This window comes from Neomonachus schauinslandi, chromosome 1 (assembly GCF_002201575.2).
Source record: "Neomonachus schauinslandi chromosome 1, ASM220157v2, whole genome shotgun sequence".
Lineage (NCBI taxonomy): Eukaryota > Metazoa > Chordata > Mammalia > Carnivora > Phocidae > Neomonachus > Neomonachus schauinslandi.
Window position 1 is genome coordinate 206,433,096 of NC_058403.1, and position 67,692 is coordinate 206,500,787.

General features: G+C 51.9%; 7 protein-coding genes across 11 annotated transcripts in view; 3 read left to right on the forward strand and 4 right to left on the reverse strand.

The window, feature by feature from the left end:
• EPOR (erythropoietin receptor) overlaps positions 1-2,415 on the forward strand; it is a 5,270-nt gene extending 2,855 nt beyond the window's left edge. The window contains exons 6-8 of the mRNA XM_021705133.2: positions 1-17; positions 1,257-1,344; positions 1,438-2,415. The exon at positions 1-17 is cut by the window's left edge and continues 71 nt beyond it. Coding sequence (XP_021560808.1) covers positions 1-17; positions 1,257-1,344; positions 1,438-2,049 — 717 coding nt within the window. The 3' untranslated portion in view covers positions 2,050-2,415. The remainder of the gene's footprint in view (positions 18-1,256; positions 1,345-1,437) is intronic.
• A 1,014-nt stretch (positions 2,416-3,429) lies between these two features.
• On the reverse strand, positions 3,430-5,128 carry SWSAP1 (SWIM-type zinc finger 7 associated protein 1). The gene is made up of 2 exons (XM_021705128.1): positions 4,879-5,128; positions 3,430-4,144 (listed from the first exon to the last, which is right to left on the reverse strand). The coding sequence occupies exons 1-2, from the start codon at positions 5,125-5,127 to the stop codon at positions 3,641-3,643; spliced, it is 753 nt and encodes a 250-aa protein (XP_021560803.1). The 5' UTR covers position 5,128; the 3' UTR covers positions 3,430-3,640.
• A 4,857-nt stretch (positions 5,129-9,985) lies between these two features.
• On the reverse strand, positions 9,986-16,838 carry PLPPR2 (phospholipid phosphatase related 2). Of its 4 annotated transcripts, XM_021705124.1 has the most exons (9): positions 16,738-16,838; positions 15,823-15,902; positions 14,931-15,119; positions 14,684-14,819; positions 13,604-13,875; positions 12,494-12,670; positions 11,788-11,910; positions 11,438-11,489; positions 9,986-11,304 (listed from the first exon to the last, which is right to left on the reverse strand). In XM_021705124.1, the coding sequence occupies exons 1-9, from the start codon at positions 16,778-16,780 to the stop codon at positions 10,961-10,963; spliced, it is 1,416 nt and encodes a 471-aa protein (XP_021560799.1). In that variant the 5' UTR covers positions 16,781-16,838; the 3' UTR covers positions 9,986-10,960. The 4 variants fall into 4 exon arrangements, with proteins under 4 accessions (XP_021560799.1, XP_021560800.1, XP_021560802.1 ...); XM_021705125.1 differs by lacking the exon at positions 16,738-16,838 and having other exon boundaries at positions 10,961-11,304; positions 14,931-15,044; positions 15,823-15,888; XM_021705127.1 differs by lacking the exon at positions 16,738-16,838 and having other exon boundaries at positions 11,272-11,304; positions 11,804-11,910; positions 15,823-16,000.
• Positions 16,839-18,826: 1,988 nt separating this feature from the next.
• Positions 18,827-25,112, reverse strand: CCDC159 (coiled-coil domain containing 159). Its single transcript, XM_044913070.1, has 11 exons — positions 25,026-25,112; positions 22,047-22,080; positions 21,659-21,747; positions 21,500-21,581; positions 21,114-21,309; positions 20,416-20,483; positions 20,263-20,339; positions 19,788-19,909; positions 19,475-19,554; positions 19,027-19,134; positions 18,827-18,855 (listed from the first exon to the last, which is right to left on the reverse strand). Exons 1-11 carry the CDS (start codon positions 25,110-25,112, stop codon positions 18,851-18,853), a joined length of 948 nt encoding a protein of 315 aa, XP_044769005.1. The 3' UTR covers positions 18,827-18,850.
• Positions 25,113-25,373: 261 nt separating this feature from the next.
• Positions 25,374-27,761, forward strand: TMEM205 (transmembrane protein 205). The gene is made up of 4 exons (XM_021705132.1): positions 25,374-25,437; positions 26,000-26,108; positions 26,215-26,378; positions 27,395-27,761. The coding sequence occupies exons 2-4, from the start codon at positions 26,009-26,011 to the stop codon at positions 27,698-27,700; spliced, it is 570 nt and encodes a 189-aa protein (XP_021560807.1). The 5' UTR covers positions 25,374-25,437; positions 26,000-26,008; the 3' UTR covers positions 27,701-27,761.
• A 1,067-nt stretch (positions 27,762-28,828) lies between these two features.
• On the forward strand, positions 28,829-38,875 carry RAB3D (RAB3D, member RAS oncogene family). 2 transcript variants are annotated; one of them, XM_021705129.1, is made up of 5 exons: positions 28,829-29,009; positions 30,360-30,629; positions 31,289-31,407; positions 31,496-31,620; positions 35,964-38,875. In XM_021705129.1, the coding sequence occupies exons 2-5, from the start codon at positions 30,402-30,404 to the stop codon at positions 36,149-36,151; spliced, it is 660 nt and encodes a 219-aa protein (XP_021560804.1). In that variant the 5' UTR covers positions 28,829-29,009; positions 30,360-30,401; the 3' UTR covers positions 36,152-38,875. The 2 variants fall into 2 exon arrangements, with proteins under 2 accessions (XP_021560804.1, XP_021560805.1); XM_021705130.1 differs by having other exon boundaries at positions 28,829-28,957.
• Positions 38,876-42,529: 3,654 nt separating this feature from the next.
• Positions 42,530-57,076, reverse strand: TSPAN16 (tetraspanin 16). Its single transcript, XM_021705479.1, is given in 10 exon segments — positions 42,530-42,595; positions 42,939-43,085; positions 45,560-45,643; positions 47,053-47,181; positions 49,661-49,718; positions 49,720-49,754; positions 51,470-51,544; positions 53,878-54,075; positions 56,789-56,791; positions 57,011-57,076. Coding segments are annotated over 10 exon segments (861 nt in total).
• Positions 57,077-67,692: the final 10,616 nt, after the last annotated feature.

The following is a 67,692-nucleotide window of genomic DNA, read 5'->3' on the forward strand; positions in this document are numbered from 1 at the left end:
CTGCTCTCCCACCGCAGGTGAGCGCCCCATTCGGGCACCTAGCCCAGACTCCTCCCCACCGTTCTTTTGCTGTGGAAAGCTAGGCTCAGAGACAGGCAGGCATTTGCCCAGGGACACACAGTGAGGGGTCAGTGGCAGGGCTGGAGCAAGCCAGACCAGACCCAGACTCTTAGTTAAAATTCCCTGGGAACATTCACCTGGTTTTCCTTCAACCTCAGTGGCTGCTCCTTCTTGAATTCCTTTGCTCGTTCCTTTTCCCAATTTTATCCACTTTTGTAAAATCCCTGGATGGGCTTAATGGAAAGATTTAACACCCTGAGTGCCTCCTGCCTCTGTGGTGAAGCTCCTTAGATTCTTTACGGTAGGATCAGCCATCCTGAGGTTTTTGGAATTCCCAGCACATAACATGTGGTTTCACACCCTCAAGCCTAGGCACATGCTATTCTGTCTGCCCGGAATGCCCTTCCTGCCTTGTCTGCCAAGCAGTCTCCTAGGTGTCTTTCAAGGCCTTGTTTATTTACTTGGTTGAAAAATACATACGGAGTGCCAACTGTTTGCTAGGCACTGGGGAGAAAGTGGAAAACAAACATGTCCCTCACCTTGTGGATCTCATAGTTGAGTCAAATAACAAGGGAACCAACAGATATTTGATTATGCATTGTGATATCACAGAAACAAGTGGGGCCTGGGGACATGACAGGATGATCAGGAAAGACCTCTGGGAGGTGACATCAGAATGGAAACCTGAAGGTTGGAAGAAGGCAGTCACATGAAAATTGAAAAGAAACAGCAAGTGCAAAAGCCCTGAGGTGGGAATGAGCTTGGAACATTGAAGCAGCTGCCAAGAAGGGCTCTCTGGCTAGAGCAGAATGTGTTAGGAGAGAGTGGTTAAATGATGAGGTGAGGGAGGTGACAGGGGGTCAGAACATGCCAGGCTGTCTGCAGGGCTGTGGGGAGGAGTTTGAATTTTATTCTGAGTACATTGGGGGAATATTATGGAAAGGAGTGAGAAGGGAAGTAACAACAGTGCATGCTGAACTCCTATGCATCCTTCAAAACCCTGTTCCAGTCACCCACCTATAGACCTTTGCAGGTGCAAGCCAGAGCCTCTGTTCCTCTGCCCCTATGCATTCTTCTGCCTCCACTGTGGTCACAAGGGGCCAGGACTATCTGTGCCCCTGTGACTGCTCCTAACAGGGTAGTGGTGGGTATTCAGTGACACATACCCATGTTCTTGGTTCTTTTGGCTTCACCAGGGCTCTGAAGCAGAAGATCTGGCCTGGCATCCCAAGCCCTGAGAGTGAGTTTGAGGGCCTCTTCACCACCCACAAGGGTAACTTCCAGGTAGGTGGCATGGTTGTCCCCTCAGGGTCTGGGGCTTCCCTGCTCCTACGGCTGAACCCCAGGTCTCTGAGCAGGCTGGTGCTGTTTCCCCAGCTGTGGCTCTACCAGAATGAGGGCTGTCTTTGGTGGAGCCCCTGCACTCCCTTTGCAGAGGACCCACCCGCCCCCCTGGAAGTCCTCTCTGAGCGCTGCTGGGGGGCGACACAGGCGGTGGAGCCAGGGGCAGAGGATGAGGGACCCCTGCTGGAGCCAGTGGGCAGTGAACATAGCCAGGACACCTACCTGGTGCTGGACAAGTGGTTGCTGCCCCGGAACCCACCCAGTGAGGATCTCCCACGGCCTGATGGCGGTTTGGACATAGTAGCCATGGATAAAGGCTCAGAAGCATCCTCCTGCTCATCTGCTTTGTCCCTGAAGCCTGGGCCAGAGGGGGCCTTGGCTACCAGCTTTGAGTATACCATCCTGGATCCCAGCTCCCAGCTCTTGCGCCCAAGGGCACTGCCCCCTGAGCTGCCCCCCACCCCACCCCACATAAAGTACCTGTACCTCATGGTGTCTGACTCTGGCATCTCAACTGACTACAGCTCAGGGGGCTCCCAGGGAGCCCAGGGGGACTCATCGAATGGCCCCTTCTCGAACCCTTATGAGAACAGCCTCATCCCAGCCCCTGAGCCTTCACCTCCCAGCTATGTGACCTGCTCCTAGGACTCCAGCCCTCAGATGTTTGGAGATCCAGCATGACCTCAAGTGCTAGTCCAGGCCTAAGACTTATTGAGCAGGGCTGGTGAGGCCTTCCCTCAGGACTAGGGGCATTGCTAACCTCGGCTTTCTGCCCAGTCCATCCTGCTCAGTCCATCCTTGCAGTATTTTAAAATGTAGAGTTGTGTGTGTGTGTATGCATGAATGTGTGTGTATTTTTTTCCTATCATGACTTCTACAAACATCCTGTAAACCCCATCTTTCCCTGGGCCCAGGCCATAGGGGCAGCAGAAAAAGGCCTTGAGCTCCGTCTGAAATTCTGGATCTGGCAACCTGAATAATAATCATAATAAACCTAATTGGTCAGTATATGTTATACTAGGTGCCGTAACAACCCCGAAATATGAGTGGCTTTACACATCAATATGCTTTCTCTCTCCTATTTCAATGCAAACCTCTAGGTGAGCAGTCATCTCTGGGATGAGCCCCGACCCTTCTGGTCTGTAGCTTCCCCATCCCCTGGGGCCACCCTGAGGTCTTTAGATGGGTCCTCTGCGTCTTGGCAACCAATAAGCAAAACAAACAGCAGAAGATTTGGTGGGCCATTTTAGGGAGTTAGCCTAAGAAGTAGTAATCATCTCTTCTTCACAAATCCCATTGGCCAGAAATAGTCACAGGACCCCAGCTAGAACCACAGACAGCTGGGGGGAAATGCAGTTTAGCTGTACACCCCGGGAGAGGAAGGTTGTTGAATGAGCCTCTAGCTAGTCTCTGCCACTAATAATGATGACACTGTTTTGTAAGGCTTTGTTTTAAATCAGGCCCTGTTCTAAGAAAGTACTCTGATGGGACTAGTGTCATCAGGTGGCTCACTGGGAGTTCTGGTTTAACCACTTTTTATAAGTTTGACATAACCGACGAAAGATGAACATATGCAGACCTACTCTACCAATTCCACTTCTAGGTATATACCCTAAAAGGCCTCACAGACATGAACCAGGATATGTGTGCAAGAATGTTCATAAGCAGTAAATAAGTCAATCTAATGAGTAAAATGGTATAGTCACCCATGGAATTATATGCAGTAGGGAAAAAGGACTGAACTAAAAAATATGGCCTAATCTTTTCTTTTTTAAGATTTTATTTAGTTATTTGAGAGAGAGAGAGAGAGAGAGAGCACGAGCCGGAGCCGGGCAGGCGGGGGGGGTTGTGGGCAGAGAGAGAGGGACAAGCAGACTCCCCACTCAGCAGGGGAGCCTGACCCATGGCTTGATCCCAGGACCTGGAGATCATGACCTGAGCTGAAGTCAGACACTTAACCCACTGAGCCACTCAGGTGCCCCTGGCCTAATCTTAATAACAACGTTGAGTGGGAGAAGAAGGAAGTCTCAGAAGATTACATTTATCATGAAACTTTTTATAAAGTTCAAAACAACAAAACAATATGTTGATTGGGCATAAAAGGTACATGATAATGCTGTTTTTCAAAAAAGAAAAAGCACTTTAGATTCTTTAGGTCTTTGAATTTGCACGTGTTCCTGAAGTAAGTATTCCAGCCATGGGAAACTGAGGCAGAGAGGCTGTCACACACCAAAATTCAAGGCTGGTCTTCAGAACTTGAACCTTTGTCTGAGCTGGGGTTACCAGCCTGGGCAGGCCATGGGGTGATTGTCATCTCTCCATCTGGTCGGAAAGCCACCCACCACTCTGCTCTAGGGCCCAGCCCACCTGGATCCAGGCAGGCTCGGAGGCAGCGTTGTCTGGGGCCTGGTGCATCCACCTGCAGCCAGCACTGGGCAGGGAAATACCGCTGGAGCAGCGACAGCTGCAGGGCATCCCCACTGTCTCCCTCTTCCCGGATCTGGAGGGCCACAATGAGCCCACAGCCCTGGCCAGGCCCAATCTGGTGGCTGAAGTGGGCAGCTGTGTCTAGAAGCAGGGCAGCCAAGTAAGCCGCTTCCTGGGGCCCCCAGTCTTCCACTAGGTACTCCTCCAGGCCATCCAGCAGCACGAGGGAGGGCGTTGGGCCTCGGGCCTCATGGGCAGAGCACAGAAGCTGAAGGAGTTCATGGGTTGACGGTGGGTACTGAAAGCGGATCTTCTAGAGGGAGGAAAAAAGGAAAAGACCAGATTCAGCTCAGGAAGCCAGTCTCCCAGCTTTAGCTGCCCTGCTGCCCTGTATACTTTCCTGCACTAGGCTCTCAGGCCTCAGCTGGTTCCAGAGTGAAGCCGCTCAGAGTGGTCGAATACTCTTCTACTAGTACCCACCTCCCCTTTTTTTATATAAAAATATTTTATTTTTAAGTAATCTCTACACCGAAGGTGGGTGGGGATGGAACTTAAAAACCTGAGATTAAGAGTCGCATGCTCTACCAACTGAGCCAGCCAGGCACCCCCACCTTCTTTTTTTTATCCTGCATTTACCACTGCCCCTATTAGCTGAGAACAGGTAAGTTTTTTCGCCAGGTCTCTAAGGCAATCTTTCCACGGAAAACCCGCTGGTAGGTAGGTTCTCAGTGGGACCTACTGATTGGTCCCGAAAGAAAAGCCGGCGTCCAAACAAGACGCTGGTCTAGCCCCACCTCTTACCCACCCCCTTGACTCCACCTTTTGGGCGTCTCCTCTCGCTAACTCCGCCCCCCGGGACAGTTTCCCAATCGTAACAAAGCTTCCTATGGTCCCGCCCCCACCCTCCGCTCATTGATGAGTCCGCCCCACAATGGCCGCTCCGGCTCGCTCTTCCTCCGTCCCCTCCATTGGCCTGTCTACCTGTCACTCAATCCTCAATAGGCTCAGGTACTAACTAGTCCGCCTTCGGTCCCATCCCTCGGTTACCTGTAGCCGCAGGGGGTCGAGCGTTGCTCCTCTCGCGCGGGGCAGGCTTTGAAGAGGCCTCCGGGTGAGGAAGAGGACGGGGCCTCGGCCCTCTCCTGCCGCTTCCAGGGCCGCCGCGAATAGCAGCGCCGTCTTTCCAGACCCTGGACCGCCGAGGAGCAGCAAGGGCGGTCCAGCTTCAGCCGTGTTCTCCTCCTCGGACTCTGCCGAGCTGCCCAGGCTTAGCACCCGCCTCAGCACCTCCGCCATTCGCAACGTACTTCTGTCCAATCAGCGGCCCGTTCCTGCCCTTAATCCCGCCCAAGCCGAGGTCTCATTGGTTACAATGCATTAGCTTCTCCATTGGTTCATGGATCTGCCATCAAAGTTAGATTGGCCTTTACTAGCTCCTCCCCCCGGTGAAGGGGCAAATAACTTAGGTTTGAGGGAGCAGGAATGGAGGCGTTTGAGGGAGAATAGGCCCTTCCTTTGCGCAAGTTGGCTTAGGAAAGCAGCACGAATATTATTATTGTGAACTAATCAGCTAATCAGACAAATAAAAGGATCGAGAGTTGAAGGAAACAGGTCCTAATCACTGACACATTATTTAAAGTCTCCTAGCCTCAGTCTGCTCACCTGTAAAATGGAGCTCATGATCAGAGGAGTATTGTGATGAATGTGTCTGTGTGTGTTTCTGCTGATGTCACCCAATGACAGCTGAGAAGGTGAGTGATGGAGGAGCTTGTGTGCTTCTTTCTCTGCACCTTAGTATTGGCACAAGTTTGTGTTGGAGGCTGCAGGCTCAGAAACATTCGTGGGCAAAAAGCAGCAGCCATCTCTGAGAATCTGTGAGAAGAGGAGTCTCAGCTGACTTCCTCTTTGGCCTGGGGGCTCTTTGGGTTTTCTTGGGGTGAGGGGGCGGGCATGACCATAGACCAAAGAAGGTGCCAGGAGAGACAAAGACGCACACGGGGTGGGAGACTAAGGGACAGCCAAGGCAGAGACGTTGTTTGTCTTGTTCACTTAGGTGTCTCCAGCGCCCAGAACAGTGACTGGATCATTGTAAATTCTCAATATACGCTTGTTAAACGAATGAATGAAATAAGGAAGGTAGGATTGATGAGAAACTGGGAAAGGAGGGGGAACAAGATAAGTGGCTAAGTGATGGCTGGCTGGGTCTCCTCACCCAGACTTCGCCCCACAGCTGCCACTCACCCCTGTTGCCCTGGCAACTCTGTCTCCTGGTAACTCCAAAGTGGTGCTGTTGCCAGGAGACCCAGGGGCGGGGCGGAACTGATATTTCCTGGGCTTTTTCTCTCCCTCTGGGGCCAGAAAACAGATCCACAGCATCCCCCAATATACCCACCCACACAGCCAGTCACCTCCACACCCCTCTACACACACGCGCTCACACACACACACACACACACACACCATGGCATCTCTGCATATATTCTACTTCCAGAACCCCCATCACCCACATGTTCATAGCCCTATCCTGACACAAACCATCCCATACACTTTCTCCCACATTTATGTCCCCACACCATTTCCCTTGCACACACACTAAAACACACTCTGATACAACCATACCATTGCTATTACACCCACACACACGTGCACACACATAGATACATTTCATTTCAGTTAATGTGCCTGCAGCTCTTTCTACACACAAACACACGAAGCACACTGTTACACTCCTTGTCAAACGTACCACCTCAAACCCCCCCCCAACAGATGCACCACCCATGATTCACCTCACTTTGCCACACTCCAAATGCACAAGCACCCAGTAGTGACATACTGGGTGACACACAGTATCACATAGTCGTGCAGTTACATACATACATGGGAGCATGCTGAACACAGCCCCACTGCACTCCGTATTCCCTTGCTGAGAGCACTCAGCTCCCAAATATCCCTGTGGCTCACACCCACTCCATTCAGGTCTTGGTCAAATATCACCTACTCAGAGAGGCTTTCCCTGGTCACCTGTGTAAAAGTGCATGCCCTACACTCTTTATCCATCTTTCTTTTCAAATAACTTATCATTTCCAATGTTATCTACTTATTGCCTCTCTTGTCACTAGAATGTCAACTCCACCAGGGAGGTTCTTTCTTTTGTTCATTGCTCGGCCCCCACTTCCTAGAACAGCACCCAGAACACAGCAGGTGCTTGTAAATGTAGACTGAGTACGTTGGCAGAGATGCAGATGTTTGGCATATTTCTTGTACACATAGTACTTCTTTCTCTCACTTCTCAGATGCCTGTCTTCATGTCCTGGTGGAAGGACCCTTACTGTAAAGAAGCTCCCAGGAGGAGGGAGGACCAAAGTGTGAAGGGACAGGGGAGTGGACAGCCCAGAGTCAGTCTGTGTTTCTCCCTCATATTTCAGCATCAAGTGATTAATTCATTCATTTGATAAAATTTTATTGAGCACCTAGTGCCAGGCACTGTTCTAGGCACCAGAGCTTCAGCAGTGAAAAGACAACTAAGAGTGGCTTAGTCAGTTGAGCATCTGCCTTTGGCTCAGGTCGTGATCTCGAGGTCCTGGGATCAAGCCCTGCGTCAGGCTCCCTACTCAGCAAGGAGTCTGCTTCTCCCTCTCTTTGCCCCTTCTCCCCACTCATGCTCTCTCTCTCAAATAAATGAATAAATAAATAAAATCTTAAAAAAAAAAGACAACTAAGTCTCTGTCCTTGTGGAGCTGACATCCTAGTGAGGGAGAAGATAATGGCCACTAAGCATAACGAGGAGTTTAAGTAGTCTGTGAGTGGATGACAAGTGTATGCCAAAAAAATTTGCACAGGGTAAACAAGAGCTGGAAAGACCAGTTGTTTGATTTTGCAATTTGAAATAGAGTGGAAGGGGGAGGCTTCACTGAGAAGGTGACATTTGAGTAAAGGCCTGAAGGAGGTGAGGGAGTGAACCATGTAGATGGGGGGAGGGGGGGAGGCGGGGTGCGGAAGAGCATTCCAAGCGGTGGCACCTCTAAGTGCAAAGGCTCTGAGGCACTGGGAGAACTTTGGCTTTTATCAGCATGCATGGGGAGCCAGCCACAAGACGCTTTGAGCAGAGGATGGTTGTGGTCTTACTTACATTATAAACCAGAACTCGGTTTTAGTTGAGTTAGAGATTCTGTGGGACCTATGGGGGCATGTTGAGGAATCTTTTGAATATGTACATATGCCCTAGTCTGGATTTTATACCTAAAATTATCCATCCTGGGATGAGGGTGTGGACACGGCGAGACCAGCTGTCTCCACCCTCTCTAGCAGGCCCGAACGCTTCTTTGTGTCTGGCAATCCCCACTTTACCCTTTCTTGGCCAGCACTTAATTTCAGGACCGCGGACAGCGCCAGCTGGTTTGCCTGGAGTGCTGTCCGCTGTGCTGAAGTTTTGCTTCTGTCCTGGCCCGCATGGAGGTAGCTGTGGGACAGAAGGAACCATGGCTCTCAGGGGTGCGATCCCTGGAAATAGGAGCTCTGTTTGGTGAAGAAGGGGGCTCCGTGATTCTATCCCTCCTCTGCCTTAAGCCCTCTCATGCTCTCATATCATTTCCCATGGCCCACAATCAGCCCCACCACCTATGCCACCTCCTCTCCCTCTATCTGCCTCTTCCCTGGCTCACCTGAGCCACACAGGCCTTCTCACTGTTCCCTGAACACAGCGAACTGGTTCCCACCTCAGGGCTTTCGTGCTTGCTCTTCCCTCTGCCTCGAACGTTCCTTCCCCCCTGCCATATTTACATAGCTCTCTCCTCCCTCCTTCATGCCTCTTTAAATTGCAAACCGTGTCCCCATCCTAAAGTTGTCCCATTGTCTTCTCTAGCTTTAATTTTCTCCTATCACTTATCAATATCTAATATATCAGAGATCCCAAACCCTGACCTAAACCCTTGATCCTAGAATTTGGAATTCAGAACTTCTCAGATTTTTTTTTTTAAAGATTTTATTTATTTATTTGAGACAGAGAGAATGAGAGACAGAGAGCATGAGAGGGAGGAGGGTCAGAGGGAGAAGCAGACTCCCTGCCGAGCAGGGAGCCCGATGCGGGACTCGATCCTGGGACTCCGGGATCATGACCTGAGCCGAAGGCAGTCGCTTAACCAACTGAGCCACCCAGGCGCCCCCTTTTCAGATTTTTTAAAAGTACTATGGTATAAGACTATGTATTGCATAACATCCCTAGTGGGGCCTGGGATGACATCTCAAAATCAAACACTTTCCTTTATCTGCAATGAAACATAAGAATATTTACATCAAGTTCAATAAATAAAAGGTATAATAACCTTATGTCAGTAAAGGTCAGGCTTTGCCACAAGTGGGTTATGAAAAAATTTTGGTTTTCAGACCTTTTTGGAATTTGGCATTGTAACTCTGTATCTAGCTTATTTATCTTGTTGTCTGTCTCTCACATATTAGAATGTTAGCTCCCTGAGGCAGAGATTTGTGTCCGACCTGTTCACTGCTACAGCCCCTGTGCCTACTACACAGCACCTGGCACACAGTAGGTGATCCATAGTGTTTGTTGAATGAATGAATGAATGAATGAATGAATAGAAGGGGGGAGCAGATAACCCTTCGCTGGTTCCTGAATGACTCCATGCCCCGAATGGCCCGTCTGAAGCCATTCAGAGCCACAGTGGGCTGTGGGGAGGTCTGTGCCTCCATGCCCTTCCTATCCTGGTTTCCACTGGGTCCTCAAGGGTTGGGTCTCAGCACAATGTCATTCAGAACCCTTGCCCCTATCAACGCAGCCAGGGAGTTGGCATGGAGGTTCCTAGTGCCCTCGTCCTATTCCCTGTGTCCTCTGCACCCTGGCCATAGTCAGAAACAGGCTAGCTGTCTGGAGGAGTCATGTGAGGCCCCTCACCATGTGTTTGTGTGCCTTACATGTAGCTTGTGGGACTGAAGAAACAATAGAACAGAGGTTAACTTTCCTGAGGTCGTGCAACCAGGAAATGCTGAGCCAGGATTTAAATCCAAGTCGCTGGCTCAATGACCCCACACTGCTTTTCCATAATCACTCTCAGATCCACTGTGACAATAAACGCACATACCAATGATTAAATTCTTCCACACCCCAACACCTGGGGGAGGAGGAAGGCAGGTGGCCAAACTTCTGTTACAAACAGGTCTTTATTAAAGATAAGGAGGGGGCAGGAAAGGGGGGCAGTGTCTCCTCTGCCCACTGCCTTTGGCTGCCTGGGGCAGGGGAGCCCTCTCTGCTCCACTCATGCCCCCGCATGATGGCACGTCTGCAGGAGGCTGGGGCCCGGGATGGGGGGCATTGGAAAGAACAAGGGCAGATTCCAAGGCAAAAAAAAGTCCCTTCCCATAGCCCTAATAACAGGAGGGTTTGGAGTGACCTGGGAACAGACAAGGGGAGACACAGCACCCTGAACCCCAAAACCTCTGAACTGGGGCAAGCCCTGCATAAGTTGGGAGTTAGGAGGGACTGAGTGAGAGATTGCACATGGGGGAGGGGCTGAGAGAGGAAGGGGTGCCCCAAGGACCCTGCCATGGGGGAGCCTGCCCCCCATGCTCTAGCTGGACTCTCTGGAATCTGAGAGAGGACCCGATGACAAGGGATGACCCCATCTCCCTCTCCTCCCTTGCTCGTTCTTAGACATTGGCGGTCCCCCATTGACTGGAATCATACCCACCCATCCTAGAAATTCTGAAAACCAAGGACTTCTATTGGTTGTTCAGACGCTGAACACTAACTGGAGTTACCCTCTTGCCTGAGATGTCAAAGACATGAGGGGAGGCTCCCATTGGCTGGAGTAAACTCCTTTTAAGTAGAAATTTTAGAACTGGGGGCTCCCATTGGCTGAGCAATGGCCAATGGGGTCAGGTTTTGGCCCTTAAAAGAGCAATGCTAGGGGCAAGGGCCCACCTCCCAGTTAGGCCCACTTGGGTATCCCAGAGGGCAAGAGAGGCAGGGGGCCCCCCAAATGTCCTCCCAGCCAGCCTCTAATGCCTAGGCCGGGCTGGTTTGTGCACTGAGGGCTTTGGCACTCACATGGCACACGCACACACACGTGTGGCAGGGAAGGAATGGGGACCTGGCAGATTCTGGGAGGGCGGTGGGGCCTCACAACAGGTGGTCACGGCTGGCAAACAGGTAAGGGCTGAAGTTGTCCCGGTGGAAGGGGGAGGGATAGAGTCCGCTAAGGGTGTACAGGTCCCGAAGCAGGGGCGTGGGCAGCAGCAACTTCCGACCACGTCCGCCACCCCCACCTGGCCCCCCAGGCCCAGGGGAGGAGGGTGAGGGGCCCTGGCTGGGGGTTGGTGCTGGCAGGGGTAGGGGCAGGGGCAGGGGCGTCGGCTCAGACCTCAATCGAGGACGGGGCACACGGGGCGACGAACACATGGCTGGAGCCCTGGAGGACACGCAGCTGGGGATCAGGTGGCCACGGCGGGCACAGTTCTGCGACTCTGGGGGTCAGGGTCAGAGGTCAGGGGATCAGAAAGCTTGGGAGGGGGCCACGAGAGCATAGGCGAGACCTCTGTGGCAGTGACTGTGACCTGGAAGTCCCCCCGGTTTTCCCCCCACTCCCTCGACACTCACTGGATGGGGTGAGCCGTGCCGGTGTCGGATGCGGCCTGCAGGCTTCAGGTTCCTAAGACAAAGAGGCAGAAGGAAGGGGCTAGCGGCCCCCTGGGCCCCGCTGGCCACAGCCATGAGGGGCTCATCAGGCAGAGAGCCAGTGGAAAAGACAACTAGAAGGGCCCAACATAACCATAACACACCCTTCTATTTTGTGTGACTGTCCCCCAGGACCAAGGTCTACAGAGACGAGCAATCCCTCTACCTCCCCATGGCCTGGAGACCCCCACCTCTTGCCTGACTTCCTGCCTCCTTGGTCCCCCTCCACCCACCACCCTCTCCAGCCGGGAGCAGACCCCGGCCCCCCTTACCTGGGCCACACTTAACTTTTCGAGGGGGCTGTCCATGGTGGGGGCTTGGCCCAGGTCCTCCCAGGGGGAGAGCCTTCGGCCACAGGGCCGCCGGCTCTGGAAGTTGTGTACGACACAGGTGACCTGGGACAGAGTGAGAGGGGCATGTTGAGGCCTGAAGCCAATAATATAAGAATGGCATAAATACCATCCCCATTTTTCAGATAAGGAAACTGAGGCTCAGGTATTCAGTTAACATTTTTCCAGTACATTTATGTGCCAGGCACCATTCTTTCCACCTTACTAAGAGGTAGGTAGTATTATTATTTATTCCAAAGCGCCGTGACTAGGGTGAGGCAAGTAAAGCCGAGTGGTGCAAAGGCAGGATCTGATCCTGTCTTCTAAGTTTTTGATATTTTGGACATCATATGTTTTTGCATTAATTTTGGTTTTTAAAGATATCTCATTAAAACATTACTTATCTTGATTACTGAGTGCCTTGGTGGCCCTTTAAATTCTGCACTCAAAGCAAGGACCTCACTCTACTTACCCTGGTCCTGGTCCTGTCATCCCATTTCACAGATGAGAACATCCAGGCAGGGTAAGGTAAGGGACTCGCCCAAGGTCACACAGAGTCCACACCCTTCAGTATCGTGTGGTCCAGTTTCTTGGGTCAGAGAGCTGATAGAGGGTCTCCCATACTGGAATGGCTGGCAAGGTGGCTCACCAGAAAAGTTGCGATGGCTGCGCCTGTCAGGAAGCCCGCCAGCACGTCGGACCAGTGGTTGCGGTACTCGGCCACGCGGACCACGCCCACCAGGAAGGCGGGGCACAGCAGGGCCAGGCAGAGCGAGGGTTTGACCAGGCGGGAGCCCTTCACGCGGAACACGAGAGTCACGTACATCTGTGGGAGCCAGAGCAGTCAGGGGACGCATGGCAGCACAGTTGCCGAACCCAAGTGGATACTGCCTTCCGGGCCAGAGGGCGTGGCCAGAACCCCTAGGAATGGCATTGGGGCCGGAGGCTCCAGGCAACAGAGCAAGGGAGACAGGAGTTCAGGGATGGAGTCGTGAACTCCCAGCAGGCCCTTGCAGGGATGGGGGCGTGGCCAGGGCACCAAAGAGCAGTGGACGGAGTCTGGGGCCCAGGTCTCCCCAGGACCAGTCACAGATTGGGAAAGATCCTTGCTAGGTTAGTGCACAGCTTCAGAACCAGAGGGTGGAGTCAAGGCCCAAGGGGGCAGGTCCGGGAACTCCAGGAGGTGGAATCCCCAAACCCCAGGGATCCACTGACAAGAATAGAAACTAGTCCTGGACGCTAGATAAAGGAGTCAAAGCAACAGGAGGTGGGAACCAAGGAAAAGCTGGGGACAGAGGAAGTCCCAGTGGGTCAAGTCGGGGACGTGGCCAGATCAAGAAAGGGCAAGGACAAAGGGAGGGGTCCTCCCTCCCAGGCTCCAGGGGACCCGAGTTGAAAGCCCACCCACCCAGTGTCCCAGCCAATATTTAGGGACCTGTAGCATCATGGGGACATGGCGAGGCTCCAGGGAATGGAGTGCAGTGCTCCAGGAACAGTGTTTGGCCCCACGGGGCGGAGCCAACAGCCTCCTTTGGGTGTGGCATTCCTGGGCCAGGGGGCGTGGCCAGACCCAAAAGAGGCAGTCAAGAACACCGCAATGAACTCTGGCCGGCCGGCCGAGGAGTGGGGCCACCCCAGGGACAGTGTCCCAGCACCGGGGTGTGACTTTACCCCGGAAAGGAATCAGAGGTTCCAGCCCAGAGTAGCCTCCTTGCCCACTGGCCGCCCCCCATCTTTGTGCCTCTATTCTGGGGCTCACCGCTGTGTAGGTGACCGCATAGGCGCATAGGGCAGCATCCTTGCAGGGGAAGGCACGGCGTGCAGCGGCCACCAGGCTGGGGCTGCCGGCACAAGCACCCTGGTCGGTGACGAAGCGGTCGGGTCCTGGCCTGTCGGGCGAGGGCGGTGGGCAGCCCAGGGCCGTGTAGTTGGGGCGGCACACGGACAGGAAGTGCGGCGTAGGGTTGCCAGTCACCACCTGCCCCGCATTAGCGAAGATGGTGGTGGTGAAGAGGCCGAAGGAGTAGACCCCTGGCGGTGAGGTGGGAGAGGGAGTTCATGCTGGGCCCCTGATACCCCAGGGGCCCTCCTCCTGTGAGCCCCTATGGCTCATCTGGGCGCCTTGTTCCTGTGACCATCATTAAAGCACAGCTGGGAATCCCCCTAAAGCCATATCCCATTATCGCTGGGCCAAGGTTCTCTCCCCTTGGGACCACTAGGAGGATACTCTGAGCCTCTTGCTTCTGTCCCCCTTGGATTACTACCACGTCAGGAGCGGGTCCTCCCCTGGAACCCCAAAATAGTTGGGCTAGGACACCTCAACAGCATGACATCAGGATTGGGCCCATGCCTGATGGCATTTCTGGGCCACTTTACACCTGCCCTGGACTCACTGTTACTGAGTTGATCACTTTTTTCCTGGCTCAACAGTCAGCCAGAGCTAGATCTCTCCAGCCGTCTGTCATAGGGACCACCATTTTGGATGAGCTCTGCCCTTCTATACCATGGCCACCGACTGTGGCTGGAACCACACAGTGGGGTCTCATCTTCCTGCTTGGGGTGGGGGGGGTGGACTGGTGTTTCGCCTGGGCCTGTGTCCCCCTCTTCTGCATTGAGACTCTCCTCGTAGCAATCTGGGGCCCTGACCATTGCCACCATGGTTGGATTAGGCCCCACCATTGTGCCTAGAACCTCTGTTGTGCCTGGCCTTAGCCACATCCCTCTTCACCTCATGAGGCACCATCATGGCAGTTCTAGGCTCTCTTCCCCATAAAATGATTATGGCTGAATCTGGCCCAGATCTCCTTTGCATAGCTGACCCCCTGGCCACATCACTCACCCAGGAAGCGGACCAGCCTCCGCAGTGGGGGGCTGAAGCGGCAGCAGGCCCCAGACACGATGGTGCTCTCCCCGATGATGGGGATGGCTGAGGGTGGCGCGGGGAAAAAGGCACGCGCCAGCTCCCCCAGCAGGATCTGTGGGCAAGATCAAGGCAGGGTCTTCCTGGCCTTCAAATCCAACCCTCCACCCACCTCCACCTGGCCCTCCTGCTGCCTGGGTCTGACCAAGGCTACCCCCAGTCTCACCGTGAGGGTGGGCCCAGCAGTGACCAGGGCATAGATCAGTGCAGGAGGCACTCGGCTGGCAGCCTCAGGCCCTGGGTAAGGCTTGGCATAGGTACTGTCATAGCAGAAGAACCCCTGGGTGTGTACGGGGAAGGTGTCCGTGAACTCCAGGCGGTAAGCAAGCAGGACCACGATGCCCAGAAGCACTGACTGCCACCCAGTCATGGCAGGGAGACAGAGAGAGAAGAGACAGGGTCAGGTCCAAGCTGGGGCCATGCCGAGAGACACAGAGATGGAGAGAGACCGAGATGGGGAGGAGAGACAGACAGATCAAGCCTGAGGGAGATACAAAGGGTAGGAGACACAGAGAGAAGCTGGGAATGGTCGGGGCCGGGGAGACACAAAGGGACAGAAACAGAAAGAGAAGGCAGGCGGGGAGGGGAGGGCAGAGGAGGAGAAGAGAAAGAGAAGGGACTAGTAGAATGGAAAGGAGAGAGGAGACAGGATGGGGGAGAGCGAGTGAGGACTGGGCCAGGGCTCAGACCAAAGAGAGGCGTCAGTGGGGGCCGGGGACATAGACCAAGAGGGGAAAAGATAAAACTGCTAGTAGAAGTTCTAGCAGCTTCCAGAAGTACAACTGTTACTGGGGGCAGGACATCATACTGAACCTCTTCCGCGAATTAATACATCTTACCTTCATAACTGCCCTAGGAGAAAGGGACTCTGATTATGCCTATTTGACAGCCAAGGAAACTGAAGCTCAAGAGGGTATGTGAGGTACCCAGAGTTCTGTGGTAAGGGTGGGCTTGGAACTCTGGGAGTGTCACTTTTGAACACCCCTCCTCCCTGCTGAGGGTCTGGGAGCGAGTCTGGGGGGGTGGCCTGGGGGGGTGAGAGTTACTAGGTTCCTCACCTCCACGAAGACAAAGCAGGGAATGATGGAGAAACTCCTCTTCGACTGGGGTCTCCCTCCTGCCATGGTGAAGACCGGCCCTGTGGAGGTGGGGAGGGAATGGGACGGCCAGGGCGGGGCCTAGGGGGAGGCTCTGGTCACCCGCCTGAGTAGAGTCTCTGGCCACACCATGACCCCCCCCTTCCCCTGGCCCCAGACCCCAGAACTACTACAAAGGAGCCCTGCCTCCACCCACTGAGCCTTCTGGCCATGACTCTGAATATCCAGGATCCTGCCCATTGGAGGCCTCCCCTGACACAACCAGCCCAGCTCATCCTCTGCCAGGGATCCCAGGGATTCTATAGTGGTCTTCTCCCCCAACAGCCCACACAGGAGATTCGGACCCCAAGCTTTTTAGGAGGGTCTCTCCTCCTTACCATACAGGTCACCTCCCCATAGCCCTTGGAAGAGACTTCTCCAGCTTAACGGGACCCCTCCCCCACAGAGAAGGGTCCTCACCCCCACTGGTTTTTAGGAGACCCCATTCTCTTTCCCCATGTGCTTTATAATGGACCCCATGCTCTGTGTCCCCCACCCCCACCAGGTTCCTCCTCTGAGTCCCTTCCCCCATGGCCCACAGGGGCCTCTCTCTCCTGTCCCCATGGGCTGCGCCTGACTGATTCTCGGGCTGATGGCCAGGCCCTCCTTCTATCCCAGCTGCCTCCCCCTTTCCCCTCCTCCCAGCCTGTCTGCCTGTCTATGTCGTGAGGGGGTTATCTTCTCCCAACAAGCCCCCTCTCCCCCCAATCTAACCTCAGTCCCCAGCACTGAGGGGCCAACAGAGCCACATCTGCTCGACCCATTCTCCCAGGCTGACCTCACCTGTGAAAGGGCCCTATGGCTTCCCACAGGCCTCCGCCACACCCACAGACTCACAGCCGCTCCTGGCGGCCAGCAGGGCAGGGATGGTCAACCCCATTGCACAGATGTGGAAACTGAGGCCCAGGAAGGTGAGGGTAGGCACTCTGGGTCCAGTGCCCCATCCACGCAGCTTGCTCTGCAGTGTGACATGTGGGGTGAGGGTCACCAGAGATCTCAGATGCCCATGTGGCCAGGGCCCCTCACCCTTCCAGAGACACAATCACACATGCTGGCATCCCTAGAGTACACAACTCAGCCACAGCCTCCAGCCCAAACACCACACACACACACACACACACACACGGTATAGCACTTGTCCATTCCACCAACAAGGATCCAGTGCCTGCTGGGTTCTAGGCACTTTGCCTGTGGTGAACAAGACAGGCCTGCTCATTCAGACAGGTGCCCAGCACCCACTACACACAACTGCACACTCACACACATGGCCCAGTGTGCACACGGCCCGTCACAGACACCCACGCAGATCAAACAACTCCCCCCACACACGCACACACAGTCATAGGGACACAAGAGGGGGTCCTTCATCCACTTCACAGCCCCACACACAGCCCCACACAAGCATTCACCCCACCCGCATCAGGGACATAGCCTCAGGGCTGCCACCACACTGAGAGTTACATCAAAAAGAGTCACCACACACACTGGGGGTCATAAACCGGTCACGGCGTCACACCCCCAATTACCAGGCACTCAGTGACAGCCACACACATTAACAGTCTCTGTCTCATCCACACCGACACTCACAGGAAAGACGATGTCATCCACAAGCTCAGCCACATGGCCACGCAAGGGCACATACATGGACCATGACACGGACTTGCACACCGAGCCACACAAGAAAGGCGCATGATCACAGCCCCACACTGAGACATAAAAATGGGCCCCCACACCCTCAGAAGGAACACACAATGGCAGTCATAGGCACACAACCGTACAGCCACCGAGCCGGCCCCGCACAGTCGGTGATAGCAGTCACAACAGCACAGCCACACACACCCTCAGAGTGACACCCGTGATGCCAGCCACACAATGACAGCCACAGGAGAGTCACACATACACCACACAGACCACACAGGCATCCCCAAAGCCACACAATTACAGTTATACAACCACACACTGACACAAAAAGACAACCGCACAATCACAGTCACCCCCACCACCTGCCGCTTGGCTTCTCCGGCCCGGGGTCCCCTCTCCACGCTCCCCTCCCGGAACCCGGTTCTCAAGCCCCAGCTCACTGCCTCCCCTCCCCCTCCCTGCGCCGGACCCACAGGGGACCCGACCCTCGGGAGCTGCACCCTGGCCGGACAGACAGACCGAGGGTCGGTAGCCCGCGAGAGGGGGTGCCGGGAGCGCCCCAAGCCCCTCTCCCTCACCGGGTCGAGGCTGTCACGGTCTGAGCCCCCGCTCCGCTTAGACGTCACCAGGGCGGCAGGACGAACGAACGGGACGGCAGGCCCCGCGGGCGGACACGGAGATGGGAGACGCCGTCGGCCTGGCAGCGCCGCGCAGACTCAGCGAAGGGGCGAGGGGCGGGGCCTCCGGGTGCTTTATTTGCATAACCCCGTGGGGCGGGGACTCGCGGCGTCTCATTAGCATGGTCCGGGGCGGGGCCTCTGTTGCTCTTGGGGGCCCGAGAGGGTTAAGACAAATGTGGGAGGGAATGAAGGATGCAGGTTGAGGGAGAACTAGGCGGTGGGGGCGCTGAGGGGAAGAGGAGGGCAAGGTGAGAGCGTGACCCTGGACCTCGACCCTCCCTCCCTGTGCCTCAGTTTCTCCTTTGGGGCAGTAGACTAGAGCGCCAGGGCCCCCCAGAAAGGAGCTCTGGTGGCTAGTGTGAAAGAGCCTGTCTGGATACTCATATCTGGACAGACTGACCTTGTTATATATTACATTTGGCCTCACAATGTCCCCTGATCCTAAGCCTACACATCCTGAACAGCCTCTGCCCCACACCCTCCCCAACACTGGAAAGTAAACTGGGTGTGGGTGCGGTCATTCTCAGGCACAGGAAGCAACAGGAGCAACACAGTCCACAGGTGGAAGAGGGTCTTGGCTAGTTTATTTTCTCTCTGGAGGGGTCTTCAGGGAGAGCAGTCCCGGCTGCTCAGGCTGTGGAGAGAGAGTGGGTCAGGGCGGTCAGGGCCCAGCTTAGTCCAGAGGACCTCAGGGCTGGAAATCAGGGAGCAGATGCCCAGGTTGTGAGCTGCGAGGGTCCACACTGTGGCACTGGAGGGCAGGCCAGGAGAGGAAGGGTCGGGTAGAGCAGGGGAGCTTCCGTACCAGATGGGAAGGAGCGGCTCTTGCTGAGTGGTGGCTGGGAAGGATCCTGGTCTGAGTCTGAGTCCCAGGAGAGGAACAGAGGGCTCAGGCCTCGGTGCCCTTTGTAGCCTGCGGGAGCGACAGGTGCAATTCTGGCCTTTCACCCACAAACCCTGAATGTGACCCTTGAGTGACATTGTGATCAAGGGCCAGTGTTCCTTTTGTCATTTAAATGTGACCCAACGTGATACCAAAGTATGACCTCAGTGATCCTTGAATACCCCACGGATCCTTTAAAAAGATCCCAGTGACCTTGAGTGACCCCAGGATGGAAATCCTTAATGGGACCCTAGAAGAAGCGCCAAAAGAGGTGATCCCCAAATATGGCCTCTGAACATGACCTCCATAGGTGAAACTGGAGAATGACCCCCCACACACACACCCCAGAGTGCACCTCATCCCCCCTTACCCCTGAGGTTCAAGGCCCTGGGGAGGCCTGAGGACATGGTGAAGCCATCAAAGGAGTTCTGCAGCAAGTGCACAGCAGACCTGCAGGGGGATGGGGGGCTGGGGGCGCTGGGAGGCTCCTGATTGGTCAGGGCTGGGGCAGGGGGTCCACGGTGGGGACCAGGGGCCAGGGGTAGAGGTGCATCCTGGGAGGAGAGGGAGGCCTGGACTCAGGTGGGTTCCAGGTTCTGGTAGTCGCTGCTTGAACTGATTGGTGGGAGGGCAAGGCAGATGAAAGTCAGGAGTCAGAGGTTAGGGTGGGAGCAGGGCATCACCATATGTCACTCAGCTCCTTTTGGAGGTCATCCCTCCAGGAGCCTCTGCCTCCTGGTGGCATCTCCTCAGTGTCCGGCCAGTTGGATGTCTCATACCCCTGCTGCTTCATCTTGGTCAGGACCTGAGGCCAGGGGGTGGGAAGTGTGTATGAGACAACAATGGTAATAACAGTAATGGTGAAAAGTGACCCTTCACTGATGATATGTCAGGCTGCCCGCAAAGTGTTTAGTATGCAGTTCATGCAGCTGCTCCTTCAGGTAGGGATACCGTGTCATACCCATTATACGGATGAGGACACTGAGGCCCAGAGAGGTCAACTGACTAGACCACAGTCACACAGCACTTAAGTGGCAGAGCTGAGATTTGAACCCAGTCCTTCTGGCTCCTTCTGTGGGGACCCCAGCGTGACGGCGGAGGCCGGCAGAGATTCCCACGTCCCCAGATCTCACACAGGGTCCCACCCTCTTTGCTCACCTTGCGGCACTTCACCTGTGTCTTCTGCATCTTCTGGATGTTCACCAGGTTCTCTGTGATCTCGTCCTCCTGAGCCTCTGTGGGGGGAGGGGACTCAGGGGGGCCAGAGCAGCAGAAGGACCCCCCTTCTGGCCGTGGGCTCCAGGCACTCACGGAGCTTCTGATAGATGAAGGTCACCTCCTCCCGCACCAGCTCCAGCTCCTCCCACAGGAACTTCTTGCTGAGGGGACAGTGCAGCCTAGACCCACATTCCCTGCTCAGCCTTTGACCTCCTATTTCCTGGCCTTCTGGCCTCCCATTTGCCCACCTGCCTCCTCAAGCCTCCTCCAACTCTCATGTTCCCATCCCCCCCAGGATCTGTCCCCTCCCCCAACCTCCCTGCCCACCTTGCCCTTCCTACCTCTACTCCCCCACCTCCAATCCCCCAGCCCCTTGTGCCCTCCTCCTGACCTCCAGCCTCCCATTCTCTCAGCCTCTCATTGCCTGGCCTCCGTCTCCCCACCTTCTGCCCCTCTGACCTCCCATACTCCCCAGCCTCTGCCACACTCAATCTCTCCTCCCTCCAGCTTCCCATATCATGTCCAGTTTCCTGATCTCTTAGCCTCCCTCCCCATCCCATCTCCAGCTTCCTGTCTTCGCTTCCTTCCTCCTGCCTTCTGGCCTCCCAGCTTCCCACACCTTCTCACTGCCTCCTCATCCCCCCATCTTGTCCCTCAAACCTTCCATGGCCCCTAGGTCCCCTTACCCAGACCCCTCCCATTTGCTTCATCCCACATCCCACCTCTGGCTCCCGCTCCCTTCCTTCCCTTCCCTCCCCCAGCTTCCAGGCTGCCCTCCTGGTGATGCCCACCTGTCCCGGATCTCCTGGGCCAGCAGCTGCAGGCAGCGAGTGGTGCGGGCCCTCTGCACCTCCTCGCTGTCACGCAGGGTCTTCTGTAGTCCCTGCAGGCCTTGAGCTAGGGCCTCATACAGCTCCTGCCGTCCCTGCTCCATGCCCCACTTGTGTCCCTCCTTCTCTGTCTGGCGGCTCATAGGACTCAGAACCTCTGCAGATTAGATGGGATCATGACTGAGCCCCAACCACACCTGAGCCCAGCTTCGAATCCAGCTGGCCCAACCCTAGCCAGACCCTGACCCTGACCCTAGAGTCACCCAACTTCTTTCACCCTGGGCTAACCCAGCTGACCCCAACAGGACCAGCCTCCAGCCTGACTTTGACCCTTGGCCAGTCCTCACCTTCAAGCTGTTGGATCTTGATTTGCTGCAGGCAGCTCTCCTTCTCCAACATGGTCACTGAGTGGTTTAGGAACTCGAAAGCCTGTGGGGAAGAGGTCAGGAGCAGGGAGCAGGGGAACAGGGCCAGAGGTCTCTGAGGACGGGGCAGAGGAGCCTCACCTTGGTCTGGGCCTGTAGCTGGCTCTTGAGTGACTCCAGTTCGCAGCGCAGGAGCTTCTGGGAGTCAGGAATCATCATGGTGGACTTAACTATGAGCAGAGTTAAGGGTCAGACGAGGTTAGGAGTGGGGGCAGGGGCAAGGTCAGGTCAGAGGTCAGCAGAAGCTCAGGGGAGGGCAAGGGGCAGGGGCTCAAGTAAAGAGCTGGGGTCTGTTGAGGCTGAGGTAGAGGCAGGAGTGGGGGACAAGGTCAGGGGCAAGACTCAGCTGAGGCTGGGGCAGGGCTAAGTGGGTAGCAGTGGTGTGGTTCCTCTCAGGCTAGGGCAGAGGGTAGAGGTAAGAACTGGCAGGTCTTCCGCACATAGTCTTGTCGGGAGGGAGGGTTCTCACCTTTGACTTTGGAAGAGTTGGTCTCCAAGGGCTTCTAGGAAAGGGGGACATGAGGGTAGTAGAAATTCATCCCTGTGCTTCTCTTTGCACACCCCAACCCATTGTGTGGGGGTTGGGTATGAGTTGGGTCAGCTGAGTGCTGGGTGTCCCAGACCCCGAGTGCTGGCAAAGCTGCCTCCATGCGTGTGTGCACCCTTCCCCCACCAGCCCACATATGGTCAGAAGCATACTTGTGTGGTTTGTCCCCTGTCCCCGAAAGCACCCCTGCAGAGCCCTGTCTCTGTCCAGGGCTCAGGTAATGGCCCTCCTCCTTAAGGGCAAACGACATAGACAATGTCTCCAGGGAGCTCCAACAGCCCCGAAGCACAACTGCACACGATCTTTGAAACATAACTACAGCCACACAAGCTCAGACACAGCCACACACACCAGGTGCTTAAGACCTTCAGGGCGTCCACTCACACCCAACTTGGACACACAAGCACAACCAGACACGCAGGCCGTCATACCCAGAAATTATGACAGACAAGACTTCACTAAGAAACACAATCACAGGGGCGCCTGGTGGCTCAGTGGTTAAGTGTCTAGACGCCTTCAGCTCAGGTCATTCGGCTCAGGTCATGATCCCAGGGTCCTGGGATCGAGCCCCGCATCGGGCTCCCTGCTCAATGGGGAGTCTGCTTCTCCTTCTCCCCACTCCCCCTGCTTGTGTTCCCTCTCTCGCTGTGTCTCTCTCTGTCAAATAAATAAATAAATAAATAATAATCTTTAAAAAAAAGAAAGAAACATAATCACACATCCTCTCCATTCATCCCTTCATCCATTCATTTAAGACATTTTTAGTGTGGGTTGGCTGAGCATTGGGTGCTGTTCTGGGTGCTGAAGTCACACAATGTGAAGGTTCCTGAGAAAGACCCCCCCAAGGCCCCCTCCCTAAGCCCCACGGCAGTAGATTGTGGTGTGGGTTTCCCCGGGTGGGGGTGACCTTAGCAGTGTTATGATGCCTCTTCAGAAGGTCCTGGTCATTACACTGCTCCTCTGAGTCTGGGTTCGGGAAGATGGAAGACCCATATGACTGAGGCTCCAAGTCCCTCTCTAGCCTCCAGTCTATACTCGGCACTGTGTTCTCAGAAGCAGCTGGCCCCACGATCTCTGGCTCTGGGGCCCTGGACCAGTGAATCGTATAATCCAAGGTCTTGTCTGAGGAAGAACCTGAACGGGGGGCGGGGGGACAGGGGGTTGGGGAAATGAAGGGGTGAGGGCTTTCTGAGGACCAACCCAGAGCACTCCAGCCCTCCCAGCTCCCCAGCCCCAGGGAAGCCCCTCAACAAACCCCAGTACTTGTCACACTTCCCGTTAGCAGGCAAACACCCGTTGGAGGGCAAGGGAGATGAGCAGTAGCAGGGCACAGAGTAGTCAGGATCCTGAGGTAGGCCAGCCAGAAGAGGGTCGCTTCAACAAGGGGGAACAGGGGGCTGCACTGAGACCAGCCCCCATGTCCTGACACGCCCAGACCTTCCCTAATAGCCCAGAGAGGCCTCAGCCCTGAACACAGGGCCTCCCAGTTACGGCAGGAGCAGAACCTGGATGAGAGATGATCCCAGCCCCAGGCATTGGGCTGGGTAGTGAGAAGAATCCAGAAGACCCCCACAGGAGAGAGTGAAGCCTCAGAAGAGCCTAAAAGCAAGAAAGGATCTTAACATTGGGCACTAATGGAAGGGCATTCCTGGCAGGAAACAGCATGGACAAAAGCTTGGAGGTGTGGAACCACATGTTCTGTGCTGGTAAATTCAGGATGGCTGAAGGTAGGGTCCAAGAGGAAGCAGGAGGAGGTTAGCAAGGCAGCTCAAGCAAGGCATTGCAAGCCAAGCAGGGAAGTTTATATCTGGCTCCCAAGGTAAGTGGGAGCCATGGAGTATGAGCAGGAGAGGCAGGGCATATCTATTCAGTAAATGTTAGCAGAATTGGGGCCGAAGGCCTGTGCTAGGTGAGGCTGGGAATGGGAGAAAAATTCAGCTCTGGGTCTCACATTCATACCCACTGTTCAACATTCCAGTGTTGTCAGAGCTGGCCCAGATGGAGACCTGGGGCAGGTCTGTCTGGAAAAACTTCCAGGTGAAGAGCATTTTGTCCTGAGTCACACTCAGCCAGAAAGCCCACACTCTAGGGCTTTCTCTTCTGCCCTTGCTGGGCTGTCTGGTGTCCTTCCTCTGGCCCAGTCCTCCTGGAAGTCGGCTATACACCCTTCAAAACTCTACTCAACATTTCCTCTGTAAAAAATCCTTAATCCCTTTTTTAAGCTCATATTTTCTGAGCACCTCACTGAGTGCTAGGAACCATCCTAAGCACTCACTTTACACCCGTTTTATGATATAGGAGCTTTTCTTCTGCCTGAAATGTTCTGGGCTACCCCTTCCAGAATCACTGTCTCAGGAGGCCCGCACTTTCAGAGGCAGTACAGCATGATAATTAAGCCAGGGGACTCTCCAGCTGGGTGGCCTGGGTTCGAATCCTAGCTCTGCCCCTTCCCGGCTGTGTGATGTTGGAGTGTTACCGAACCTCACCATGCCTCAGTGTCCCCAACTATAAAAATGGGATGCCATACTATCCACCTTACTGGGTTGTTGTGATTAAGTAAATTAATCTGTGCCAGCGCCTGACATACAGTAGTGGGACACTGTCCTCGAACGTCACTCTGAGAACCTGGGAAACCGGACCAAAGGAGCCCTGTGAGGCTTGAAAGGGAAAAGAGAAGATGCATTTCTGAGTGCCAACTGCAGGTAGGTCCCCAGTCGAGCCCCCCTCCCTTCCCCTTAACCTTCCCCCTTCCCCTCCCACATCAACTGTTTCTCCCGCTGTCTCCGGGAGAATTCTTGGGGGGAAGGGGGCGGGGTCATTAGCCTGAGCCCCGCCCCCCCGGGGCGAGAATCCTGCGCCCGCCGGGCTCCAGACCCCCTTCCACTCCCACCTACCACATACCACCTGCTCATGCTCTCCCCTCAAGGACCGCGAAGCCAGTCCCCAGCTGCGACGCTGAAATTTGATCCCGTGGGGACACCATCGCATTAAAACGCGCAAAGCCTAAAGGTAGAGTCACAGAGAGGGGTGGGGCTGACATTTTAGCTCCGCCCCCGCCGATGCAGCCGAAGGCCTTATTGGCGCCTTCCTGCCTCCGCGTATCTTAGGAGCCGCGGTGTAATTGGATAAAAGCCAGACCAGGGGGCGGGATTCCAGGCTGGTTTCCGCTAATCGATTAGTCAATATCTAAGAGGGTGGTACGGAAGGCGGCAGATCTACGATCCAATGGGCTTCGGGTTTAGTTGGGAGGCGGGGAGAATTCTTGGGAGGTGACTGAAGAGGTCCGCGGGCCACCTGGGAGCACAGGAGTGAGGTAGCGAGCTCAGCCCACCCGGGCCCCGATATCTGGCCCCGGCAGTACTGTTCTCGGACTCCTGGGTGCTAAGGGTTGAGATCTGGGTGCAGTGATAGGGTCGGTGTCCTCAGAATGAAATTTGGGGTTTCCCGGGATTAGATGGGGTTTCCGGGGGTGCTTTGGGGTTCTTCCTGGTGATATTTGGGATCCTGAGATGAGAGCCGGAGTCTTTACTGTTAGAATTAGGTCCTCGGCTAATTTTTGGGAGTCACTGGGGGGATATCTGAATACCCAGGGCTGCGAGTTTGAGCTGCTGGGGCTAACTGAAATTTTCAGGTCTCGGAGGCAGCGTGGATGCTGGGGTCCAGAGAGCATGAGATCTTGAGGGCTGACATTTGGAGAGATGGTGTTGGAGGTTGTCTCAGGATTGTTCTGGGTCTTCCCCCACCCGCATTCCCGGGCTGGTATCCCTTGATCTCTCTCTCCTGGGTTGGCCGTGATCCTGGCCTTGAGCAGGCTCACAGGCTGAAGACCATGGGGCAAAGGTAAAACTCTGAAACACCCGGTGCCTCTTTCCCAGGCCTGCAAGATGGAGGAAGGTGGGAATCCAGGAGGCCTGACTAAGATGGTCCATCTACTGGTCTTGTCGGGGGCCTGGGGCATGCAAATGTGGGTGACCTTCATCTCAGGTAGGGACCCTCCACCTGGACATCATGGGTACCCAGGGCGGAGACAAGAATGAGAGGGGGGGCCTGGAAGTGTCCTAACAGGCGTGTGGTCCCCTGTACCCCACAGGCTTCCTGCTTTTCCGAAGCCTTCCCCGACATACCTTCGGCTTCGTGCAGAGCAAACTCTTCCCTTTCTACTTTCACATCTCCATGGGCTGTGCTTTCATCAACCTCTGCATCTTGGCTCCACAACATGCCTGGGCTCAGCTCACATTGTGGGAGGCCAGCCAGGTATGCGGGCTTGGGCTCCACTGTCCTCTGGAGACTCGTTCCCAGGACCCCACTGAGCACGTATGGCTACACCTTCGTGAGAATTAAAACAAACAAGCAACTGCACCTTCCTGGTGGATACGAAGCTGGGCTCTGAATACCCTTGAGCAGTGCACAGCCTGCACAACCATCCCTAGCAGCCCTATCTATCCCTCAGTGTCTCCCTGCTGGCTCCTGCTCCCTCTCTTTCCCCTGGCTGGGCCTGCTGCCAAGTTGTGGTGACTCAGCTGGGTTGGGGTAGTGACCCCAGCTCATTGTTTAAAAACCAGCCTGACTGGGAATTTACAGTCCCCCACTCCTATCCACACATTTTCCCACCCACGAGGAAGGGAACCATCTCTGCATCTCGTATTTCTCTATCCTGCCCTCCCCCTGCCCCCATTATGTTCCTCAGATGTGGGCAGGTAAGGCCTGACAAGGGTTTCAAGAATAATCCCAAAGATACAGGAGAGGATTTGGGGTAACTAGAACTTCAAGGACTTTCTGTTCACTCCCTGTGGACCCAATCTCAGCTTCTGGAGTCTGGGCAGGGACCATAGAGGAGATGGGCCCTGTCTTAGGCTCTCTTTTGGGGGAACAGTTATGGTTCTTTGTCCCAATTTGGGAAAGAGAGGTTCTGCCCAGAGATACCCCCACTTCTGGGGAGCAGGGGGTGGGGAGGAGACAAGGCTGCGTTGTGGAAATTCCAGTCTGGGTATCAGAGGAGGAAAGGCTCAGGGTTTTTTGGGGGTGGGGGGAGGTGAACAGAGGAGACGGTGATGGAGCCTTTCCTTGGGAGCTGCTGGTTTCAGGGTATGAAAGCTGGAGCTCTGTTTGGGGCCTCCAGATGGGGTTTGGGAAGGACAGGGAGGCCTAGCTTTGACCGAATGCAGTCTTCCACCCCGCTCTGGGCTTTGAGGATGCAGGAGGACCCTCCCTAGGAGCCCTCCCACCGCCCAGGCGTGACTCAGCTTGTCCTCCTTCCACCACCCTACCAGCTCGGCCTACTGCTTCTGAGCTTCACGCTGTCCACCGTCAACGCCCGCTGGCTGGAGCCCCGCACCACAGCTGCCATGTGGGCCCTGCACAGGGTGGAGAAGGAGCGGGGTCTGGGCGGGGAGGTGCCTGGAAGCCACCAGGGCCCCGACCCCTACCGCCAGCTGCGGGAGCAGGACCCCAAGTACAGTGTCCTCCGCCAGACCTTTTTCCGCTACCATGGTCTGTCCTCCATTTGCAATCTGGGCTGCCTCCTGAGCAATGGGCTCTGCCTTGCAGGCCTTGCCCTGGGTCTCAGGAGCCTCTAGCACCCACTTCCGCTCTGGCCCTGCTGAGGCCCCAAATGTTAATAAAACACTTCTTTGGAAATGCCCGCTGTCATTTTTCTCCAACTGGAAAGCAGGCAGAGGGGTGGACAAAGGTAGAGCTGAGGGCCTTCGTTACCACATTCATGTGGCTGGATTTCGAGTGTTAGCTATTAACTGGCCTGAAGCTCTTCCTATAATGGTGCTCATTTATTGAGCACCTGCTGTGTGCAAGGCGTGGTACTAACCATCGCACATACCGTGTATTATTGTAACAATAGCTGACTCTGAGCCCCAGGGGACAATCAGATTTCCCAACCCATCGACATTGGGGATGGCCACATGACTAGCTTTGGCCACGGACATGTGAAGAGAGTCACTTGCAAAGAGATGTGTACAAGGCAGTGCATGATTAGCTACATTTTTCCTTCATCCACGTGGCCCTTGGTGGGAGCGATTATCGTTCCCACGAAGCAATGGGGACTCAGAGAAGTTCAGCAGGTGGCTTCAGATGTAGTTGCTGGGATTTGACTCCAGCAAAGCCTGCAGATCTTCTCATGGCTTGAAAATTCTGGGGCCTCACCTGAGCCCGGATGCCAAATTTCCTCATTTTGTGGCCTCAGGCACAGAGGTACCCTTCTCAGAGGCTCCCATTTCCTTATGTGGAAAAGGTTTGATTCTAAGGGCCCTTCAGAGTATTTCGCAGGGACCAGCCCACTTTAGGGTGAGGCATCGCGCTTTCTCGAGACACTATCTCAGATCAGAGCCCTCACACAGCCCTGTGAGGTAGGGATTCTTGTTATGGACCACTGGACGATGGGCGCAACAGGCCCGCGAGGTTCAGTAACACGTCCAAAGTTAAACCGAGCTAGAAAGTGAGGGAGCTGGGATTCGAACCTGACTCCAGAATCCACGCGCTTCACTTGCATGCAAAGAGTAGGAGCTCTACAATATGGTTAGGAAAAGTGAAAAGTTTATTGTTGGGGAGCGGGCCCTAGGCTGCTCGGAGCTTGGTGCCGCTTCCAGCCCTTCCCCCCTCCCCGGCTTTCGCAAGCCCCGCCCCGGACTCGGCCCCGCCCCGCCCTCTCCCGGGAGCGGCCCCCTCCTCCCCCGTCTGGGCGGAGCCGGCGCGGGATCCGGGTGGCTGCGGGCAGCGGCGGTGGCAGCGGCGGCGGCTGCGGGGTCGGCGTCGCGGCTGGGGCCAGGCCGCAGCGAGGTCGGAGGAGGAACGCCCGTGGGCAGCGCCCCCCCCGACGCGAGGTGACCCCTTCCGAGGGACCGCACCCCGCCCCGCACCTCCGCGTCCCAGCAGGTTTGGGGGGCCGGGGGCTAGAGGGAGGGCCCGGGGCCCGGGGAACAAAGGCAGGCGGTGGGGGAAACGCCTCTTCCCTCGCCCCCACCCAGCTGGGCTCCTCGAGCGGCGTTAATGGGGCGCGGGCGGGGCGGAGAGCCCAGCTGGGAACAGGAGATGGGACCATATGGTGATGGGAGGAAGCTCCTGAGCCCCCCTGCACCGGCGGGGGAGCCCAAAATCCATCAGGGGAACAGGGCCGAGCCCTCCGGGGACCCTGATCTAGTGCCAGGCGTGAGGGAGGGGGTGCTGATGGTCCGGAAGAGGTGGGACCGGCTGACAGGTGGGCTGGGGCTGCGGGTGGGGTAAGGGCTCCAGCCTGGCAGCCCTGCCCAGCATGGGGAAAGGTTTCCTGCCTCTCGTCTTCCCCTCCTCGAACTCGTTCTCCCGGAACACCGGGTGGGGCCGAGGGCTGGGCAGGAAAGCGGGCAGGTTCGGTCCTCTTTTAAAATGGAAAAAAGCCCCACAGGCGGTTGAGAAATAGCTTTGCTAAGGGTTCCTCTGCCTGCGTGCCTTCCATTCACCCAGGCCTCCTGGAGCCTCCCTGCGCAGCTCAAGGAGTAGCCATAGGCAGCTGAGGAAACTGAGGCCTCGGGAGGCCGTGAAGGCTAAGGGGGGTGTCGGGGCCCAGATGAAGCAGCCCAGCTGTGGGGACAGATTGCCAAGAAAGGAAGGATCCGGGGTAGAGAGGAGTGGTGGTGGTGGGGTTCTTATTATGTGGCTTCCTTAGAGTTGAGGACTGTCACTGCAGCCTCTGGGCTGGGGCTGGGGTGAGTCAGCCCTAACCCGAAGGAGACGGGGCCCACCCCTTTGACAAACAGAAGGTGGCAGGACCCATTTGGGGCTAGAGCTGGGCTTTAAACCTGGGCCGTATCCACTAAAACCCCCTTCCCCGTGGAGGCCAGGGATGGAGTTAAACTCAGCGTTGGCGGGGGCGGGGGGGTGTCAGGGCAGGTGTCCCTGCCAAAGTCAACACCCAGGCCCTGAGGGGGGCCTCTATCCAGCTGGCAGGCCCCCCTCCCCTCGGCCCACACCTGGGCCAAGCCAGCCGCTCACTCTGGGGCAAAGTCCACACCTGTACCTTTTGCAGGGTCTGGCTCCTCAGTGGCCAGAGGAGGCACCCCATATGCCCCCCACAACTTGGGCCCTGGCATTGAATAAGCCTCCCCATTTTCCAGAGGAGGACCCTGAAGGCCAGAGAGAGCAAGTGATGCCTCTGAGGTCACTGGGCCTCCAAGTGGCAGAGTCAGGATTTGAATCCGGGTCTGGTGTGTACACTGGAGCCATTCCTGGTGTTTTATTTTTCTGCAGGGCTCCAGCTGCCCCCCCGTCCCCCGGAGGCTCTCTGCCAAGATGGCATCAGCCGGAGACCCCCCAACAGGCCCGCGGGATGCAGCCGACCAGAACTTCGACTACATGTTCAAACTGCTGCTCATTGGCAACAGCAGTGTGGGCAAGACGTCCTTCCTGTTCCGCTATGCGGACGACTCCTTCACGCCTGCCTTCGTCAGCACCGTGGGCATCGACTTCAAGGTCAAGACGGTCTATCGCCATGACAAGAGGATCAAGCTGCAGATCTGGGTGGGCCAGGCGGCGACTGTGGATCTGGGGCAAGGGACAGGGGTCTGCGTGCTGGCCCAGGAGGGGCTGGGGTTCCTCCAAGGACGTCCATGATAAGGTGGAGGGCTGTGCGGAGGGGCCCCGGGGGAGCGAGAGTGGGCCAAAGTGAGGGAGGAGGCTTGGGGTAGATGTGAAAGGTGGCAGAGGGGGTGGGGGGAGTTATCTATGAGGTGAATTCATCAGGATGAGGATATGCCCTGCCCTATAGGGTCTGAGGGGCAGAGAGTGCTAACCCGAGGCGGGTTAGAAGTCCTGGTGACCAGTGGGGAAGAGGTTTGGGTACCATCCCAGGATCCCCCACAGAGCCTGTGTGCTCCTCAGAGGCTCTCACTCCCAACATGGCCGCCGATATCATGGTCTGCATACCAGGGTGTCCGCCCCGAGATGGTACTCGCTGGCCCAGGTGGCTCTTGCATGGGGTCACTAAGTCTGTTCTTGGAGATGAGGTACAAGTCTGTGAGAGGCCACTGACCCCTCAGACTGGGAACTCCTCAGAGGCAGGGCCATGCCTCCCGTCAGACTGGGGCTGTGAGCACAGGGTGGTGGCCCGCTTAGGGCCCTGCAGGGGTTGGGTGGGGAACAGGGTAGCTTCTGGTGGCCTGACCCTTCTGTGTGCCTAGGACACGGCGGGCCAGGAGCGCTACCGCACGATCACCACGGCCTACTACCGCGGAGCCATGGGCTTCCTGCTCATGTATGACGTTGCCAACCAGGAGTCCTTCACCGCCGTGCAGGACTGGTGAGTGCTCGCGGACCAGTGACACCCTGACCATCGCCCTCTCCCCCTGACTCTCCATTTCTAGCCTCATGGCCCTCAAACTCCACAGGGCCACACAGATCAAGACCTACTCCTGGGACAATGCTCAGGTGATCCTTGTGGGGAACAAGTGTGACCTGGAAGATGAGCGGGTCGTGCCTACTGAGGATGGCCGGAAGCTCGCCGATGACCTTGGTTAGTGCCCAGCCTGGGCCCCGGGCCCTGGACCTCCCAGAACTAAACCCCAGTCCCCCCACCTCCACCCTTGGGTCCCGGGTCCAACTGCAGTCATCAACGCTCTGCCCTTTGAGGCTCCGCTCAGGAAAATAGCCACAGGTGTGCCACCTTCTGCATTTAATTTCAGAGAACTCAGTGACAGATACTGCCCGCCTCCCCGCTGCCCTGGGAACCCAGATCGGGCAAAAACATGGCCGGAAATGTATCCTCCAAACATCCCACCCACGTGGGAAGTGGCGAGTGTATCAAATCACAGCACTAAATATCTCACCGTGGGGGAAGCCTCGAAGCATAAAGCACAGCCACACGGTAGAATACTACACAGCTGTGAAAAGGGGTGGACACGTTCTTTATGTTCTGCTATGGCAAGGTCTGTGGGATATAGGGCTAAGTGGGAAAAGCAAATTGCAGAGAGGTGGGCTTGGCTGCTTCTTTTAGTCCGTAGCTCAGCAAATGTTTTCTTAAAGGGCCAGATCGGAAATATTTTTTATTTATTTATTTTTTATTTGACAGAGAGAGACACAGCGAGAGAGGGAACACAAGCAGGGGGAGTGGGAGAGGGAGAAGCAGGCTTCCCGCGGAGCAGGGAGCCCAATGTGGGGCTCGATCCCAGGACCCTGGGATCATGACCTGAGCCGAAGGCAGACGCTTAATGACTGAGCCACCCAGATGCCCCCAGATAGGAAATATTGAAGGTCATAGAATCTCTGTCACACACTCAGCTCTGCCTGAAAGCAGCCAGAGAGCTGACAGGAATGAATGTGACTGTCAGTAAACTTGGTTTACAAAAATAGGCCACAGGCGAGATCTGGCCTGTGCCTCGAAGTTTGTTGGCCCCTGCAGGAGTGCCCGAAAAAACTCTGGAAGGATACAGAAGGATCTAGTAACACTGGTGACCCGTGTGTGTCCGAGAACTGGGGACCAGCGCACCGGGATGGGAGGAGGAGTTTTCAGGCTACCTTTTTGAATCACATAAATGGAAATTTAGGCTAAAAGGAAATCTTTTTTTTTGTTTTTTAACATTTTATTTATTTATCTGAGAGAGAGAGAGAGCACGCGCACGAGCACAAGTTGGGGGGAGGGGCAGAGGGAGAAGGAGACTCCCCACTAAGCAGGGAGCCCAAAGCAGGGCTCCATCCCAGGACCCCAGGATCATGACCTGAACTGAAGGCAGACGCTTTAACTGACTGAGCCATCCAGGCACCCCTAAGCTAAAAGGAAATCTTGCCTGGAGTATTCTAGTATTCTAAGCCCTCCATAGAACTTTCCTTGCAGGAGGCAGTGTAACCACCACCATAGGGGAGGGTGGGTTAAGGACCCAGACTGAGGAGCTCGAATCCCATTCTGCAACCCACTAGCTGTGTGACCGTGGGCACATCGCCCCCCCTCTCTGTGCTTCCATTTCTCCATCTGGAAAACAGAGTGAAAACCGTGTCTCCTTCAGAGCGCTGTTAGAAAGATGAAATAAGCCAACACTGGCCCTGATTGAACATTAACACATATTCTTTCTCTATCACTTTGTGATCTTGTATTGGTAACTTCAGCTGTCTGGGCCTGCACTTCCTCCTGTGTGAAATGAAGATTGTAACAGCCCCAGCTCATCAAGCTGTGATGGGGCCTAAATGAGTTATGACATATGAGGCCCATATCACCGTCTGGTACACATGCAGTTGTAGCTAAGTGTTAGCGAGCATGATTGTGAACTGTTGTTGATGCTTGCCCACGAAACTCTAGGCACCCCATAATGGCCCACAAATCCTCAAATATTTACTATCTGGCCCTTTACGGAGAAAATTCAGGGATCCTGGACTATACATAGTCTTCTTTCTCTTTTTTTCTTACCATCTATTTGTTGGACAAACTCGGTCTTTGTTTGATGGAATATCTCCCATTTGAGATCTGGCTCTTTGCTCCCTGGTGGTGTCATTTAACCTGTTCCTCTGTTCCCTGTGTTTTCTGGGAACTCCAGGTTGGGTCTCATTTCCAGGTATGATGGGGAGTCAGCCTTTGCAGCTGGGGCCTAGATCCCCAATTTGCCTAGAGTGACGAAATCAGCTATGGTTTCCAGCCATGGGCTGGAATACTTGTGGATGTTGCCCCCACCTTGCAGAGAACATCTAGTGAATGGGGGTGAGGGGGCTTCCTACTCTGTCATTAAGTTTAAAATACTGGCATACAGAGCAGGAGACAGAATTTGACGCCAGTTTTGTAGGAAAAAAACGACACACGCATGCATGCGCGCACATACGCACATACTCCCTACAGACCCAACCCCAATAATTGTGTATTTATATTAAAAAAAAAAAAGTGGAAAGCAAAATATCAAAACACCAATAGTGGTTGTTTCTGGATGATGAGCTTACAAAGCTTTTATATCCGTCTTGATATTTTTCAGTAGTTTCTAACTTCAGTGAATTTCTCCACTGAATATTGATAACCAGGAGAAAAAAGTATTAAAAAAAGAACTCAGGGGCGCCTGGGTGGCTCAGTCGGTTAAGCGTCCTCCTTCGGCTCAGGTCACGGTCCCAGGGTCCTGGGATCGAGCCCCGCATCGGGCTCCCTGCTCAGCGGGAAGCCTGCTTCTCCCTCTCCCACTCCCCCTGCTTGTGTTCCCTCTCTCGCTGTGTCTCTCTCTGTCAAATAAATAAATAAAATCTTAAAAAAAATAAAAAATATAAAAAGAACTCAGATTGAGGCAGAGCCACACACAGATAAGGATATGCCAGCCTTGCCTAGGAAGACAGTGGGGTGACATTGATGAGCACTAGGCTCAGAGTAAGAGATCTGAATTCGTGGCCTGCCTCCATCATTCAATCAATCAATCAATCAATCAATCACTCAGCAAGTAGTTCCTGAGCACCTCCTCTGTGCCAGGCACAAGACAAGGCAGACGGCAATCCTGCCCTCCCAGAGCTGGCATTCCAGGAGCAGAGATGGAGAGTAAATGGGTAATTACATTTTTATAGTACAGCATGACAAGTGCTGGGATAGGGCCCTCTTTACCGTATGCTGTGTGTAATATGGCGGGCGTTTGTCTGAATTTCTGGCCCAACTTGGTGGGTGTGGTGGGGGTGGACCTATCAGGAACCATTCGGGATAGCTCCCTGTAGGGAGAGCCTGAGCCAACCTTTTAGGGGTGCAGGAAGGATTGTCATGTACACCCTTATTGTTAGGTCGACAGCCCCCACTTTCTGCAGCTGAGGGATCATGGGCAAGTCCCCAAAGCCTTTGTACTACCTTCCACCTTTGGAAGGACAAGCTTTTTTAAATGAAAAAATTTTTTTAATTTTTTAATTTTAGTTTTGGCAGTGGGGGGGGAGAGGGAGAAGGAGCTGGACTCGATCCTAGGACCCTGAGATCATGTCCTGAGCCAAAATTGAGAGTCTGATGCTTAACCAACTGAGCCACCCAGGCGCCCAGGACAAGCTTTTTGTTTTTAAATGAGAGACAAGTTAGGGCCGCCTGGGTGTTTGCTTCTTCTTATTTATTACTATCAGTATTACCACTTAAAAAAAGAAAAAGATTTTATCTATTTATTAGAGAGAGCGAGCGAGGGCGCACACAAGGGAGGGGCAGAGGAGGAGGGGCAGGGGGAGAGGGAGAAGCAGACTTCCCTGCTGAGCACGGAGCCCAATGCGGGGATCGATCCCAGGACCTTGGGATCATGACCTAAGCCGAAGGCAGATGCTTAACCAACTGAGCCACCCAGGCGCCCCTCATTATTACAACCTTTAGTATGTTCTGTAGGTCAAGACTGTGGGCATCGCATATGCCCCACAGACGCTGGGAAACCCGCTGTTTGTTAAATGCCTGCCGGGCACCAGAACATTACTTGCTGGACTCTTGCAGCCATTGCTTTGTGACAAAGAGATTCCTGCAATAGTCCAAACCGGGGCAGTTTTTTTTTTTTTTTTAAGATTTTATTTATTTATTTGACAGAGAGAGACACAGCGAGAGAGGGAACACAAGCAGGGGGAGTGGGAGAGGGAGAAGCAGGCTCCACGCAGAGCAGGGAGCCCGATGCGGGGCTCGATCCCAGGACCCTGGGATCATGACCTGAGCCGAAGGCAGACGCTTAACCGACTGAGCCACCCAGGCGCCCCTCAGGGCAGATTTTTATCAGCATCAGCATCGTTCCCTTTTTACAGATGAGCCAGCTGAGGCTTCGAGAGACTTCAGCACTCAGCCAAGGTCCCACAACTGCATGAAGGGCAGACCTGGGCTTGGAAACCAGGTTTGGGTGATGCCCAGGCTCTGCCCTCCTGGGGTCTCACTGGTGTTCCCACCTTTTGTCCGTCCAGGTTTTGAGTTCTTTGAGGCCAGCGCCAAGGAGAACATGAACGTGAAGCAGGTCTTTGAGCGCCTGGTGGACATCATCTGTGAGAAGATGAATGAGTCCCTAGAACCCAGCTCCAGCCCGGGGAGCAATGGGAAAGGCCCGGCCTTGGGGGATGCCCCACCCCCTGAGCCTAGCAGCTGCAGCTGCTAGAGATGGTCCCCAACCCTGCCCACCCCTTCCGGCCTTGGCAGGGACTGTGACTGAGGCATGAGCCACAAGGGCTGTTTCCAAGCTCAGGGCGCCCCCTTCCCTCCCGTCAGCTGCCCCGGCTCCCGCATGACCTCCGACTTGCCCGAGCAGCCTTATCACAAGCTCCAGACCCTGGGGATTCTGCACTGTGGGCAGAGTCTGGGTGCGTTGACATGCACGAGCTTGCTGCTTTTCAGGAATTCTAACGGAGGGAGCATGGGCAGCATGTCCCACCCCGTCTGGTGGAGGGGCCTCCACAGTGCCTTCTGGGGTTAGAACTCTTGTCCTCATCCATTCTGTGTTGGGGTATTGCCTGGCGTTCACAAGCTGGTCAAAGATGCTTCGTCGTCTTCCTCCTGCAGTGTGGGTCCTCAGAGTTCATTCCTGGGGAGGTGGAAGGTGAGTCCTTTCTCAGGGTCCCCTGGTGTGATCCCAGGCCCACCCATGAACCTCCTTGGACCTCAAGCTTCCAAGGCGGGAAGGTGATTTTAGCCCTTGCAGACCCTTGCCTACTGGCCTGCAGATCCTCTGCCTGTGAAAGCAGTATTAAAGCAGGTTTTCCCTTAGTAAAGGGGCAGGAAGTCAGAGGCCCACCCCCCACCGGCTTCAGGGACTCCAGAAGTGCCTTCTGAGCTTCCCCAGGATTTCACATCACCCACACCCCCGCCACTGTTTTGGCTTATCCACTGCAGCATCTCTGATCCCTGGGTTGAATTCTGGAACCATGGGCCGCATCAGACTGGGCAGAGAATGGCCCAAGCTGTGGCGTTCCTGCTCGGGACCTTTTGCAGGGAGTTAACCTCAGAGCCGTGAGCCCCGGACCTCCCGCCCCTTCCTGCCTCTCCCAGGCCCCATTTAGCTGGTGATGTTTTAAGCAAGGTCTTTCCACATCTTCCATCCTGCTAGAAAAGGAAATTGAGCAATGTTCCTATCACCTGCTCTTGCTGGCGACTTGCCGATAGAAGGACTCGGGCTCCTCCCCCTCAAGGACCCTTGAAGACCCAGAGTCCTATTTCCTGAGCCATGTCATTGGTGGGGCCCAGAGAGGTGATGTTTCCTACTAATGGAGGAGTGACTCTAAGCGAGGCTATAGGGTTGGGCTGAAGGGGCAAGAAGGCAGGATTGGGTAATTACTGTTGCTACATGTGCTTCACGGACACAGCTTGGGAGTGGCAGGCTGATGGGGATGGGCTGGGAACCAGTCTCCCTGGTTGACACACGATCAGGGAGCCCACAAGGCTGGGCTCCCCAGCTGGTGGGGGCTTCTGCTGGGAGATTATGTGCAGTCTGGGGATCTCCATCTTGCTCTCCCCCCGACCCCACCCCAGCTCAGTGTCCTTCCTGCCCACCCAAGGCCAAACTCCAGTGGCATGGCACCCATTTTTGCCCCGGAATACCAACTAACATCCCATAATTTGACAGACACTGTGAAGATGGTCTAAACAGATGGTTTGTGTACGCCCCCAGCCCCTGCCACCAAAATGACTTGCTATAGCCTTAAAGATCTCAGCCTCCTCCTCCTGCAAGTGAGGAAGATCTGGTTCAAGTGGAACTTCGCTCTTAGCCTTTATAGAAGCTCTACTTCGAATTTATTTCTAGAGGGCCCCATACATCCCTTGCCAAGGGCTGCCCTTAGAGCTTCAAAGAGAGGGTATCTGTAAGCCAGCAAGTCAGATGACTGGTGAAATGGACAAGTTTCTGGAAACATACAGTGAGTTTGGGGAATGTTTGGGGGCAGGAGTCAAAAATGTTAGTTGCTTTAACATAAAGGGGAAATTAAAGGAGCTATTAAAAAAAACCCCAAACCTGTTAAGATGCACCATAGGCTGTCAAGATTCTGTAGGCCACCCCATTTTCCTTAAGCTGCTTGCCAAAAAAAAAAAAAATGGTTGTTCAAAGTGCCATTACCTAAGGGACGAGCCAACTTGTCATAGCCCGCATGATAAAAAATAGCTTTGGCTGTGCCCTGTACCTGACGTGAAGTAAGCCTTGTGTTTACACATGATTTTTGAACAGTTGAGCTTTAAGTAGCAACTGAGACAGGTAGCTGCCTCTGGGTTTTCTCAAAATTGGGAATAATGTAGGAGAGGGTTTTTTGTTGTTTTTTTTCCTAAAAATAATGCAAGTTTTTATTTTATAATTTTGGGTGGGAGGCTTCACTCATGATGGTCTCTGGGGAACCAAAACCACTGTCCTGGGAGATCATGTGGGTGGGGGTGGTGGTACCTGGTCAGAGGGATGGAGATTTGTTGAGTTTACAAACAAAAATGAAGCCAAAGGCTGCGGGAAAACCACTTCTCAACTCCAGGGAGACCGGGGTCTGGGAAGGGAGCCTGAGGCTGGGTCCTATATTCTCACCATTTGCTTTTAGCAGCTCATCTTTCCACTGCCATGACCACGGTTTGGGGTTCGGGGTTTGGGGTTCTGCTTTTTCCTTTTCTTTCTTTCTTTGGCCTCCCCAGAGATCATGTTCTTGTAAGTAAGGGGTGAAATTTGGTCTCGGTGTTGAAGCGCTAATTCCATGAACTGGCTTCTCCCCTGCGATCCCAAAACACTACGGAGTGAGCTCTCGACTCAGTCATTTATGTACTGGATGTGGTTCTCCTGTGTAAGTGATTCCTTGATGTCCACTCGGAAAGACGAGCACTTTTATCCACGAGAGAAAATAAAGCCTTTATGCCCCGATGCAGTTGTTCTTTTATTGCCATTAGTAAAACGTGGTTTTCAGGAAGAGGGTGGTTGATTTACAGCCACGTAAATGGTTGGTCGAGGGCCATGTAATGCAGCAGAATCTGGATCAGGCTAGGGAGGAGGCTCAGGTCTGGGGCTGCCTCTAGCCAGGCCTCATGTCCACCACCTTGGCCCTGGAAAGTTTGCTGTGTGGTAGGGAGGATGATCTGTCCTCCCCACAACAGCCAGAGGGAGCCTGTGAATACCCAAGTCTTCCCATTGTTCCTCTGCTCAGAGCCCTCTGTGGCTCCCACTCAGAGTAAATGCCTGAGTCTTCCCTGCAGCTCAGAAGGTCCTGTGTGATCTGACCTGTCACTTCCCTCAATTCTCCCCACTTGCCCCCCACATTTGCTCTGCTGCAGTCACATTGACCTTGCTGCTATTTGAACACACCAGGCCCCTGCCTCAGGGCCTTTGCACTGGCTGGTCCATCTGCCTGAAGTCAAATGGCTCTTCTCACTCACCCCCTCTTTCAGGTCTTTGTGCAAATCTCACCTTCCCATTGGCCCCCCTTTCCCTCCTCTCCCCTCCCTGTTTAGTACTGCAACCTCTCCGCAGCCATTTCTGATGTCCCTTTCCCTGTGTCCTCCTCCCCATAGCCCCTAGAATCAAAACTACTATATACTTGTTATTATATATTTATATATATAATTATAGTATATAGATATTATATAGATATTTACTTGTTTAACTTAAACAAGTGTCTCTTTCAATATAATACCAGTCCCTCGAATGCAGGGATGTTTTAATTTTTAACCACCACACCCAGCTCAGTTCCTGTTTGATAGAATAAAAAAGAAATACTTGGTTTTTGTCCCTGGTTCCTGGCACACAGCTCCTAAAACCCTTGGGATTTCTGGAGTGATAAGAGCGTCTTTTGTATGCTAATGAGAGGCCTGGTGGCGGGGAGTCTCTAGGTGGCTTCAGGAGGGGGGCTGGTCTCCAGAAAGACCACACCACGACTAGAGGGTGGGAACAATGAACCCAGCCCCCTGACCTTAAAGTGGAGGGGAGACAAGCTGGAGATTGAGTTAATCACCAATGGCCAATGATTTTATCCATCATACCTGAGTGATGAAACTTCCATAAAAAGCCTAAAAAACAAGGAGCACCTGGCCGGCTCAGTTGGTTAAGTGCCTTTGGCTCAGGTCATGATCTCAGGGTCCTGGGATCAGCCCCACGTTGGCTCCCTGCTCAGCCGCGAGTCTGCTCCCTGCCCCCTCCCCGCTCAAAATGCAGAGAGCTTCTGGATTAGAAACACATCAAGGTGCTGGGAGGGTGGCATGCCAGGAGAGGACATGGAAGCTCTGCACGCCTTCTCCATACCTTACCTACACGTTTGGCTGTTCCTGATTTATATATCCTTTCATAATCAACTAATAATAGTAACTAAAGTGCTTCCTGAGCTCTGTGAGATTCTAATTATCAAGCCTGACAATCTATCAAGACTTGTTGGAGCCCCCTGATTTTGGAGCCAAGTCAGTCAGAAGTATGGGTCCCCTGGAGACCCAGTACTTGAAACTGGCATCTGAAGTGGGGGCAGTCTAGTCGGTCGGAGCCCTAAAGTTTGTGGTATCTGCCTCAAACATCGGGTAGTTAATGTCAGAATTGAACTCTAGGACACCCAGTTGGTGCCCGGAGATAATCGTTTGGTATGAAACCCCTCCACACACACACACACATTTGATGTCAGAAGTGTCGTCAGTAAAAATAGTTCATTTATGACTTCGAGCCGGCGCACCCTACATGTTTGTTGAGTGAATGTATGAACTGCAGAGCTCAAGTGGGAGCTAGATCCACGGACTCACATACTGTCCCAGGCTTCTCAACTGCTCTCTGTGCCTTTGCTCTGCAGCCTTGCCCTCGCGAGGTGAGGTAAGCTTCAAGGGAACTGGTCATCTTATCCCAAGTCCCCCAAACGAGTACACACGGCCACCTGAACCCGAACGTCGGGCAGAGAGATGGAACGTGCTGATTGGCTGGCTGAGACCACGTGACGGCCCTGCTTAGGAACAGACATCTGAGAGGTGGGCCGGCTCCAAAGGAAACTGGTGTGTTCTTTCCTGAAGCAGGAGGTGATTGCAGCAATAACAAATACAACATGTGCTCATTTTAGCTTCCTCAAAATCAGCCCCCCCAAAGAAAGATGGAAAGATCAGATAAACCGCCATTTTGCAATCCCCAATGAAAGAACTGATTCAGGTAGTTGCAGTCATTGGATGAAGCCCTTGGATTATTTCTCAGCAGTGACCACGGCCCACCCTTAGATTCTGGGTGAATGTCAGAGTCCCCACACCCAGGCCCCATCCAATTAAATCAGAAGGTGGAAGTCGGGGTGCAGGCTTGGGTATTTTGTGAAAGTTCCCAGAGGGCTGAGAACCAGTGACTTACAGGAAAACATGGGGGAGGGAGGAAGAAGATCAAGGGTTCACAGTAGAAGCAAGGAGTAAATCATGCTCTTTTTTTTTTTTTTAAGATCTTATTTATTTATTTATTTGAGAGAGAGAGAGAGGACAAAACAGGGGAGCAGCAGTGGAAGGAGAAGCAGGCTCCCGGCTGAGCAAGGAGCCCCATGTAGGGCTCGATCCCAGAACCCCAGGATCATGACCTGAGCCAAGGCAGATACTTAACCGTCGGAGCCACCCAGGGGCCCCCATACTCTTTCTGCAACAAATCAAAGGTTGGTGGGGTGGGAGAAGAGGAGGACGAACCCGGAGCAGTGGTTCCCCCAGCATCTGTGCTTTAACAGAACATTCAGAGGATTCTGATGCACGCTCTAATTTGAGAACGGCTGGATTAGAATAAAAGGGATTTAGGAGACATGACAAGTAAACGTGATACGTGGACCTTATTTGGATCCATTGCAAAGAAACCAAATGTGTAAGTGCTGGGGGATGTAAAGTACAGCATGGTGACTAGAGTTAATAACACTGTATTACATATTTGGAAGTTACTAAGAGAGTAGATCTTAAAAGTTCTCATCACAAGAAAAAAGTTTGTAACTATGTATGGCAATGTTCATTAGACTTATTGTGGCCATCATTCTGCAGTGTATACTAATATCAAATCATGTTGTACCCCTGAAACAAATATGTTACATGTCAATTATATCTCAATAAAAAACAAACAAGATGCCAAGAAATCAATGTAAAAAGACATTTTTGAGCCAATCAGGAAAATTCCGATGGTGGCCTGGGTGTTGAGTGATAACAAGGAATGGTTGCTAATTGTCTTAGATGTTGCCTTGGTCCATTTGGGCTGCTACTAACAGAATACCACAGACTGTGTGGCTTATAAACAAAAGACATTTCTTTCTCCCAGTTCTGTAGGCTGGGAAGTTCAAGATCAAGGTGCCAGGAGATTCAGTGTCTGGTGAAGAAAGACCAGTGTCCTGGGTCATTGATGGCTGGATTTTTTTTTTTTTTCGTGTGTCCTCTTGTGGAAGAAGCAAAGGAGCTCTCTGGTGTCTGTTTTATAAGGTACTAATCCCATTCGTGAGGGCTCAGCCTTCATGACCTAGTCATCTCCCAGAGGCCCCACCTCCCAAGACCATCACATTGGGAATTTGGTTCCAACATAGGAATTTGGGGGGGGCGGACACACAAACATTTAGTCAGGTGTGATGATAGCCTTGGGGCTGACGCAGATGTATACATTTTTAGAGATCTCTGTGTACTGAAGTATGAGGGGAGAAATGACATTGTCTGGGATTCGTTTCTAAATACTTCATCAAGGGGAAAAAGGGATCATGAAACAAACATGTCAGACTCGAGGTGATTGTTGAATCTGGGTGATGGGTATATAGGAGTTTCTTTGGAAAAGTTCTTTTGGTTCTTTTTGTGGACATTTTAGATTTTTTTTTTCACAAAATAATTTACAAAACAAGACAACTGCATGAGAAGGGAGGCCATGTCATCCCATTTAGGTACTTAGGGCTAAAACCATTGCTAGCTGCCATAAAAAATAAAATGAAGGAAAAAGGATCAGGATAATGGTGCTTTCCAAAATCTTTCATTACCAATCTCTCTTCCAAAAGCAGTGAGGGCCACAGAGAAATAATGAGACAAAATCTCCAGCAGCCAGGTGGACCAGATGTCCTGTCCTCCCCCCAGCTCCGTCTGTCTTCTTTGATGAATAGCAGCAAAGTGGCAAGAATTCCTGGCAGCTGAAATGGGAGAAGAAAGAAATATTGAACCAACTTAAGGGACCTCTGGAACCCAAAGCAAATTGGATACACTGACAGGGGGAGAGGAGTATCTTCTTCCTGTAAGGTGAAGGGCAGGGTTTTACAGAGAGCGGAAGGCCCCGGATGGTCAGTCTGGAGCCGCTTTGAACCTGTTTCCACAATCAGTCTCAGTCGTGAGCCGAAGATGGAGGCCTTTTGTGATGCACCTGGGTCATTTTCCCTTTGTTTCCCACAGATCTTATCTCCACCCTCTTTCGGCCCTACCCTGGGTCCTGCGAACTACATTTCCCAGAACCTCCTGCCCTTTCACTTCCGGTTATGGAACCGCAACCGCCCAATAGGAGACACCTACCTGCAGGAGATGGGAAGGCTGGAGGAAAAGTTGGAGTATTTCTTCCCCACTGCCTCCTCTCTCCGGCCCACCCTGAGCTCTTCAAGACTGCAGCTGTGGGCAGATGGCCCCTCTTCCTTGACTCTTGCTTTCCCCACCCCTTCAGGCCCAGAAGTAAAAGCTCCCGTGTTGCTAGCCCCTCAGCACCTCATCCCTCTGTTTTTCTTAACCCTGCCCACACCTCAGCAAGGAAGCCCCTGAAAATTTCTCAAAAGGACCACCTGGGGGCTGCATTCTGTTTCCTGCTGGGATCTTGACTATTATGACCTCCCTGGGGAGGAGGGTGTGGTATAGTTTGCAAACATATATTCGATATAAATTTGTACAATAAAAAAAAATTCCCATTTTTAAAATACAGATCAGATGGATGAGACTCATTCATCTCTCAACTGGCAGTGATCTGCAGAGAAACACTATTGCATCTTGAAAATCAATCTGAGGGAAGCGCCTGAGTGAAAAAAAAAAAACAAAACTTCGTGGGGGCCCAGAGGGATGGAGGCTTTTTTTTTTTTTTTTACAAAATAAGAGCTTTATTGAGAAAATTCATATATCATACAATTCACTTTTCTAAAGTGTACAGTTAAGTGGTGTAATCCCTTTATCTTTAATGTTACTACTGAGAAGGTAAGATTTCTATATGCCATTTCGCTATTTGTTTTCCATTTGTGTTTTGTCCTTGTTCTATTTGCTCACCTCAACTTTCTTTTGTGTTAAATATTTTCTAGTGCAGCATTTTAATTCCCTTGTTTCTTTTGTTGTATTTTAAAGTTCTTTTCTTAGCGGTTGCCCTTGGGATTACAATTAATATCTTAACTGTTTACAACCTAGTTTGGATTAACACTAAATGAATTTCAGTAGCATACAAAAACTCTACTCCTATATATCTCTTTTCTTTCCACCCTCCTTTGTGCTACTATTGTCATGTGAATTACATCTTAATATCAGCCTGTAAACACAGTTTTATAGGTATTGCCTTATGCAGTTGTCTTTTAAATGAGGTAGGAAAAGAAAATTCAGTCCTGGGATCAAGCCCCGCCTTGGGCTCTGCACTCAGCGCGAAGTCAGCTTGGGGTTCTTCCTCTCCCTCTGCCCCTCCCCCTGCTCATGCTCTCTAACTGTCTCAAAACAAAAACAAAAACAAAAACAACCACGCACTTATCAATACCATACAATAAATTGTCCAACTGAAAAAATCATACTTCTTGTCTCCCACTGCTGATTAAAATGCCCACGAGGGCAGAGATTTTTGCCTGTGGAGTTCATTGTTGTATCCACAGTGCCTACAACAATGCCTGGTCCAAAGAGGTGCTCAGTAAGTTTTGTGGACTGAAAAAGTGAACATTAAAACTCTTCTAGGGCGCCTGGGTGGCTCAGTTGGTTAAGCGACTGCCTTCGGCTCAGGTCATGATCCTGGAGTCCCGGGATCGAGTCCCGCATCGGGCTCCCTGCTCGGTGGGGAGTCTGCTTCTCCCTCTGACCCTCCCCCCTCTCATGTGCTCTCTCTCATTCTCTCTCTCTCTCAAATAAATAAATAAAAATCTTTAAATAAAAAAAAAAAAAAAAAAAACTCTTCTAATGGCTTTCCATCATTCTCAGAATAAAGGTCAAACCCCTCTCTGCAGCCTACAAGGTCTTGTATGATCTACCATCAGTTCCCTGCCCGCATCTCTCCCCACCCCTCTTCTCACTCACCCTGCTCCAGCCACAGTGGCCTCCCTGCTGGTCTGTGAATAAGCCAAGCCTATTGCTACCTCATGCCCTTTGCACCAGCTGTTTCCTCCGGATTCTCCCATACACACACATGGTTATCCCTCATCTCCTCGGGTCACTGGTCAAATGTCACCTCTGCAGGGATGTCATCCTTGATTCCCTTCCCGATCCTGTCACCCTGCTTTACTCCCTTCCCAGAAGGGATCTTTAACTGAAATGATCATCCATCCCCCACCCCCACTTGAATGTCAGCTCCACCATAGCAGGGATCCCCAGTGCCCAGAACAGTGCTTGGCACACAGTAGGTGCTCAATAAAAGAGCTCACTGTGTTCCAAAGGGCCTAGGCCTTACCTGTATCACTGCTGCCCCCAGTAAGCCCCCACTCAAGTTGAAGCTCTGAGTCTTGGTTATTTTCAAGAGCTTGGGGAAACAGCCCTGAGGATACAAATATCAAACCAAAGAACCTTGTTAAGGGCCTCTGGACTCCAAGTTCCCATTGGCCCCACCCCTTGGGCCAATGATGTTCCTCTCAGATTCAGGGAGGAGAAGGGGACAAAGCCACAAGGACCCTGACTCCTCACTTGACTGCTTCCCCTATCCCAGCGTCTTCCCTGGCCTCCTTGTTCCCTCACCTCACCCAAAACATACCACGTATTCCCCAGGATCTATCTGTAGTGACCCCCAAGTGTGGTGAATAAGAGTATGACCAGATGTCCCAAGTTATTTTGCTAGTTGTGTGACCCTGAGAAGTCGCACACCACTCTGTGCCTCAGTTTCCCCAACTGTAAATGGGACCAACTGGATCTGCTGCCCAAGTTTTTGTGAGGATTAAGAGAAAAAAAATCTACATGAAGTACATAACAGTGGCCTGACAGCCAGTATTCAGTAACTGTTAGTTATTTCTGGGTGCTCTTTACATGTGAACAGAAGGGCTAACATGTATCCAACACCTTCTCAGCCATTTACATGTGTTTTCTCACTTATTTATCACTGTAACCTCAAAAGGTGGGTACTATTCTTTTTTCTGTTTTGTAGGTGAAGAAACAGGTTCAGAGAAATTAAGAGACCAGACACAGTGTGTGGGTAGAGTAGCTACCCACTTCCCCTCCTGCAGTCACGGAGATGCTCTCCTTTCTAGGCCCCTGGCAATTCTTGCTTCCAGAAGCTTGAGTTGCCTTGAGCTTGCTCCTGACAGGATTCAGCACCCCCTTTACTCACTATGCAGTGATTAAGTGTCTACTGTGAGCTAAGCACTGGGAACCCAGCGATGTACAAAACAGACATAATTCCTGCCTTGGTGGGGCCAACATCTGAGTGGTGAACACAGGTAATCAATACAGCAATAACACTGTCAGGTGGTGAGTAAGTGCTGGGCAACTTTCTGTGCCTCAGTCTCCTCATCTATAAAATTGGCGAAAAGCACTCCCCACCTCATCATGGCATGGGATGAGGACAGAATTCACAAAGTGAGTGCCCGGCCCCCTGGGGAGCTGACACTCTCCTAGAATGATCATTGTTCATCATTACTGCTATATTGTAAGCCCTCTGTAAGGTAGGCAACGTAGCCCAGGGAATGGACTCAGGCCAAACCCAGCTCCACCAAAGCCACTTGAACTGACCTTGAACTGTCCCCTCCCTGAACCTCAGTTTCCCCATATGAGAAATGAGGATGGGAACCCTAAGCCCCCAAGGCTGTGTAGCCAAAATGAGCTGAACACCCAATGACAGTTGCTTTCTTTTGCCCTTGACCACTCTCGCTGGGGTTCTGGCAAATACACAACTTTTCTAAAAGTCACCCACCCTTGGGGTGTACGTAGGTGACCCCCAACACGGTCTCGAGTTACCCCCTGGTGGATGATGTCTGTGGACACGTCACGCCCATCGCAGGCTGCGGTCCCGATGGATTTACAGCCGCTCCTGGGGTAGCAGTAACCAGAAAAATCTGTGTAGTTCTTCACCTAACAGCACTTTAGCTGCAGAGAGGAGAATAATCACTTGAAGACTCCCTTTCAGATGTCAAAATAATAATAAAAAAAAACCAATAGAAATCATGGTCACCATGGCTACTGTCTAAAGCAGTCATGCTTGTGCTGAATGCCTCCCTTACTCCAGCCCATCGTGGCTCAGAACCCTCCATGGCTCTCATCTTACTTGGGGTAAAAGCTGAACACCTCACCACGGCCCCCAAAGCCTGGCATGATCTGCCCAGTCACCCCTGGGCCCTCATCTGCCCCCATTCTTCCTCTTATTCACTCAGCTCCAGCCACACCGGTCCCCTCACTGTTCCTCAAACACACTTCACAGGCTCCAGCCTCAAGGCCTTTCTGCAGGCTGTTCCCTCTTTCTGGAATGCTGTTCCCTCAAATATCTGCACGCCTCCCTCACTCACTTCATTCAGGTGTCTATTCAAATGTCCCTCCTTGGGAAGGCCTGCCCTGACCCCTCCTTCCAAGTTAGCCACAGCGCCTATATCAGTCAGGCTGGGTTCAGGGATCTGCATAACAAAGGACCCCTCAAACTCAGCAGTTCATTTCTCACTCACACTACATGCCCCTCACAGCTTGGCAGGGGGACTCTGTTTCTTGAAATCACTCAAGGACTCAAGCTGAAGGAGCAGCCACCATCCGGGTGGTTCCACTATCGTGGCAGGAGGAAAGAGTGCTCTTGAGAGCCCTGTGCTGGCAATGAAATAATTTGGACCAGAAATAACACGCGTGACTTCTCATAGCTCATTAGGCAGAACTCATCACATGACACCCCCCCCAAAGGGGCTAGGACAGATCATCCCATTGTGTGGTGACAATAGGTGACAAATAGCACCTTTGAGTAAACAAACCCTTACTCTCCGTGCCCTTACCCTGCATTGTTTCCCTTCATAGCATTCATCACATCTGACACTAATATTTACTTAGCGGTTTCTTGTCCATGTCCCCACTTAAGCGTCAGTAACACAGGGCAAGGATCTTGTTTTGTGCGCTGCTGTGTCCCCAGAGCCCTGAACAGTGCCCAGCACACAGTAGGTGCTCAATAAGGATTAACAGAAGGGCTGCATGAATGAATGAGAGATGTTCTCTACCACGTCAAGCCTCAGCAGCCAAAACTGGGAGGCAGGAAGCCCCCTACCCATCATGTGCCGCCTCCCAAGCCTGCACGTGACCCCACAGCAGTTCCTGCGCCCAAAACTCAGATGTGAAACACTCCTAGAAACAGACAATGCTTTTTCCTTCCAAACCCGCCCTGGCTTCAGGGGCCCTTCTAAACTACCTGCCCCAAGATCTTCCGGTGACTTATGCAGGCTGGTCCTGCTCCTTAAACACCAAGACTCAAGAAGTAAAGGCCACCGCTTCCCACCCCGGGGGATTAGTTATTAAGAAAGAGAGAGAAAATAACAAATGTTGGCAAAGTTGTAGAGAAACTAGTACCCTTGTGCATTGCTGAGGAGAATGTGAAATGGTTCAGCTGTGGTGGAAAACAGGATGGAAATTCCTCAAAAAAATTAAACATAGAATTAGCAGATGATCCAGCAATTTCATTTCCGTATATATACCTAAAAGAACTAAACACAGAGACTTGAAGAGATACGCATATGCCCATGTTCATGCAACATTATTCACAAGAGATAAAAGGAGGGAGTAACCGGGGCGCCTGGGTGGCTCAGTTGGTTGGGCGACTGCCTTCAGCTCAGGTCATGATCCTGGAGTCCCGGGATCGAGTCCCACATCGGGCTCCCTGCTCGGCGGGGAGTCTGCTTCTCCCTCTAACCCTCCCCCCTCTCATGTACTGTCTCTCTCTCTCTCATTCTCGCTCTCTCAAATAAATAAATAAATCTTTAAAAAAAAAAAAAAGGAGGGAGTAACCAAAGTGTCCATCAATAGGGGAAAGAATAAATCAAACGTGGTGTATCTGTACAATGATGATGTACAGATGATTCCACATTAAAAAGAAAGGAGATTCTGACCCATGCTTACAACCTGGAGGACATTATGCTCAGTGAGATAAGCCAATCACAAGAGGACAAATATTGTAGGATTCCACTTCCATGAGATCCTTAGAGGAGTGACATTCCCAGAGACAGGAAGTAGAATGGTGTGGTGGCAGGTGATGGATGGTGGCGATGGTTGCATAACCACATGAATGTACTTAATACCCCTGAACTGGACTCTTAAAAAGGGTTAAGATGGGGGCACCTGGGTGGCTCAGTCAGTTAAGCGACTGCCTTCAGCTCAGGTCATGATCCTGGAGTCCCGGGATCGAGTCCCGCATCGGGCTCCCTGCTCAGCGGGGAGCCTGCTTCTCCCTCTGACCCTCCCCCCTCTCATGTGCTCTATGTCTCTCTCATTCTCTCTGTCTCAAATAAATAAATAAAATCTTAAAAAAAAGAAAAGGGTTAAGATGACAAGTTTATGTGATGTGTCTTCTACCACAATAACACACCCAGGATGTGGAGCTCACCTTCTCCATGACCAAGTCCCATTCTGTGGAATAGTCATCTGGCTCATCGAAACCTCGGGGTCATGAAGATGTGTTCCAAGGCCACTTCTTGAACCTCAAAGATGAAACTGGAAGTGACAGGCACACAAAACAGCAAAGGGCCCCACATGGGGAGGTTTCCTGGGGACAGAGCAGGGAGGTGGGGCGCCCCTTCTGCTTTCTTTCTTTTTTTTAAGAGTTTATTTATTTATTTATTTGAGAGAGAGAGAGAGAATGAGTGGGGGGGGAGGGGCAGAGGGAGAGGGACCAGCAGACTCCCTGCTGAGCAGAGAGCCTGACATGGAGCTGGATCCCAGGACCCTGAGATCATGACCTGAGCCAAAGGCAGACACTTAACCGCTTAACCAACTGAGCCACCCAGGCGCCCTCCTTTCTGCTTTCTTTTACTTCCTTGACAGTACCCCCCCCCCCCCCCCCCCCCCGCCCCGGCCAGCTATGCATCTGCACTGGAGGAGGACAATTTCTGGCTGCCATTACCCCCCAGAGAGGGACATAGGAAGAGCGTGGGTCTCGAGCTCAGTGCATCTGGTTGTACCCACCACAAACTTGAATCATCTGCTCTTTTGAATAGCCCACATGCCTGCTACACCCCCGATTTGGCTGGAACTCGATTAAAGATTTGAATATCATCTTTAGCAACTGAATCAATCGCTGCACAAAAGGGGCAAATTTCATTTTCTATTTTTTAAATCAAGGTCTAAATAAAAAAGTTTTCTGGCTGAGGTGAAATAGTCACATGGTTCAAAATTCACAAAGCACAGAAGGGGTAGACCATGAAAAGTCTCCCTCCCACCTTTTTCTCCCAGCCAAGTTCCTCCCACTCCACTACGGTGACGGTGACTGTTTCCTGTGTCCCAAAAGAGATATTCGATGTGTGTCAAAGCAAAGCATAGTCTCATTATTCTCCCTGCTTTATACTATTCTCATTGTTCTGCATATGGCTGTTGTTAGCAAGAGTAACAGTTGCTCTTGGTGCCCGGCGCACATCCCAGTGGCGTTTGTCATTTCTGTGTCCACTGGCCTGGCTTCCCACTGCCAGCAACCGAGGGCTCTCTGTGGCATCTCAGTCCACATGTGCCCTGCGAGCAGCCCTCAAGCAATACTGATGGGAGGGGGATCAATATCGCAGCTCCCTCGCCCCTCGAGTGGGAAAACAGACACGCATTTGATGCTGCTCCCAGATGCACCCCCCCCCAGGACTGAGCCCAGCTGCCTGCAGGGTCGCCCTTTCCCCCTGTCCCCTCCAGGTCCCTCTTGGGATCCCCTCTCAAATAAACGGTGAGCATTATTATAAATGAACCACCCTCCTACTGATGCTTACAATCTTTTGCACACCTCGGTGTATACTATACGTCCCTCTGCACCCAAGCAAGCAAATCCTTGGATGATTCCTAGGGATGGGATAGCTGGGTTAAAGCATCCATGCTTTGTCATTCTGACGGATTTGGCTAAATAGCCCTCTCTTTCTGACACATTTCAAAACCCCAACAGCTTTTGCAGCTTTGCCCATTACTTCTTAACACCTCACCACCAAAAACGCAAGGGAGATGGTGAATGAAATTAACTCGGCGAGTCTCTTGAGGCCTTCGAGGGGACGGCGGAGGCTTTTGGCTCTTCACCCCATTTCTGGAGACCCCATCTCCAGCCCCAGGGACCCATGGGCCAGGTGTATCACCGCGTGGGCGGCTCCCGGGGGGAGGGGCGTTGCTTCTCACGATTTCGATTTCTTTCTAATCTAATGTGGAGTGGGAGCAACAGCATAGTACTTACAATGTGGAATAAGGCAAGGACCACTGCGGTGACTATGATTTCAGCGATGAGGATGATAACTGTGGACAGGAAACACTGGAAGACACAGAGGGGTCGGAGGGGGCTGGGAGCCTGCTCAGCCGTGTCCCTGCAGGGGTGGGGACTGTCCCTCCAACCCCCGGGCCATGGGACCTCTTCAGTTTGAAAGAACTCAGCCTTGGGTGGGGTGTAGGGCTTCTTTCTTTCACGTGGCGTTTTCTTGCATGTCATCCAGGATGTTGGCACTGAGGTATTCTTGGAGCCACTAGCTGGAGCCCAGCACTTTCTGAGCACCAGGGAGACCTGTGAGGGGACCTCCAGGTCGGTAAAGGCTCTGTGCATCGACAGCAGGAGCCTGTGGGGAATCAGGAGGGATGGTGGGAAGGACAGAACACAGAACGGAGGCAGGAGGAGGGGAGGAGAAGCAGGCTGAGAACTCTTGCAAATGGGGGGAGGGGGGAGGGGGCTGTAGGGAAGATGCAGGGTGATGGGTCAGTGGCTGTGGGGTTGGTGGTAGTGGTGGGGGGCTTATGTTTGCTGGCCTATGCTGGCCTCTGTGGCTGAGATGCCACAGACAGCCCTTGGCCTTGTGACAAAATTCACAAGCCCAATGGAAAACGATGAGAAAGACAGCAAGCAGAGGGGATGTCTTGAAGTCACCCATCAAGGAGAAACTGCTGCTCAGTCTAGGCCTCAGTTTCCCCATAGATACAATGTGGGCATGGGACCAGCTCAAGGGGTGCTGTAAGTTCTGGAGAGCTTCTGGAAGCCAGATGGGGGCAAAGTAGGTCAGCTCCTGGCTCTCCTTTCATCTATTTGATTATGATTACTAAAATCTGTTTGCTAATTGAGGCTTTGAGTTGCCAGACTGGCTCATGGCTGGGCTTATCTAGTCCTGATACGGAAAGTCAGGAAAACGCAGTGGATACACACCCAGGGACCCCAGAACCCACAAGGACAAACATGGGAGCAGGGCTTAGCGGTTGTGGGACCCCAGACAAGTGGCTCATGTAACGGATTGTGAGGATTAATATTAATATTACTACCTCCCTGCCTCTGGGTGACTGAGGTGGCTAGAGGATACATATCCAGGCGTCCGTACGTCCTACAGTTTCCATCTTCAGAATCTATCCCTAATCTGCCCACTTCTCCCCCCCTCCACAGCCTCACCCGGCCCAGCCCCCACTGTCTCCCACCCGGACCAGCACAGTCCCTAAACCCTGGTCTCTCAGTCAGGCCCTCGTCCCCCACCCTCTGTTCCCCTAATGACCACGAGAGGGCGCTTGTGAGCACCTGAGTCAGGGCACATCCTTCCTCTGCTCAGAATCCTCCGTGGCTCCCAACACCATAAAAAACGATTTTGCTTTTCTGAGTGAGGTCTCAGAGGCTTTGGAGGGACAGACGCGAAGGGTAAAGTTAATCTGATTTGCTGATGGGTTGGATGTAGGGTGTGAGGGTTCTTTGATTCCTCCAAGCTAAGCTATGAATAAAATAGCATACACATCATACTGAAAATAAAATGGACTATTTCAGGAACAGGACCTGTCCAATAAATATTTGCTGAATGTAGTAATCAAGAAAGAAAATGAGATAATAGAGTTTCAGGGAGGAGGAGGGTGGGGGCGGGGTGCTTTTTGACAATGGAGATTGTTTATGCTCTGAAAGATGACCCTACTAAGGATCTCCCTGAAACCCCCAAACTGAAATAACCAGAGTTTTGCAACAACACAGTGAAGGAAGGAAAACAAAAAATGCTGGAGACAAATTTTACCTAAGGTGGGATAATTCACTCAGACAAGATTCTAAGGGAAATGGGAGTGGGGAAGATGGGAGCTGGCCTTTGGGGAGTTGGCCAAGGCTATGTGTGAGAATGAGCAAGACATGTAAAATCTACAACATGCTGTCTGCATGATCATGCTTAAAACTTTCCTACCTCATGTACTCGAACATGTACTTGTGCAGACAAGAGGATAACAACTGTATTGTGTTAGTGGGAACATACACATGGGCTGATGGAACAGAGCAGTGTGCCCAGGAAAGACCCAGGCATAATGGCAATTAGTGTAGGCAGAAGAGGACTGACCCCTACCTCACACCACACACACCTAATCCAACTGCCAAAAGCCAAAGAGCTAAAAGTGAGAAATCAAGAACTTAAAATGATGGGAAGAAAACCTAGGAGACTAGAATGTATGGCCTGGGGTAGGAGAGGAGTTCTAACTGAGATATATCATAAAGGAAAAGATGGATGCATCTCATGCCATCATATGAGACACCATAAACACTGAAAAATAGGGGATGCTGATGGCAGGGGTTTGTAAAATGTGCAAGGAAGGATTCACATGGTGGTGGGGTGGGAGTTTTGGGGGATGTATGCAGATCCAACTTACAAACAAGAGAGTACCTCTGCTTTCTTTGGTTGCTCCATACCACCCAGCAAAGCTGAGCAGCACTGTGATGCAGCCCATTGCCAGGCACAGGTAGCCAATGTGAAGGAGATATGCAGAGGCCAGCCCAAGGACCCTTATCAGGACAGCCCCTCTGAACTTGACATAGATGCTCAGGCCAATGGGGATCACACCAGACATCTTTAGGACAGAAATCAGACAGGAAAAAAAGTCTGTTAGTTGTATACAAATAGAACTCTCGCTGGGGGTGGGGATGGGGGTGGGAGGGGAAGAGCAAAGGCAAATAAAATCAGCAAAAACATTAAAAAATGTTAATACCCAGAGTTAGTGAGGATGTGGAGAGACATTCTCACATATTGTTGCCAGGCAACAAGCTTTTTTGAGGGGGACAGTGTGCAGAAGGACACTTTGCAATTCATATTTAAAATCTTTTTTTTTTAAAGATTTTTTTATTTATTCATTTGAGACACAGAGATACAGAGAGAGAGAGAGAGAGCATGAGCAGGGAGAGAGGCAGAGGGAGAGGGAGAAGCAGGCTCCCTGCTGAGCAGGAAGCCTGATGCGGGGCTCGATCCCAGGACGCTGGGATCATGACCTGAGCCGAAGGCAGACGCTTAACCATCTGAGCCACCCAGGCGCCCCCATATTTAAAATCTTAAAGGTTTTACAGTAAAACCCTTTACCTAGAAATTACATTTGTAGTTATTCAGCCTAATATCTGATATTCTAATAGACATGCACATACATACCTCAGGTTCAGAATGCTCAGGGATGAAACTACCTGAAGCAATCAATAATACAGATTGGGTAGGTAAATCATGGGACAGCCATGCAATGGGACTCTAGACAGTTCTTTTAAATAATGCTCTAGGACAAGGGTTGGCAATTTTTGTGTATGTGAAAAGCCCCAGATATTGTGAGCTTTGTTAGGCCATAAGGCCCCTGCTGAAACAATTCAGCTCTGTCAGTGTAGCTCAAAAGCAGCCATGTGCAATTCATAAACAAATATATTTTATTTATAAATAAATAATATCTATTTATCTATCTATTTACAAGGCTGTAGTTGGCTGATCCTTATTGTAGGAGGAGAATGTTTATTGATATGGCAGTCATGTTCTTTGGTATTTATACAACTGAGCTGAAAACTAATGTTTTCTGCACATGGATGTTTCTAGAAACTCATAGTTGCCAAAACTTGAAAGCAACCAAGATAGCCTTCAGCAGGTGAATGGATAAACTGTGGGACATTCAATGGAAGATTAGCACTAAAAAAAAATGAGCCATTAAGCCATGAAAAGATATGAAGGAAACTCGCAATCATATTGCTGAGTGAAAGAAGCCAATTTGAAAAGGCTACACAGTGTATGGTTCCAAGTGTATGTCATCCTGGAAAAGGCAAAAATATGGAGACAGTAGAAGGACCAGTGGTCGCCAGGGGTTAGTGGGGAGGTAGAGAAGACAGGTGGAGCACAGAGATTTTTAGGGCGGTGAAACTACTCCGTATAATAATACTAAAATGGTGGATACATTGTCAAAAGCCATAGAATGTACAACACCAAGAGTGAACCCTAATGTAAACTATGCATTCTGGGTGATGATAATGTCCATGTAAGTTCATCAATTGTAGCAAATATACTGCTCCGGTGGGAATGTTCTGATGAGGAAGGCTGTGTGTGTGTGGAGCAGGGGTATATGGGAAATCTCAGTACCTTCTGCTCAACTTTGCTGTGAACCTAAAACTGCTCTAAAAAATAAAGTCTATCCGGGGCACCTGGGTGGCTCAGTCAGTTAAGCGTCTGCCTTCGGCTCAGGTCACGATCCCAGGGTCCTGGGATCGAGCCCCACATCGGGCTCCCTGCTCGGCAGGAAGCCAGCTTCTCCCTCTCCTGCTCCCACTGCTTGTGTTCCTTCTCTTGCTGTGTCTCTCTCTGTCAAATAAATAAATAAAATCTTTAAAAAATAATAATAAAGTCTATCCAAAAGGAGGGGAAATTACATTTTTAAAAAGGGGGAAAGTGGATTGTAAAGCAATAGCTTTTCTATGTTTGTTTTGCTGTTTTTAAAAGGTAAACAGGAAAATCTGGAAGGATATAAAAATGGGGATGGTATTTATTGAGCAATGTTCCCATGATAGGTATAAGCTCTTTAAATGTTCTGTATCATTTAATTTCCATGAAAATGTTACAACACAGATAACAAGATGAGGAGTGATATTTAATATCCTTCTTTTTCCTGGCAACCTTTTCTTAATGTCATTCGGCTATCAAAACAATTGCTTATTTTTTTATTTTTATTTTTTAAAAGATTTTATTTATTTATCTGATAGAGAGACAGCGAGGGAGAGGGCACAAACAGGGGGAGTGGGAGAGGGAGAAGAAGGTTTCCCACTGAGCAGGGAGCCCGATGCGGGGCTGGATCCCAGGACGCTGGGATCATGACCTGAGCTGAAGGCAGACGCTTAACAGTCTGAGCCACCCAGGCGCCCCCAAATAAAATCTTTAAAAAAGAAAAAAAAGAGATTTATTTTATTTTGAGAGAGGGGGAGGGGCAGAGGGAGAGAAAGAGAATCCCAGGCAGACTCTGCACTGAGCCCAACGGGGGCGGGGGGCTCAATCTCACCACCTGGAGATCAAGCCAAAGCCAAGAGTTGGCTGCTTAACCGACTGCGCCACCCAGGCGCCCCAAAACAATTGCTTCTTAAAGATGCACATTTTGGGTCACTTTTATAGTAAGAAAAAAAAGTGTTTTGAAGAATTTAAAGGACCCAGAAAAATAACCACTCCCTTTTATCTTTCCCAAACCACTTAGTGTTCTGCAGGATTTGACTTAGAGTCAAGCTTTTCCGCCACCAACCCGGGCCCCAACCCCCCCTCCTCCCCAGCCCCCCCATCACAGCCTCTGTGTTTGATTTCACTGACTCTGAGTCGATAGAGCCTACACCTGTTCCCAATGTGTCTTGCTCCTCGTCAGTCTGCCCTACATCCTTCCTGCTTCCCTGGGGACGACCGATCTGGATGCCGGTGAATTTGGATCAACTTATTTCTGTCTTTGAGGGAGCCAGCTATGGAGGAAGGGCTGCAAAGCCCCAGGGCCTGGGTGGTGACATACTTCCAACCACGAAGCCATTGAAGAAAGATAACAGTCTCTTCAGGGAAGAATACGGAGTGTGCATTTCATCCATGTCGGCTGGACTGGGGTGCTCCGGATGTTTTAGTCAGCATCTTCCTAAATAAACTTCAGGGCTACTGTTTCCCCAGATGGTATAGGTCTAGGGTCGGGGGCACCAAGGCTGACTTGCCCCTCTCTCTCCTGTCTGATATCTGCCAGGGAGGGGCCCCAGCAGCCACCCCTCCTCAATCATAAGCCTCCATCACATCACAATCGGATGCCGGAGCAAGGCTCCCCATGCCCAGGAAGCAGGTGCCCCGAGCTACCCCTGCTGGCTCCTCATCCTCCAAATAGGCTGCACCAGGGGTGGAGAGAAGGCATGACATCCTGCCCTGGTACACCCCCAGATGCCACCTGGGCCTTCTGGGCATAGTGTTCAGCACTGACCGCTCTGGCCCGGCTAGACTGGGAGCTCTGAGTGGGCACGGTCCTGGGCTGTTCTCGTCTTGGTTGTGTTCCCAAAGCCTGGCACACAGTAGGTGCTCAAGAAACCGATGTGGAATGAATGAATGAAGAAGCTCCAGGAAGCAGGATCTAGCTACAAGCCATCAGGTCCCCCAAGCCTCTGCCTCCACATTAGCTCACTTGACTCATCCTCATCCTTCTCACAGGGCTCAGAGGCCAAGGTAACTGCCCAGGGTGACACAGGAAGCAAGGTCGAGGCTGGGCTTTGAAGCTCCAAGAGTGACGTGAAGGTGGGAACCTCTGACAGCCCTCCACCCTCCTCACTCCAGCCCCACTCCCACTCCCACCAAAACCTTTTCTTTCTCCCTCTGAGGTCTGCTCAGCCATAGCAGGTGAAGGAATTTTCCTTGAGCCCATGTGCCACTGATCAGCAGGCTTTGATGAGACGGGCATAGCAGGCATTTCAGAGCAAAAATTGTGCACGAGGGCATAGAGACCCCCCCCCCACACACACACACATTTGAATTAATTTAAGGAATGTTTGTCAAATTGCTTCTTGAAATATGTGGAACTAAAAATGTTCACGTAGGAGTGACCATCTACTCCCTGGACTGCGGGGCACATTCACATCCAGGAGTGTATCCTTCCATGACTTTCTCCAAAAGGTCATTTGAAGTAAGGAGCCTAAGAGCCAGGGGCAGAGGGCCTCACAATGGGGAAGCACAGGAGGGTGAGAAAATGGGGGTGCAAGGGAGCATGGGAAAATGCAGGGATGCCAATGAGGGCGTGAAAATGTGGGCAAAGATGGACAGGAGAGTGTTGGCGCAAGGGAGGACGGGGGAGGTGTGGCTCAAAGAGGGCGGGAAAATGAAGGCAAACAAGGGCAGGGAGGATGGGAGGCCCAGTGGAGGCTGAAGGAGAGCACACCCCATGATGGCCAGAGGAACTCAGGACCCTTTGACTGAGGCGTGAGGTACCTCCTCCAAGCCCCGCCCCCGCAGCAGCCCCGCCCCGCGGCAGCCCCGCCCCCGTCCCGGCTGCTCTGCGGGGACCAGGCGCGGGTCTCGGCCTCTCGCACCCCCTGGCGGCCATCAGTGGAAGCGCGGCCCTACGTGGGCCCCTATTCGAGTTTCCCAGCCAGCCAAGGCCAACTGAGCCTCGGTGCCCGGGACGGCCGCTCTGACCGTCAGTGGGAGAAAATGGAGTGGGTCTGTGACGCAGCCTCCAAGTCCCCCTAACCCACACCAACTGAATCGGTGCGAAGAAATAGAATTGTGCAGGCATCTGGCGAATTACAAATGTCAGATATTTGCCGCCCCCCCCAAAAATAGAGAAAACTAGTGCAATCTATCAGTAATAGTTCAGAGGTTCTAGAAAACAGTGAAAAGCCGCTCTTGAAGGGAAGCTACAGAGCCATTAGGAAAACATTTAAATATTATTGTAGAAATAGGAGAACTACTCCAATATTTGCCTAATAATAGAGCTTAGGGTGTGTTAAGATAGTCCTAATTCATTTCTCCCCTGCCTGGTCTCCTTCCTTATATTTTAGAAGATGTGTGGTGGGTTGTTTTTAAGATTTTATTTATTTATTTGAGAGAGAAGGAGAGAGCATGAGTGGGGGGAGGGTTAGAGGGAGAGGGACCAGGAGACTCCCTGCTGAGCGGAGGGCAGGACTTGGGGCATGATCCCAAGACCCTGAGATCATCACCTGAACCGAAGTGAGACACCTAATCAACTGAACCATTCACGGGCTCCTCTTAATCATTCTTTTTTTTTTTTTAAGATTTATTTATTTATTTATTTATTTATTTGAGAGAGAGAATGAGAGACAGCACGAGAGGGAAGAGGGTCAGAGAGAGAAGCAGACCCCCAGCTGAGCGGGGAGCCCGATGCGGGACTCGATCCCGGGACTCCAGGATCATGACCTGAGCCGAAGGCAGTCGCTTAACCAACTGAGCCACCCAGGCGCCCTCCTCTTAATCATTCTGATAAAGACACCAGTCATGTTGGATCAGGGTCCATCCACAGGGACATCGTTTTACCTTCATTTATCAATACTGGTCTATCAGTTGTAACAAATTGATCACAAATGCAAGATGTTAATAATAGGGCAAGCTGTAGGTGGAAGGGAGAGGAGATATATGGTAACTCTCTGTACTTTACATTCAATTCTTCAAGCCTAAACCTTAAAAAAAAAAAAACTCTATTAATTAAAAAAAAAAAAGAAGGGGTGCCAGGGTAACTCAGTCAGTTAAGTGTCTCACTCGTGATTTTGGCTTGGTTCATGATCTCATGGGTCGTGAGATCGAGCCCTGCACCTGGATCCACGCTCAGCAGGCAGTCTGCTTGGGATTCTCTCTCTCCTTCTCCCTCTGCCCCTATCCCCCAAAATAAATAAATAAATAATATTTTTTAAAAAAGAAAACACTGGTGGTGGCATCTGTTTTTTGCTCCAAACTCATTTGCACAATCTGACATTTATTTTTTAAGTCTTTTTTAAAATGAGGAAATAGAACACAAATGCAGAAAACTACGTAAAACACATATGCCTGCTAAATGCGACAAATGAATCACGACAAAGCAAACAACACTGCAAGCATGTTTTGTAACTTTACGTAAAAAATATAGTACCATAGGTGTGATTTTTATAACTTGCTGGGAAGGCAGCGTGATATGTTCCTTAAGAACATGGAAATCTCAGGGTACCTGGGTGGCTCAGTCGGTTAAGCATCCGACTCTTGATTTTGGCTCCTGTCAGGTATCAGGGTCATGAGATGGAGCCCCGTGTTGGACTCCGTGCTTAACAGAGAGTCTGCTTGAGATTCTCTCCCCCTACTGCCCCCCATCATGATCCCAGGGTCCTGGGATCCAGCCTCATGTGGGGCCCCATGCTCAGCGGGGAGTCTGCTTCTCCTTCTCCCTCTGCCCCTCCCCCCGCTAGTGCTTGCTCTCTCACTCAAATAAATAAATAAAATCTTTTAAGAAGGACATGGAGGGGACGCCTGGGTGGCTCAGTTGGTTAAGCGACTGCCTTCGGCTCAGGTCATGATCCTGGAGTCCGGGGATCGAGTCCCGCATCGGGCTCCCTGCTCGGCAGGGAGTCTGCTTCTCCCTCTGACCCTCCTCCCTCTCATGCTCTCTGTCTCTCATTCTCTCTGTCTCAAATAAATAAATAAAATCTTTAAAAAAAAAAAAAAAAGAAGGACATGGAAATCTCTTCTCTACTATTTATTCACTGGGGGGCCCAGGGTTGTTTTGAGATAAATAAAATAATAAATCCCCATTTTACAGGTGGATAAACTGAGGCATGAAAGTTAAAACACCTGGCCGACGTCACATACAGAAGATGGTGAAACTCAGACTTTGATCCCAGGGTCTCGATCTTAATCACCACATAGATGTTTTGGTTGCAGGACAGCTGTCCAGCTCTCTGCCCATGAGTATATATACATAGTCTTTCTTATGTTAAAATATAGAATCCATCACAGCCTTGGAAATTCAATGGTGTGGAAAAACTATCCCAACACAGCAGATTCCAAGCTGGGTTTTCAGAACAATCATAACTTTTGAAAAAGCAGAGCAGATACCTATTCTGTAGAGAAAAATGACCAGAATGAAAGCCATAAAAACACCAGCGTTGGTGAGCTTTTGAGCAACTTGGGGCTCAACCCCACAACCCTGAGATCAAGACCTGAGTCAAAACCAAGAGTTGGTCACTTGACCGACTACACCACCCAGGTGCCCCAGGAAAAAACTGTTTTTAAGAAAATGGAGGGATGCTGTGATTGTAAAAGGAGAACCCAGAGGACCCAAGGACATGTGCCCCGGCTGAATGACAGGTGCTGTCTTCAACCAGGACCTCTGCATGCTTGAAAGGGTTCTCTTGCCATCTCAGCTGATGCTCCTTGCTGAGTCTGGTGGGGATTTCGTGATATCAGAAACCACGACCTCATCTTTGACCACAGGAGTGAGAGAGAATGTTCAGAAACAAACAAACAAACAAAAAAACCCAGCTCTGGCACGAAACTTCTCCATGATCTCAGGGATCCTGGAAAACAATCCCACCCAGTGTTGGAATTCCCTCTGTAGGCTGCATGCCAACTGTTTTTCTGTTGTTCTCTCTTAAAAGATCCAAGAGAGTTGGTGTGTCTGTTTCTTGGCGCCCTTACCCTGCGCCAGTGTTTAACTAACAGTCTGGGATCTCCTCTTCCATCTCTGGAGGTAGGAGCTCTTGTTCTTCCCATTTTACAGTCAACAATCTGGGGGCATGATGGGGGAAGCCTTGTGTTCAGGTCACACTACTGAGATTTGAATGCTGCCTTCTGAGTCCAAAGTCAGGGCTTCTTTGTGTGGGTGGCATCTGCCCGTTCACTAATGCATGCAACTTTTCATTCAGTGAGCATCCATTGAGCGCCCAGTGGATACCAACCGCTGTACCAAACAAAACAGTCGCTGTCCCTCCCATCACAAACTCAGATACTCGAGGGACCCAGATGTGTAAACAGACAATTACAACATTGGATCTGGGATGACGGGGATCTCACTACCTGACAAAGCAACCTGGTCCATTATTGGTGGACCCCAGTGTGAGTCCCTTATTCCTTGGGCCTGGAAGTGCTCAGGTGTCCATGAGCCAAAGGGGACTCGGACCCTGCAGCTGTCCCATTTGGAAGTCTGGCCTTTTATCTGCATTGCTGTCTCCTCCTCCTGGGCCTGGCTTCTGGAGTCTGCCAGGGGTGGCCTCTGACCTTCATCCTCGGCCCTTCTAACACATGAAGACAGTCAAGGCATCACCTGACAACTTTTTTTTTTGTTAGATTTTATTTATGTATTTGGGAGAGAGAGAGCACAAGCAGGGGCAGGGGCAGAGGGAGAGGGAGAAGCAGGCTTCCCGCTGAGCAGGGAGCCAGATGTGGGGCTCGATCCCAGGACCCTGGGATCATGACCTGAGCCGAAGGCAGACGCATAACCAACTGAGCCACCCAGGCGCCCCCACCTGACACCTTTATGTGTTTAATGTGGGCAGATGTAGCAATTGGCACCAATGCCCAGCTTCTCTTATTAAAAAACAAAATGAAGGGGCGCCCGGGTGGTTCAGTCAGTTAAGCGTCCTACTCTTGGTCTCAGCTCAGGTCATGATCTCGGGGTCCAGGGATCGAGCCCCACATCAGGCACCATGCTGCTGAGTGTGGAACCTGCTTGGGATTCTCTCTCTCCCTCTCCCTTTCCCCCTCCCCAGCTTGCTTGCGCTCTCTCTCTAAAAAAGAAAAAAAATTTTAAAAACAATGAAGTCTGGCCATTTTTCATCACGAAATAGGCTGTGCTATGATGTCACTGATATGAAATACCTAGAAGAGGCAGGTTTACAGAGACGGGGATAGAATAGAGTTTACGGGGTAGGGGGGAGTACAGAGAATGGGAAGTCACTGCTACACGGGAGCAGAACTTCTGCTTGGGGCGATGAAAAATTTTGGAAATAGGGGTGTGGTGGCACAGCATTGTGAACATATTTAACGCCGCTGAATCACACACTTAAAATTAGTTAAAATGGCCAGTTTTATTTTATATATATTTTACCACGATTTTAAAAGAGCATTAAAAGTCACCATGCTTAGTGTAAAAACATCCAGATGTTGTAAAAACTGATCTCAACCTAGTAAGAGTCCCTGTTAATATGTCCCACATATTCCTCCAGATTTTTCTACCTTACATTAATCTTTATAACTTATTATTTTGACCAATCTGGGTCCTCTCCATGCCCCACCTCACAATCACAAGTTTTCCTGTCTGCTTTGTTCAGTGCTTGGTACACAGTAGGAGCTCAAAAAAGACCCATTGACTGTTTATTCGAGCATCCATGGAGTGAAAAAACCCTTGTGTTTGCAGGCCTACCCTGCTTCTGCCCCTTGCTGGCTGTGGGACCCTGATCCATTGCTTGGCCTCAGGATACCTGAGTCTTACCTGCAAAGTGAGTTCAAGAAGTGTTTTCACATGAGGGTGTGGAGAAATTCCTGCATTCACTGCTGGCGGGAGTGTAGGGGGGGGGGGCAGCCCCCTGGGAAAAACAGTCCTGTGGTTCCTCAAAGGGTTAAGCATAGAAATACCATAGGACCCATCTGGATATGCACCCAAGAGAAATGGAAACATACATCCACACAAATACTTGTACTTGAATATTCAGAGCAGCATTGTTCATAATCGCCAAAGGTGGAAACAATCCAGGGGCGCCTGGGTGGCTCAGTGGGTTAAGCGTCCGACTCTTGATTTTGGCTCTGGTCATGGTATCAGGGTCATGAGATGGAGCCCCACATTGGGCTCTGAGCTCAGCAGAGAGTCTGCTTGAGATTCTCCCCCTCTGCTCCTCCCCCCCACCCCCACCTCCACTCTCGCGAACTCTCTCTCAAATAAATAAATTAATAAATAAATCTTAAAAAAATAAAAAGGTGGAAACAGCCCAAATGTCCCTCCATGGATGAGCGAATAAACAAATTGTGGTAGATAAATATGATGGAACATGATTTAGCCACAATAAGGAATGAAGCTCTAACACATGTACAGTGATGATGAGTCTTGAAAACATTACACTAAGTGAAAGGAGTCAGACCATGTATTACACGATTCTAGTCATACAAAAGTCCAGAATAGTGGGCTAGTGGTTGCTTAGGGCTCAGGAGATAGGGGACAGGGGAATGACAGCTAATGGGTGCAGGGCATTTTTCCAAACATGAAAATGTTTGCCAATTGACTACAACAAAGATTGCATGCATCTGTGAATATACGAAAAACCACTGAGTGGTACACTTTAAATGGACATTTATGGTATGTGAATTATATCTCAATAAGGCTATTTTTAAAAAGATTTTATTTATTTCTTTGAGAGAGAGAACACGAGCAGTGGGGAGGGGCCGATGGAGAGGGAGAAGCAGATTCCCCACCGAGCACGGGGGAGCCCGGCATGGGGCCGGGGGGTCCTGAGGTCCTCAGGACCCTGAGGTCCTGACCTGAGCCAAAGGCAGACGCTTAACCAACTAAGCCACCCAGGCGCCCCTCAATCAAATTATTTTTAAAAGGTTTTGCTTCTGAGCTGGAGGTGAGGAGAGGCTGCAGGCTGAAGACGGCCAAGGTCAGCTAGCTGTCCATCTGTGGGAATAAATGAGAAAAACCCACGAAGGAGGAGACGCCCCAAGGCGCTTAGTGCCTGCAGCTCAGCCCAAATGGCTGAGATCGGGCCAGCCCAGCCCTGACCTAGTAACCGTTTCTTTTGTGGCCGAGAAGAAATGGGCTGCGACCTTACTTTGTGGCCTGAAACCGCAGAGGAGGTTCCTGTGGTGAGATCTCCCCTCCCACATCGGAAACTTCTCCTCATGGGTTTTTGGGGCCAAACCCTGTGGCTTCTGTGGCTTCTGAGCTCTGGCCCCAACCGGCAGAGGACCCTGTCTCCTCTCTGCCCGGCTGGTGCGGGCCCATTCATCCCACTTGCCCAAAATTCTCCACCCATGCCATCTTTTGTACCCTCGGATGGTTTTGTCTTAATGTGACCTTCTTTTAACTTAATTACCTCTTTAAGCGCCCGATCTCCAAATACAGTCTCATTCTGAGTTACTGGGGGGGAGGCTTCAACATATGAATTTGGGGCGACATAATTCAGTCTGTAAAAGGAAGTGAGTCCAAGAAGGGAAGGCAGCCAGTAAGGGGGGAGGGTGTTTAAGGCAGGTTAGCCCCAGAGGCAACTGGGGGCTCAGTCCCACTGAGGACCTCTTGGAGATAGCATAGGACACGCACCTCGGTCATCCCCCACCTGCAGTCAAGGGAGCTGGGGTGTTTATCTTCCACCCCCATTGGCTGAAGGCTACTCCCAGGGGGAGTTAATTCTTAGACACTTCTCCCTGGTTCTGTGCAGCCTCCAGAGAAAACTCTCCAACAAAGGCATCTAGATGTTGGAGTAGTGTTTGCTAGGATCTCAAAAGCAAGGTCCACGTCTACCATGCTCCTATTCATCCCTCAGCCTTCAGTGTCACCTCCACAGGCAGTCTTCCCTGATTTCTCCACCCTTTTTATGTGCTCATCAAACCCAGGCCTGAGTGCTTAATCCTGTGCAAAAGTTGTCCTCACGGTCACATCAAGTAGTAAAGGGCCTCTTCTCTAAGCCTCGGTTTCCTGGTCTGCAAAATGGGCATGCCAGACCAGTGAGAGAATGATGCTGGGCTAAGTTCACAGCACAGGGCTGAACCTGGCCTGGAGTTGCCTGCATGGGATCCCAAGTCAATCCTGCCATCCGCTGCCGAGTTCCCGGTTTTCATCTCAAAAGTGGATGAATCCAAACCAAAAACCAAACAAAAAACACCCCGTGTACTCCAGTCAGATAAATGCCCTGGTTTCCTGAATGTCTCTCCACTGGGCTTCTGCTCATTCTGTTCCCACTGCCTGCAAGGCTGTTCACCTGCCTGCTGCCAACACAGCTTTTAGGTCTCAGCTTCAATGCCCGCTCCTCTGAGATGCCCTCTGGCTGGGTCAGGCATGACCTCAGGGCTCCCCCAGTGCCCAAGAGTCCCCATGATGGCCTGATTACTGGGTTGTCATCATCTGCTGTCCTGCTGGTGGGCTCCAAAACTCCACAACACCCCTAAACTCCCTCCCGCTGCCCCTTTGTGTCAGCCCCTCCCCCCATCCCCAGCCCAACGCTGATCGGCTCTCCCACACTAGAGTTCTATCTTTCTGAGATTGTTCTATACATGGACTCATACAATATGTAGCTTTTTGAGTCTGGCCTCCTTCACTGAGCAGCATAAAGCATTTGAGCCTAAAGCTTTGTGGCCTCTATCAATAGTTTGTTCCTTTTTGTTACTGAAGAATATTCCATTGTACCCACGGATGCCAGTTTGTTCCACATTCGCCCATTGAAGGACAATTGGGTTGTTGCCAGCTATTGGTAATCATGAATAAAGCTTCTGTAAATAATCATGTACAGGTTTTTATGTGAGCATAAATTTTCACTTGTATTTTATTATTTTTAAAGATTTTATTTTTAAGTCATCTACACCCGACATGGGCTCGAACCCACAACCCCGAGATCAAGAATCATGTGCTCCACTTACGGAGCCAGCCAGGCGCTCCCCAAATTTTCATTTTTATTTTTTACTTTTTAAATATTTTTTAAAGATTTAATTTATTTATTTGAGAGAGAGAGAGAGTGGGGAGAGGGGCAGAGCGGGAGGTGAGAGGAAGAGGGAGAGACTCTCAAGCAGACTCCATGCTGAGCTCGGAGCCCGATGCAGGGCTTGATCCCATACCCTGAGATCATGACTTGAGCCGAAACCAAGAGCTGGATGCTTGACCGACTGAGCCAGCCAGGTGCCTCTAAATTTAAATATGTGGCAGTGGGATTGTTGGGTCATATAGTGGCAGCATGGTTAATGTTTTAAGAGCCACCAAACTTTTCCAGAATGGCTGCACCATTTGGCATCGCCACCAGCAGAGTCTGAGACGTCCAGTTTCTCTGCATCCTTGTCAGCATTTGGTATTGTTGGTATTTTTAAAGTTTTTTTTTTTTAAGATTTTATTTATTTATTTGACAGAGACAGACACAGCAAGAGCAGGAACACAAGCAGGGGGAGTGGAGAGGGAGAAGCAGGCTTCCCGTGGAGCAGGGAGCCCGATGCGGGGCTCGATCCCAGGACCCTGGGATCATGACCTGAGCCGAAGGCAGACGCTTAACGACTGAGCCACCCAGGCGCCCCAGGTATTGTTGGTATTTTTAGTTTAGTTGTTCTCATAAGCATGAAACAAAAGTCTTTTAAGGCTGGCGCCGAGTGGGAGTGCAGGATTCGAACCTGAGCGTGTGAGCGTCTAACCGCCTTTTCTTTGCACAGCTGTTTTCAAAGATAAAGGAAAAGTCTGGGCTGAGACAATCTGGTCCATCTAGAAGACGGAGCTTTGTCGGAGTCATTGCCACCAACATTGTTCAAGAGGTTGTGCTAAGGAGGAAATGTGGTAACGAGGTAGGGGAGCAAGGTTTGGGTGCAAGAGGGGGCTCTGGGTTCAAACCCATTGTCTCCCACTTGTCAGCTGGATCACCGGAACCTCTCAGAGCCCTGGTTGTGTCATCTGGTGCATGCATCTCGGAGGTCCCATGTCACAGAGGCGAGATGTCCCCCAGAGCCCTGGCAGTCAGGGAGAAAGTTCCTGCAGAGTTCGTCCTAGGGGGACTCGTCCCCCACAGGGGAC

Bases quoted from the DNA above. Each gene is read 5' to 3' on its own strand.
- RAB3D (XM_021705129.1), top strand. From the start codon at position 30,402: ATGGCATCAGCCGGAGACCCCCCAACAGGCCCGCGGGATGCAGCCGAC. The intron at 30,630-31,288 runs GTGGGCCAGGCG...CTGTGTGCCTAG, and splicing joins GGATCAAGCTGCAGATCTGG to GACACGGCGGGCCAGGAGCG. The intron at 31,621-35,963 runs GTTAGTGCCCAG...TTGTCCGTCCAG, and splicing joins GAAGCTCGCCGATGACCTTG to GTTTTGAGTTCTTTGAGGCC.
- SWSAP1 (XM_021705128.1), bottom strand. From the start codon at position 5,127: ATGGCGGAGGTGCTGAGGCGGGTGCTAAGCCTGGGCAGCTCGGCAGAG. The intron at 4,145-4,878 runs GTAACCGAGGGA...TCCTCCCTCTAG, and splicing joins TCGACCCCCTGCGGCTACAG to AAGATCCGCTTTCAGTACCC.
- PLPPR2 (XM_021705124.1), bottom strand. From the start codon at position 16,780: ATGGGGTTGACCATCCCTGCCCTGCTGGCCGCCAGGAGCGGCT. The intron at 13,876-14,683 runs GTGAGTGATGTG...CCTCACCGCCAG, and splicing joins GAGGCTGGTCCGCTTCCTGG to GGGTCTACTCCTTCGGCCTC. The intron at 11,490-11,787 runs GTAAGGGGGGCC...TCTTTGTCTTAG, and splicing joins AAAAGTTAAGTGTGGCCCAG to GAACCTGAAGCCTGCAGGCC.
- CCDC159 (XM_044913070.1), bottom strand. From the start codon at position 25,112: ATGCGATGGTGTCCCCACGGGATCAAATTTCAGCGTCGCAGCTGGGGA. The intron at 20,484-21,113 runs GTGGGCATCACC...CTGTCCCCTCAG, and splicing joins GCCCAGGAGATCCGGGACAG to CAAGAAGTTCCTGTGGGAGG. The intron at 19,135-19,474 runs GTAAGGGGGGAT...TCGCTCCCGCAG, and splicing joins CAGGGCCTTGAACCTCAGGG to GCTACAAAGGGCACCGAGGC.
- TMEM205 (XM_021705132.1), top strand. From the start codon at position 26,009: ATGGAGGAAGGTGGGAATCCAGGAGGCCTGACTAAGATGGTCCATCTA. The intron at 26,109-26,214 runs GTAGGGACCCTC...TGTACCCCACAG, and splicing joins GTGGGTGACCTTCATCTCAG to GCTTCCTGCTTTTCCGAAGC. The intron at 26,379-27,394 runs GTATGCGGGCTT...CCACCCTACCAG, and splicing joins CATTGTGGGAGGCCAGCCAG to CTCGGCCTACTGCTTCTGAG.